At 35.1% G+C, this 72,089-nt stretch overlaps 3 protein-coding genes and 1 long non-coding RNA gene across 6 annotated transcripts in view; 2 read left to right on the top strand and 2 right to left on the bottom strand.

Moving 5' to 3' along the window:
• LOC111909998 (uncharacterized) overlaps positions 1-2,825 on the top strand; it is a 3,342-nt gene extending 517 nt beyond the window's left edge. Inside the window, exons 2-14 of the mRNA XM_023905800.3 lie at positions 125-361; positions 502-584; positions 711-768; positions 889-948; positions 1,063-1,192; positions 1,259-1,482; positions 1,557-1,649; positions 1,734-1,805; positions 1,889-1,921; positions 2,008-2,139; positions 2,211-2,267; positions 2,378-2,470; positions 2,537-2,825. Of these exons, the coding sequence (XP_023761568.1) occupies positions 266-361; positions 502-584; positions 711-768; positions 889-948; positions 1,063-1,192; positions 1,259-1,482; positions 1,557-1,649; positions 1,734-1,805; positions 1,889-1,921; positions 2,008-2,139; positions 2,211-2,267; positions 2,378-2,470; positions 2,537-2,569 (1,164 nt within the window). The 5' untranslated portion in view covers positions 125-265 and the 3' untranslated portion in view covers positions 2,570-2,825. The remainder of the gene's footprint in view (positions 1-124; positions 362-501; positions 585-710; positions 769-888; positions 949-1,062; positions 1,193-1,258; positions 1,483-1,556; positions 1,650-1,733; positions 1,806-1,888; positions 1,922-2,007; positions 2,140-2,210; positions 2,268-2,377; positions 2,471-2,536) is intronic.
• Positions 2,826-6,472: 3,647 nt separating this feature from the next.
• LOC111909997 (uncharacterized) lies at positions 6,473-7,964 on the top strand. The gene is made up of 2 exons (XM_023905798.3): positions 6,473-6,785; positions 7,005-7,964. Exons 1-2 carry the CDS (start codon positions 6,623-6,625, stop codon positions 7,799-7,801), a joined length of 960 nt encoding a protein of 319 aa, XP_023761566.1. The 5' UTR covers positions 6,473-6,622; the 3' UTR covers positions 7,802-7,964.
• A 12,172-nt stretch (positions 7,965-20,136) lies between these two features.
• Positions 20,137-25,677, bottom strand: LOC111909996 (uncharacterized). Of its 2 annotated transcripts, XR_006190984.2 has the most exons (4): positions 25,428-25,677; positions 23,839-23,965; positions 21,022-23,267; positions 20,137-20,907 (listed from the first exon to the last, which is right to left on the bottom strand). It is a non-coding gene; the product is annotated as an uncharacterized LOC111909996 (long non-coding RNA). The 2 variants fall into 2 exon arrangements; XR_002856421.3 differs by lacking the exon at positions 23,839-23,965.
• Positions 25,678-30,894: 5,217 nt separating this feature from the next.
• Positions 30,895-34,459, bottom strand: LOC111909995 (uncharacterized). 2 transcript variants are annotated; one of them, XM_023905796.3, is made up of 3 exons: positions 33,946-34,459; positions 33,718-33,855; positions 30,895-33,642 (listed from the first exon to the last, which is right to left on the bottom strand). In XM_023905796.3, exons 1-3 carry the CDS (start codon positions 34,012-34,014, stop codon positions 33,511-33,513), a joined length of 339 nt encoding a protein of 112 aa, XP_023761564.1. In that variant the 5' UTR covers positions 34,015-34,459; the 3' UTR covers positions 30,895-33,510. The 2 variants fall into 2 exon arrangements, 1 of the variants encoding a protein (XP_023761564.1); XR_002856420.3 differs by lacking the exon at positions 33,718-33,855.
• Between the last annotated feature and the right edge of the window lie 37,630 nt (positions 34,460-72,089).

Here is a 72,089-nt window from a genome sequence, read left to right as displayed (position 1 = left end):
TTTTTCTTGATGAAAATATGAAAATAGTGCTGGAAATTCCATAATGTTGCTGAAAATACTCCATATTGCTGAAAATAGTCATTATATGTTGATTTTTTTTTGCTGAAATTTAAAAAACAAACAGATTTCTTGTTGAAGACTACAACAGGCATCTGACTTGAGAAAAACATACATCACCGAACACTCTGCATCGATTAAAAGCAAATTCATCAAAAACCCTCAGCAAATCAGAAAACAGAATCTGTCAAAAACCCTAGAATTAATAATGGATGCAGATACAGCTTTAGAGTTGGTGAAGAAAGGCGCCTCTCTTCTTTTCCTCGATGTTCCTCAATACACTCTTCTTGGCATTGATACTCAGGTACTACACTACCCTTAGTTACAACTCTTCTATTTTTTCTCCATTTCTTTCCATAATCAAGAATTTGGGGTATTTTATTTAGTATCTTGTGATTTTGTATTTAATATCTGGTGTTAACTGTATATGATTATATAATACAGATGTTTTCTGTTGGACCTAATTTCAAAGGTATCAAGATGATTCCTCCAGGTCCTCACTTTATATACTACAGTTCTTCAAATAGGTTAGCTACTTTTCATCATCCAAATTCCCCATTTTTTTATATTCATATCATTTTGTAACGCTTTAGAGTCTTTAGATATATAATTTCATATGATTGTTCTTGAATTATGAATTGTTTTTCTTGCAGAGGTGGAAGTGAATTTTCACCAATGATAGGTTTCTTTATCGATTTGAATCCATCTCAGGTCAGAATTTTCTCACTAATTCTTTCATTTTGATCAATTATAAACACCATTTGTACCCTTTTTTCCAACAGGAATTTGATTAATCTAATCAAAATTCTCTTTTTTTACTTCATATGACAGGTAATTGTTCGTAAGTGGGATCCACAAGAGGAACGATTAGTTAAAATATCAGAAGAAGAGGTATAAATTATGAACCTTTTCTTATTACTTTGACTCTAAATAATCACAATATTATAAATTTATAACCTATTTAGTGATTTAGTCTTTGAATATCAATTTTTTTCTTTATTGAAGGAAGAAAGATACTCTCAAGGTGTAAAAAATATGGAGTTTGACAAATACCTCGGGCCTTATACACTAAATCAATTTGGAGAATGGAAAATGTTATCAAACTACATTACAAAAACTACCATTGAAAGAATTGGTAATTACAATTTTATATGATTTGTTGAAAAAAATTATCTTCTTTTAATCTTCATTCAACATGCAGAACCCATTGGAGCAGAGATCACAATAATTCATGAACCCGACATTTTTGTAAACAATCCAAAAACTTCAATGGAGGAAGCTTTATCTGAGCAATTAAAGAACACTAAAATTCAAAAATCTGATGACAAAGTTGTAAAAAGAGGTTGTTATTACACGAAAATCCCACGTTTAATTAAACAAAAGGGAATCCTCGGGCAAGATCTTACTTCCTTGAATCTTGACAAGGTAGTACGCGTTGCAAAATTACCATTTTACCCCTTGGAAAAACATAAACGAGACGTTTTTCTTATACCATGTAGACAAGTCTTTTGGAAAGCATTTTGATTAAAGAATATGGAGGAATGGAAGATTTGCTTCTTGGAGAGATGCAATTTGCTTTTGTTGCATTTTTGGTAAGATTTTTTTAGTGAAATTCTTTAAAAAAAAGGAAAATGATTTTAAAAAAATATCTGAAATCAAATATGTTTATTTGGCAGATGGGACAATCACTTGAAGCATTTCTTCAATGGAAAAATTTTGTTAACCTTTTATTTGGTTGCACTGAAGCTGTAAGTTTTCTCAAATATTTTATTAAACATTAACACTTTATCCATACAAAATGTTTTTAACTTTTCTTTAATATTTTTTTCAGCCTCTTCATACACGGAGTAATTTATTTACTAAGGTAATTAATTGTATATGATTTTTATTTATAATTTGTTAATGTTGACAATAAAGTTTGTGATTTGTTTTTTTTTTTTTTTTTTATAGTTTATCAAGGTTCTCTATTATCAACTCAAGTATGCATTTCAAAAAGAAAATAATGTTGCTACAAAAGGGTCTATCACATTGTTAGATGATTCCTTTTTATCTTCTGATAGTTTTCTTCAACATCTGTGTAAGGTAATCCAATCTTTTTTTTTTTTTTTTTTTTTTAATGTTTAATTAGTTTGTTAATAATTAAATTTTTACAGGAGTTCTTTTTGCTTGTGCTTGAAGCTCCCTTTGTTGATGGAGACCTTTTGTCTTGGGTGAGTATAATTCTCACTCATTTTACTAAAGCTTTATAAATTTTCTTCTATATTAATTTCAAGTTTTAACTTTTGTTGTAATTATAAAATTGTGTAATGTATTTATGTAGACAAGAAAACTTAAAGAGTTACTAGAGTCATCTCTTGGATGGGTATTTGAGCATGACACGAGAGATGGCATCTTTTATGAAGAAGATGACGAGGTTAGTCTGTGTACTGTTTACTGTGTACTGTATACTGTGTACTGTGTAACAAATTTGTTTTTGCAGTTTGCTCCGGTGGTGGTGATGTTGGAGGAGTGAAGATATGATGGACTTTTGGCGAATTAGGAAACAACATCAAGATTTTTCTTTTTTGGGTTATAACAAGAAATTTTTGTGCAATGTCTATTTATAGTAGGGATTTCAGATGAATTTTGTGTATAAAAGTTAATGTCATAGGGAAATGTTTGATTGTGGGTTGTGAATTTTGTGGAATGTGGCTAATTTCATGGAGTAGATAAAATGTTAAAAAAAAGGCTAGTTTATACTTTATAGAAATGTAACAACTTTTTTATTATATGATCTTGTTAGTTTATTTGTTGTATAAAGAGGGTTAGTGTTACATAACTAAAGCAAGCCTAGTTAGTTATAGAATTCTAATTAGGCTTTATACTATAAAAAACTTGGTTATGTTTGTGAAAAACAAAATCGAAATTTTAAGTTTAAGTAGAAAGATGTATGTTATTTATTTATTAAAGATCGTAAACTTATTTACATACAATTGGGAATAATCTATTCCTCCCACCAAATATTAAATTATACTCTTACCAATGCTACAGGCTGTTTTATTTATTTATTTCGAAGTATTTATAATTTATTTGAAAATACTTGTTTGTTGTTGGAAACCACTTTTTTAACCATACGATTTATGGATTGTAGCTGTAACAACCCGGAATTTCAAATATTGATATAATTATGTTTTGGGGGTGTTTTAAGAAGGGACTCGGCGAGTTGGAGCCTTGACTCGCCGAGTAGGATCACAGACCGGGTCGCGGGTTCGCGACTGGACTCGACGAGTCCGATATGGACTCGGCGAGTCTACGCTGTTTAGCGAAAACCCTAACCGTTCAGGTTTGGGACGTATAAGAGGCACTCATTGGCCGTCATTGTTCAGTTTAGCCTTCTGGGAAGAACCCTAAATCGAGTGGGTGCATTTGGAGCAAGGTCTTAGGGCCATTATTGATCTTGGAGGAATTGTTGTGCAAGAAAGAGAAGGGATTGGCTAAAGGAACAGCAAGGGAGTCACATTCTGAGGATTGGGGACACAGAGGATGCATTATTCAGGTAAGAACTCGAATTATCCTCTGCTATGTTGATGTGTTATGGAATTAGGGTTTATGGAACCCCTTTGTGATTAGATTAAGTGTTACCCTTGTTACCCAAACGACTATAACCCTGTATTAGGACCTTAGAGGTCCAGAAGGTCCCATGCTTGTGTATTTCGGAACAATACTTATCTCAGGAAGCAGTTTGATCGACTGCATGGCATGGACTCGACGAGTCTGATGAACAGACTCGGCGAGTAGCTTGAAGAATAACTGAGACTCATCGAGTTGTTCTTCAGACTCGGCGAGTTGAGTCGGGGTGGCCCCGCGATTCTTCCAGGAGGAACTCGTCGAGTAAAAAGGGGGATACTCGACGAGTAGGAAGGGAATCTTAAGGAATCGGTGAGTCAAGGACGAGTAGACTCAGAGTCGTTGAACTCGGCGAGTCTTGGGGTGACTCGGCGAGTTAGGTCGCGGGTTAAGTAAAGTTCTGAGTATGGGGACTCGGCGAGTCATTGGGTTGACTCGACGAGTAGGGTCAGTCAGGGGTTGACTTTGACCTTGTCTTTGATCAATGATTGACCAGTGGTTCCAGGGATATTTTGGTAATTGTTGTTATTGTGTGAGTTCAGTGCATTGGTGACTATCCAGGAGTGGAGATCGTATCAGTGATCGGAGCAGCTTGAGCTATCTGTTCAGTCGGCAGTTTCGAGGTGAGTTATCCTCACTATATCGCTAGGGTTTATGGCACTAAGGCCGACCCGTTTATCGGATGGAAATCCGGGTAGTTGTAAGTTGTTATATGTTATGAGCCGGAAGGCATTACTATGTGGATAGGAAGGTCATGGCCTGGAAAGACGAATGTATGCATTTAGTATGTTGACTGATTTATAGAGTAATGTTATGACAGTGACCGGCTAGACCGGTATCTTGTAAGAGTAATGCTATGATATGTGATATGTATGCTATATGTGGTAAGCTATTTGTTATATGTGTGCTATGTATGTCATGGGCCGGAAGGCGATTATATTATGGGCCGGAAGGCAATATGTTACGGGCCGGAAGGCGATTATGTTGTGTGACGGACCGGAAGGTCAGGGCCTGGAAAGGCGTATATGTGGTTGGTATTCTGGGGGTATCTCACTAAGCTTTCGGGCTTACAGTTGTGGTTTTATGTTTCAGGTTCTCAAGAGTCTGTGGCAAGGCAAAGGCGTGATCGTACCGTTCCTCGCATTGATGTTTTATAATATGAACCTGGGAAATTACTCTGTTTAATAATGTATTGAAAACCTTTTTGTAACAACGTTAATAAAATGGGTGATTTTGAAAAGTTTTAATTGTTTCGAAATTTTGGATGTTACAGTAGCCTTATTTTTATACCAGTTTTACCCTTATTTTGATATTCTATATATTTTACATTATGTGAGACCTGTGTATTATACGGATTTATTAAAACAAAAGTTAAATATAGTCGAATCACAAATTTGAAAATTTGTGCAAAAATAATAAAAACTAATGAGTTCTTAAAATAATAATGAAAACTAATGATATATTTTAAATAAATGGGCTGAATCACAAATTTCCCCTTGTACATTGAATAAATGGGCTGAAGATATTATTAAAATATGTCATTTACCCTAATAAATGAAAATGACTTTGCCACATGTCATTCTCTCATAAAATTAGCCACATGTCATTTTGTCATAATTTGAGATATATTTATTTTCCACTTGTCATTACTTTAATTTTCATTTTCAATATATCATTAATTTAGTTTCCATAAATTAAACCTACCATAATGACTATTAATTTCAAATTTTAAATTTTAAATTTTAAATTTCAAATTTAATTTCAAATAAATTTACAGTTCAAACCTTTGTGTTTATCATTTTGTTATAATTAACCCGTTTAGTACACACTAAACACATAATTTTAATTTATTTATTTTTTGCATGTTTTTTTTTCTCATAATTTTCATTTATTTCAATTTCAAATTCAAATAAAATTTCTATTTAATCGTTCGTACTTAACATTTTGTTTTAATCAACTCGTATAATATACGGGTCTCACAACTAGTTAGTAATAAAAGAAAATGAGTTCTTTTTTTTCAATTTACCAATTTACCCTCGTGCAAATTCTGAAAGTAACATGCTAATTCAATAACTCCTTATGACTTAAAATGAAAGTACACCTAATGGGCTAAAAACTAATATTATTGCCACGTATGACTTAAAATTAAAGCACAACACACACTTAAAATGACCATATTGCCCCTGAACGGATTTACCATCAATGCATGTTTGATCATTTGAATCCAAAAAACAGATTTAAGAAAAAAAAAAATCAACCGAAATTGGAATATGGTCAATGTTGTTATAAAGTACAGATTTTCCCCTTAAAAAAAACAAAATCAAGCAATGTAGTTTGCTTTGTCTGTTTCTATGAGTACATGTAAAAAAAAAATGAGACAGATCTAACAACATTCCCCGTTTCTTAATTACTTTCCAACAAAATTAAGAAATAACTAGATCTCTAAAATCAAATCACAAATGAGTCTTAATTATTGGACTGAGATTTCAAAGATTAAGGATATGGGTTCCTTTTTCGTCTCATGTAGCAAATCCATAAGCCAAAAGTATTTAAGGTTTGAAAAAAAAATTATAGGAGTACTCGTAAAGAAATCTCATGTTTTTCTGTGATTTCGTGTAGCAAAAAATAACAGGATTTGAAAGTTTTCTTTTTAATGAATTGCAACCCATATTTATGAAATGGTAGCCCATTAAGCCCGTAACTACCCATATTCGATGTTATTATTATTATTTTATATATTTTCATAAAAATGCCCATTAGGCCTATATGCGATATTTGTGGTTATATTATATAGTTGTCTCTTAATTTTTTTTGGCTCCAAGAATTTATTGAATTTGGCTACATTTGTCTTTTTCAGATAACAGTAGCAAACACCCTTTAGAAATTTAGACTTTAATTGCATTTGACATTTGAATACACCGAGTGGGTTTGGTTTTCACCATTGTTTGCAAGAACAGAAATGGCGCGACGCTTCTCTCAACTACCCTCTCTCTTCAAAACCACCAAAACTTATTTTCATACTCCAAAATCATATCTCAGATTACCCAATAAACAATCGACCTCCCTTTTCTTCATCGACTCAAGAACCCGAGTAAACGATTCACCTTTCCCGTTTGCACAAGGTCAGCATCCTTCATCCTCATCTTAAAATTTCGTTTCTTTTTCATCTATGACTTTGAATACCATATGTTCATAAATCCCATTAAATTCTTTTCGTTATATGTTACGTTACCTGGTAGTGTTCTCTTATGCACCCCAACTGTTTGTGAAAATGCCTGACTGAGTGACTGGTTTGAGGACTCAAATGATTTCTCTATTAAAACCCAACATATCTTTTACAGCATCTCGATCATATGCTAGAGGGAAGCAACCTCATTACAATCTGTTTAGCAATGGGAAGCCCGGAGACAAGAAATTTCGAGAAGCATGGGGAAAGGAAATCGACGAAGACGATTGTCTCTGGACAGGAAGCGAAGAAGACGAAAGTGACACAGAAACCCAAAAAGCCCATCTCAATGAAGAAATCAAAAAAGTCAAACAACAAGCAAAAGATCATTCAAATCTCATCGATGGCGACGACAGTGACGAATTAAGAAGCGTATGGTCTGGAAGCGACGAAGAGAAAACCCTCTGGACAGGTAGTGAAGACGACGACGATGACGACATCCCGACAGACCCTTACCCTAACGAATCCAGCGATGCGTATTTAGACAAACTATTCGAATTTGATGAAAAACCAAAGTATCGGACAATTTCCGAGCTTTTAAAATCCGAAGAACAAGAACAGGAAGAATTATCTCCGGGAAAGCTAGCGAGAAAACTTGCGGTTGAAAATGCTTTGAAGAAACTGAAGAAAGGAGCCGATGGGCGTTATGTTAATGTGTGGGAAGTGATGAGTGATTTGGATATTCTGATTGGTGCTTTTGAGAATATTGTTTCTGGACCTGAATATGAAGAGTTGAGAAAAGGTGGACCTAAGAAATTGAATATGGAGTTTTTTAAAGATATACAGAAGAGAATGAGGGATCCGAATTATAAATTTTCGCCCGAGTTGAAGCTGAAACCGAAGAGTAAAGTGGTTCCAAGAAAGAAATGGCAGAAGGCACAGTCTAGAAGAAGGAAAGCACAGAAGCGTTGACACTCTTTTACAACTCAAAATGGAAGTATACATGTTACAAAGGTTTCGTAATCAGAATGTGTTGGTTTAATAATAATTTCTTCAAAGATTTAAGAATGATTAACTACTTCTTGGACGATTGCAATTCACATGAAATATTAATTCCTGACACATCATTACATGAGTTTCCTCCTAACTTATTTTTTTTTAACTCGGAAGGTCATACTGTTTGTTTTTGTTACGCGTTTGGTCCCTGTCTAACATAAAAAGACTATTATTTAAATAGGGAAAAATGATGAGGTGGATAAGGTAAGGTGAAGGGGATGAGTTTGGGGGTGTGTTTATTTAAATAAATTAAAAAATTAAGGGCAAAATAGTCTTTTTAGGTAAGATAGGGACCAAACGTGTAACAAAAACAAACAATAAGGACCTTTCGAGTTAAAAAAATAAGTTAGAGACCAAACTTGCAAATTACCTTAAACCATAGGGACCATTCGTGTAATTTACTTAGGAGACTATTTAGGAGAACTCTGTCATTAAGAATGGGATTCACCCGCTCACGAGGTAGTTATTTCGGACTATATGTTGTGCATCATTGGCTGCAACTCCCCTGTGGTATGCTTCTTTACCTTGTGGCAATATTATGTCCGGTTTGAAAAATAGTCATATGGCCAAAATTATATGACCAGTTTGGAAAATAGGCATATGACGTTCTATGACAATATATTGCTTTCCATGGCATTTTGAAAATTTGTAAGTTCGAACAAGTTGCGCGTTTGAAATCATTAAAACGATACCACTACATAGGCCAAAAGAATATTTTTGTTCGAAAACTTTTGTCCGGTTCAAAATTGCAAACAACTTGTTACAGAAAAGCATGTTCGAAAATGATAATGAAGTTTGAAAATTTAGAAAAAAAAGCATTTTAAGTACTACCTTTTTTTCTTTAGAAACTAGAATTCAAAAATTACAATTTTCCAACTCCATGATTATCTTGGTGAATTCATAATAAATTGTTTAATTTTTTATGTATAGTTTGGAAAGTGTTTTTTTTTGGAAAACCCATATTGTATTGTTAAGATTGAGATATTGTGTAAGACTGTTTTTAATTTTATAAGATTGTGATCATAAAATCAAACTTATCAAACCGGAATCAAAAGACACCACCAAATAGATACAATAATAAGTTCAAAATGAAAATATACCCATCTATTTGACTATTTGTTCCAACTTATGTAAACTTGGACATAACAATAAGCTAAATTAATACATTAAACCTAAACCTCTAATATAATAGATGTTGATATCATTTTTTATAATTATTTTCATATGCTTTTTTACTAAATGCAATTAAAGAAAAACATGATGCATATAAAAATTTATCTTTACCAACAATTATAAAACTAAAGAGTAAATGCAATAATTTTTCATATCATATTACACGTGAGATTATGGAAGAAATTGAGGTTCCTGAACGTAAATCTATAATGGAATATAGGAATAGAAAAGATTGGACAAAATGGAAAGACACCATAAATAAAGAGCTTAATTCTGTTACTCAACGAAAAGTTTTTGGATCTAAAGTCCATACACCAAATGAGGAAATATCAATGGGACACAAATGAGTATTTATGTGAAAAAAGAAACAAAAAAAATGAATTTGTGAAGTATAAAGCAAGACTAGTTGTACACGGTTTTACCCAAAGGCCCAAAATTAATTATGGAGAACGTACTCTCGTGTGGTTGATGCAATTACATTCTGTTATCTAATAAGTTTACACATGCAAAAATAGAGATGCATCTAATGAGTGTAGTTACCGCCTATTTATATGGTTCACTCGAGAATGATATTTATATGAAAATCTCATAAGGATTTAAGGTGCCGGAAGCACAAACTTCTAATTCTCGAGAAGTATACTCGGTAAAATTAAATAAATCTTTGTATGGATTGAAATAATCTGGTCATATATGGTTCAATTGTTTAAGTACATTCATAAAAAGTGAGGCATCAACATCCAGAAAATTCAGTCAAGTAACAACTTGACCCATTTGTTCACTAAAACACTCCTTACATCCAATTTTGAAAAGATAGTACGAAACATTGGTATGTGGCGCTTCAAGGAAATTAAGTGATGTGTTGATTAAGGGGAGTTAAAAACACATTGTACTCTTTTCCTAGCTAAGTTTTCCCCACTATGTTTTATTAGCAAGGTATTTAATGAGGCAATTATTTCAAATGTCTATTATTATTCATGTATATCTTTCTTTAATAAGGGTTTCTCCCATGGGGTTTTACCGATTAAGTGTAACATCCCAAAAATTTCATCAATTTAAAACTTTTCAAAACAACCCATTATTAACAAAAGCGTTTACAAAAGCATTGTCTCCAAAACATGATTTAAAATCAGAGTCTCTCAAGATCCAGTCTGTTGTAAAACCAATGATGTGTACGGTCACGCCTTCACTTTGCCACAAATCATCTGAAGAACCTGAAACCATAAACAAAATTGTAAGCATAAAACTTAGTGAGTTCCCCCAAAGTACCAACACTCAACATATAACATATACAAATAACAGCATGTAATTGGGTCCACATCTAAGAGACTGGATTACCCCTGAGCCCACAGTATGAGTCTGGCTTGCCTAACGACCCATAAATTATATATGGCCTGCTTTTGAGCCCACAACATAAGTCCGACTTACCGCTGGGGACCAGAGCTTATGTCTGGCTTGCTCCAACCTAATCAGTCATCAGACTGGAATATTAATGTTCAGCCCTCAATACGAGTCTGGTATACCAACTGGGTCCTCAGCTTGTATCTAAGAGACTGGATTACCCCTGAGCCCACAGTATGAGTCTGGCTTGCCTAATGACCCGTAGCTTATATATGGCCTGCTCTTGAGCCCACAACATAAGTCTGACTTACCCCGGGGACCACAGCTTATGTCTGGCTTGCTCCAACCTAATCAGTCATCGAATTGGAATATTAATGTTCAGCCCTCAGTACGAATCTGGTATACCAACTGGGTCCTCAGCTCGTATCTGGAATGCTACTAAGCCCTCAGTATGAGTCTGGCATGCCCTACCCGGCCCTCAGCTCATATCTGGATTGATCCAATACCCTCAAGCCCTTAGTACGAGTCTAGCATACCAAACATGTCCTCAACTCATATCTGGAATGCTCATGAGCCCTCAGTATGAGTCTGGCGTGCCCTACCTGGCCCATAACTCATATATGGAATGCTTCAGGGTTTGTTGGTTACAACACGAAGTAGTACAACCTCAACCCAACACAATATACCGACAGCTAACAACATATACATGTAATCATGCATATAGAATCACAGGTAGTCCTACTGATCTCCAGACTAGTATATCAAGACTAGCATGCATATCTATTCCATAATCAACATATCAACAATATCAGGTTATCCAACCAGTGGGTCGGCCTTGGTGCCTTCAACCTAAAAGCAGAGAGAGGAAAAATCACCTCGCACTACTGAATCATATAGACGTTTCTTGGCTGTTGGCTGATAGATCTCTGAACCGTCAATATCAAAACAACACCCCATTAACAGCTGATCCCACGAATAATCTCTAACTGCAGATCCGCTAACATCCACACGCTATCAAATACCACAAATGAAAACCCATGAACATCTAGCCCCGGACTCACAATATGAGTCCATATTAGGGTAAAAAACCTTTTTACCCTTCTCAAGCATGGCCCAAAGCCAAGGCCCAAACTAGATGATCAAAGGCCTAAAATTCCAAAATAAACATCTAAGGCCCAAATATGGCCTAATTTTCCAAATTGGGCCTAATTCCTTTCATGGGCCTTTTCCCAAGAAGGCCCAACAAGTCACAACAACCCAACAATGACAATCCATATGGCCCAACATGGCCCAACAGCTAAGCCCAAACCGAAGCCCAACACGCAAAAGGCCAAGTCCGCTGAGTACATGGGGCATACTCAGCATATACGCTCCGCGTACAACATGGGAGGCTTGTACGAGCAACATACATACTTGTACGCCCAACGTACTCACCAACCCAAAGCCAACTTTCCAGTGAAGCAATTAAACCATTAAGACTTGAATCCAAACTCAGATCTGACTTCCCCAAGGTGGCTTATCACTTAAACTTGCCAACTTTATGTGCATACATGGCTAAATGGGAGTCTAGAGCTCAAAAGAGCTTAATACTTGACTTAATACATGCATGGAACCAAAACCACCATAAAGTTTTCACCTTTATGCCTAAGGAACCCATGATATAACCAAATCTACAATTACAAGCTTCACAAACGACTTAAACTCCCAATCATCAACCAAAAGCGGTCAAAATGACCAAAAATGCAACAAGAAGAAGATCCATGAAATGAAAAGGCGAGGTTTGAACTTTATACCTCCCAAGCTACCAAAAGGGAATGCAAATGTTGGATCTCAAAGCTTTCCTTCAAACAATAAGTCTTCAAGTTCCTCCTTCTTCTTCTAGATCCACAAACCCTCCAAAAATCTCACAAGAGCTTCAAGATCACCAAATATAGGCTAGGGGTCGAGTTAGGGTTTTTAGAGCATGGAGGCTGACTTAGAAATGACCAAAAGGGGATATCATAAAGCTTATATACGACATAACACAAAATAGTAGGGTTTTATAATTGACCCTCATACTCCTAGTGTACGGGGCCTCGCACCCCCACACCACCCTTCACATTACGCTCATCGTATACATCTTTACGCCAAGCGTACCGACCTACACAATCATACGCCCCGTGTACTGACCTACGCAGTCGTACACCCCGCATACTCCCTTGGTACGCCTCGCGTACTAGGGTTCCCTCCAAAACCCTAAATACTCCGAAGGCCATAACTTCCTCGATCTAAGTTCGTTTCCGACGAACTTTATATCCACATAAAGGTGATGAGAAGCCATACACTTCTAGTAACTCATCATAGCCTTGAAGTTTCCCCGAACCAAACCTATAATTCATAAAGGAACGAGATAACGAATTATAATTATGCCCTTGGGCTTCGAAACACCATCGAACACTCGGATCACTTAGACTTCAATAGCCTCAACCAAAAAGGGCCAAATCCTTTCTTTCCCCAAGCTCCCAAGCCTTATGATAATTGATGATCAGGCCCTAACCCCGAATAATAAAGTCGGGTGTTACATTAAGGTTTTAAGGAGGTATGATATAATCGTCATTCAAGGGGGAGTGTTATGAATTATTATTTAGTCAATGACTAATGGATTTCCCATATTCATCCATCACTCCTCATAACTAATGAGCATTATAACATACGTTATTATGAGTTTTATGAGTGTAGTTACACACTAGCATAACGAGCATTCATAACATACCTCACCTTTCATCTTCTTTTTTAATTATAAGCCGTGAGTAATATGTATTGTCAAGGTTGGTTGTTTTACCACATGTGATAAAATAAAGTTCTTTACAATCTCATTTCCTACATTTTTCTTTAATTTAGCTTCATATTTTATAACAATTTAGTATTTACCACATGAAAATCATGTTTTTAAGGTTACTCCAACTACCTATCAATATATAAGCAACTATTACTTTTATTTATTTTTTTAGATGTTGCCTCTTATATGTAAATACATTTCTTTTATACCATAATCAAATGAACACATTATTATTTCGGCGAAATTCCATTAAAACCCACCGTATTTTTTTGTTTTTGACATGAGACATTATTATTGACGGTTTTATTACATATGGTTTTATATTAACTTATTTAAAATGAAATTTTTTGGTCTTGAATTTTTGGATGTTACACTTTTAGTTTTTATCTTGGTTATAGTACGCTACATGTGGTTATGACTGTTAGATCGGTATCAGTACAAACAATATGTTGTTATGCTTTTATGATCCGTTAGGATTGGTATGTTAGTGACCTGGTTAGGTCGGTGCTCTGGTTAGGAGAGATTGCTATGATCGATGATCTATGAGATAGTTATATGTGATATCTATATATGCCAGTATATGTTAGTTATGTACATATGGTTATTTGCTTGATGTTTGGGTTGAAGCGGTCCTGCTTTGTGCTGAAGGCCAACATACCCTACGAGCGGACCGGATAGACTATAGGCCTGCACGACGGTCCAGTCATACCGAAGGCTTGAGATAGATCCAGATAGACTGTAGGCCCTACAGGGCGGTCCAGTCAGGCCGAAGGCCCAGTATGCATGTTGCTGATTATCTGTTATTGATATGGTATTATTGGTGTGGTATTGGTATTTTGGGGGTAGCTCACTAAGCCCTCGGTCTTACAGTTTCAGTTTAATGTTTCAAGTACATCAGGAGATCGTGGAAAGGAAAAGGCGTGACCGTATCGCTCCTCATCCTTATGGTTTTGTTGCTGGGACACTCTGATGAATAATATTTTGAAAACACTTTGTAAAACACTATTTGGTTTTATGGTTGAAAAAGTTTTAAACTTGGTTCAAAATTTGTGTATGTTAGACTATTGTTGCATATATTGTAAACCGGAAGACAGAAACCCCTAAATCTGTAGAGACTATATATGGATGGATATGCAACTCTGGTGTTAGCAAGCAATCAAAATAATTTTTGGTTTGATTTGTATATGCTACTTTTTAGGAATGGTTGGTGTACCATTGTTGTTTTATATATATATATATATATATATATATATATATATATATATATATATATATATATATATATATATATATATATATATATATATATATAGGGAAATGATCAAATGAGAACACCTAAAAGGTTGAGAACGCGAGAACAAGTATATTCTTTTGATTCATTTGTGATTCCATGTATTCATTTGTGGAGAAATGACAAATTTTTACGCACAATCAACATGAATATGCTCTTTCTCTTCAATTGAAATTAAAGGTGTAAGAATTTATCATTTTGTCCACAAATGAATACATGGAATCACAAATGAATATACTTTGTTCTCACGTTCTCAACATTTTTGGTGTTCTCATTTGATCCTACTCCTATATATATATATATATATATATATATATATATATATATATATATATATATATATATATATATATATATATATATATATATAAAAGATAAGATAAGATGTGGAAAGTTGATGTGTTTTTAATTATGTGTTTGTAGGGGTGATGAGACGAGAAGTAGAAGATGCTGTGGAGTTTATGCATCGCATACAATCACGATTGCCCGTAGAAGAAGCAGCCCGCACGTGCGTGTTATCCAAGTCATGGCTACACGCTTGGTCAACCATCCCTACCCTCAGGTTGTATGTTCTCAACGAACGAAAAGGAAAGACAAAGAGCATGAAGTTAGTGGACGTGGAAAACACTTTGATAAGGTATCTCCATGAGAATATACCAATCCAAAGGTTTGAGCTTCTTATCGACATTGAGAACCAGGAGTCTTGGGTGAGAACCTAACTACGCTAATAGTGTTAGCTTCGCGAGGGACCCATTCCGTTTGCATGACGACTAGCCATCAACCCGTGATTAACTGTGTATCCCTACGAGAACTACACCCTGATGGGGTATGCATAAGTGAAGAGACAGTCAATCTCATATTGTCGTCTTGTAGCTTGCTTGTGAAGATAGAACTTCCAAATATATACTTTAATTCTTTCGAGGGGTTCCAGACGATCAAGGTTATTAACCTTCCTTTTCTTTACGCCTTGAGTATAGGTTTAGATGGTTGGCAATCTACTTCCTTAAAAATTCGTGATGTCCCAAATCTTGGTGTGTTTATCTACCAACTATTTCATTCAGCATGATTGTGGGACCCGCACCCTCTTCCATTCAACTCAAATGCTCATTCGATATCATTAGGAAGCAGTGTAACACACTTAATGTTAGGTGGTGTGATATTGGACATTGTAACGAGTTTAGAATAGAAAATCACGTGGTTCACTAATTTTTCTATTCAAAATTTTCTATATAAATTCAAAGATTTTTATAGATAATGGTGGTCCTAAATTTTTTTTAAGGTAGGTCCCTAAAGAATTTCTATAGAAATTTTAGATAAATTAAAAAAATTAGGTAGGTCCTAGGACCCACCTTCATTATACCTAGCCTCGCCACTCGCGGACAACGCGGGTCTAGAGATGATCAAATCAGGATTTCCCTTTCTCAAGTGTTTGAAGCTTGATCTTACGTGTTAGATGTTGGGAAGCTTCAATTTCACATGTGCTTCGATCAAGAGATTGTCCTTGTAGTCGTGCCCAAAAAGCCTTATCGATGTACAAGTGCATGCTCCAAAATTACTTTTTTTCGACTTCGATTGCGACACGCTGCCTAGTCTCTTGTTTCCGGACTCATCTCTCTTGCATATCGACCTTTCACTCGATCTCGACCTTCCTGTTGATGTTGATTTTTTTTCTCAAGATGAGGGAAGCACTCGCTTTATTACAAAAGTGTGATCTTCATATAACAACTGGGAACAATTCTAAGCTGACATTCGACATTGACATCAAGGATCTAAGAACAAGGCTCATCTTTCCTCCTGTTACGAACGTACAAAAATTCGAGTTTCAAACTGTTGAGGATGAATGCCTGTCGGACCGATCCCCTTTTTTGATGCATTCTTTGAGATTTGCCATCCCAAACACGTATATGCAAAGGGAGACATGATGGATGAATACAGTAATCACTTTTTCAGCCTGATGCTAAGCGAGATGACGACAGGAACCACATTTTGGTCTCATCATCTGAAAGATGTTCAAATAAGACGCCACAAAAAATGGGAAACCCTAACAGATTGTCCGAGAAGCTTTCTACACGGGAACATGCACTTCAAACTATACTGGTGTTAACGAACGTCTCTGGTTGGGTTATTTGTTTTACTATTTCCTGTTTTAATCTTTGTAATATCCTTATATGTTCTAGACACATTTAAACATATACTTATATTTGATGCGCCAAGCATTGCATAAAAATACACCACCACTCGATTATTCTAACTTAATCACATAGAATCCTATTATTCTTAACTAAACATTTTACATCTATTGATATAACCCTTGCAAAAATGTGTTACAAACATATTTAAAAATATATATGATACTTTTTATATAACATTATATTTAACTTATATTAGATTGTGATAATATATCGAGTAACTAAAGTGTACTACCATTTTGGATAGTTTGTGTATGGGGATAAAGCCATAAAAAGTCTAATGTTTGGTCCAAAATGTCGGTTTTACCCTCTGATAGTATTTTGGTTCGTTTTCACAACAAAACTTGCAATTTTTTCCGGTTATGCCCTTTTTACAGGTAGAGCCGGCTACGAAGTTTGTGCTAACTGTGTTGTGCTAGCCTTTATTATAATATATTGTTTAATTTTTTTTATATTTTGTTTGTTTATATTTTTTGATGTTGTTTTGAATAATATTTTTTAGTTTTTTGACGTTTTGTTTCAATATAGTTTTTTAACATTTTGTTTTTTTTTATATTTTTTAATATCATTTTTTATAAAAAAAAAATATAAAAAAGTTTGTTAAATGTGAATATTGTTAACATACGTTAGGTATAAAATTATTTTTTAATATTATTAATAGATAAGTTAACCGAAATTCGAAAATGGGTTTCAAGCTATAAAATGGCTAATTCAAACCATATAACTCGAAAACAAATAAAATAAAAAAATAAAAAAGATGAATTCGAAAACATGTGTTTGAGTTATAGGAATTCTGATTAGCATTTTCCATTTGAAACAAAATATAAAAAAATTTCTAAAACTAAAAAAATTGAACTCAAAGCCATTGACATTTGATTTGACTTTTGATTTGCCTATACAATAACTATATTAAAATAAATAATTTTATCCGTAATATGTGTTAATCATATTCACGTTTAACAAGCTTTTTTTATATTCTTTATACAAAAAATCTTTATAAAAAGCTTTAAAATAATATAAAAACAAAAAATCAATAAAACATTAAAAAATATATTTGAAAAAATTATTCGAAAAACGTAGACAAAAATGTAAATTAAAAAATATAAAAAACATTAAAAAAATATATTCGAATAAAATTTTAAAAAATATCATAAAAATATAAATAAATAAAATAAAATGTAAGCGGCAAAATATTAAAAAATTAAACAATTATATATATATATATATATATATATATATATATATATATATATATATATATATATATATATATATATATATATATATATATATATATATGAGAAAAATGAATATACATTTAAATGTATTTAAGCTTAGGTACCAAAAACCCACCATAATATGCCGTTCTCTTTTTTACATTCATTATAATGTTTTTAAACTTCAACCCCTAAGTTGATTTACTGTCAAGATTTTCGAAATTTCATTATTATCTTCCTCTTACATCATATATTTTTGCCGAACACCTACTAGGTTATATATATTATAGTTGAAAATGAAAATTATGTAAGAAAAAGATAAATGTGAAATTTATAAAAATCTTGAAAGTAAATCAAGTTATAAGTCGCTTATAAGAACATTGGACGATTACAATGTATATATGATACAAAACGACGTACTATGATAAGTTTGGATACCTATGTTTATATACCCTTAAGGATATAATCACTTTTCCATATATATATATATATATATATATATATATATATATATATATATATATATATATATATATATATATATATATATATATATATATATAGAGAGAGAGAGAGAGAGAGAGAGTTAGGTTCAAATGTTTCCAACAACTATTCTGTAGATCTAAGAACCAATCAAAATTAAGCAAAAATAAAATCATTAATAAATCATAAAATGGTATAATAGTAATCTATGCATTTGCTTATATGGAAATTTCTAAGATATTTGACTATTTCTCCTTAAATCATGTCGTTCCACATCTTAAAAACCCTACTCCACCAACCAATCACGTCTGCAATGATTCTCCTGCTTCCCAATGTTTTCTCTTCTCTTTGCTGCCCTCCACCATATTACGACTACCTTCCACCACCAACACCACCAAACATCAAATACTTCAATTGATTATCGACAAATCCTCTGAAATAGACATATTTGAAAATTCGTTGTTTCCTTCTGCACTCATCAACTTTCCAATTGATGAGCCAACCTTACCATCAACGACAGAAACCACTGATTGATGCCTTCCTCTAGTCCCATCTTTAACGCCTCATTCACTTGTCGACATCCTACTTCTTGTTGAATCACCAATCTCCTCCACCTACTCCTTCCCCTTCGTCGCCATCAATCACAGCAGTAGTAGTATCTTGTACGTTTTTTCCTACTTTTTTTTTACTAAAATTGTGTTTTTTATCCTTTTCCCATGATTTTGTGAATCTTTCTCCTGCTTGCGATGCAATTTTTGGTGTTGTGAAGGTGTTTGGTGTTTAATACAACTTGTTGAAGGTGTTTGACATTTTATTTCAAGGTAAAACTAGGACAATTGGATAATGCACATAAGGTGTTTGATAGAATGCATAAGAGATGTTTCAAGCCAAATTCTTAGTAATTGACTAATTCCATATTTAAAACATAGTTTCTAGTAATTTTACAATAACATGCTTGAGAATGATTTGACCAGTTGTGCCTGTGGTAAGGATGGTTAGCTAAATTTTACTATTTTTTCTATTGGACAAAAATTTCAAGATTGTTAAATTGCAAATTATTGGTTTGTTAAGTTTCATCATCTAGAAATACGATTGCAAGCTGCCAGTAACATGCTTTTAATTTTTTATAGTGACAATTAAATTTATAACTAGTAAAATGTATTTTGTGTATTCTGTTAGAATGTATTCTATGTATTCTGCCAGAATATATTCTATGTATTCTGTCATATTCTATGTATTCTACTAGAATATATATCAAGATTTTGAAGAATGTATGCATTATTAAAGTTGTAATTCTTAGTAGGATACCCTTAGTGTTTATTTTTTTTTTTTAGTTTTCCTCTCTTGCAATGTATAAAAAAACACAATTGGTGTTGTTTTTAGAAGAAATTAGTGTATTGGAATGTGAAAGTTGAGTATGAGGTGTGAATGGGTTTGTCTGTATTCTATCAGAATTTATTTATATAAATCCATTATGTCAGAATGTCTTTAAGAATGTTTGTTAACAACAAATATATTTCCTTACCTGGTAATAATAACGAGTAGTGCATGTTATTCTATCATAATTCCTTCAAGAATGAATCAAATATTGATCATACAAGAGAAAGACTTGGAGTGGAGTTCAAAAACAAGTATATTTGTGAAAAATTACATTCTTACGATAATACATCACATTTTTGTAAGAATATTTGTGAAAAACAAGATCAAGTGCATTTGTTCAATAATTGTATATTTAAAATAGATAACTAAAAGTAAAATGAATTACCGGGATCAAACTCGACATCATTCACCCTACAATTTTTAATTGCAAGATCGTAACCAAATCTATCAACTTTTTTCTTGTACTTTGGCAAATCAATTGTTACAACTTGCCTTTGCATCTCAAAATTGTCACAAAGTAACGTATCAAAAAAATCAAGAACCGCATTCATTATATCGGGATCATATTGGAGCTGTGGATCCTTATAATGATAATACGGATTCAAAAGATAAGACGTTAAATGTAAACTTGAATCTAGACGACCTTTCATCTTTTTGTTTATGATATCTATAATAGGCTTGTAAGCTTTCTCGTTACCGCCCAATGATATGATAATTTCTTCTTTAGCAGCTTTAATCTCCCCGTAAACAAAACCCATTGAGGGCTTCCAATCCGCATCAACCATTCGAAGGACTTTCACCAAAGGGGAGAACACCTTTAAACATTGTGCCACACCAGACCAAAATTGGACACTTGACACCGTTTTATATGAGGTAATCCCTTTAGGCGTACTAGAAAATTTACATTCCTCCCATTCGGTGCTAGAGAACATGTCTTAGTTGCTCCTTTTTTTCGGCCAAACTTTGTAATGTTAGAAAGATAGAAACAAATCTCGTGACTCCCGGTCGGATAATTTCTCTTTTGTTTGTGTAACTTCTCATCATCGCCGAGGTTTTGTAGTGAGCATAAATGAAGATGGTTAGCTTCTTTGCTTGATCTAGAATTTTCTTAAACCTTGGGAGTGCACCAATACCTTAAAGAAATAAACACGATTAAATAACAAATTATAGTATAAAATTAAACATATTAAAACAAAATAAAGTAATAAAGTAATAAATACAATAAATAAACAAAATAATGTAAGTACCTTCAAGCATAAGGTTAATGGTATGTGTCGCACGTGATGTCCAAAAAATAGATGGTCTTCTCTTTTAGCAACTTTGCCGCCCCCATGTTATTCGTGGCATTATCGGTCACAACTTGAACAACATGCTCATGACCAACTTGTTGAATGCAAGACTCCACATATTCATATATTTTTTGGCTTGTATGTGCTTCGTTGGATCATTTTTTTGAAGATAAAAAAAATAGTACCCATCTTTGAATTAACACGTAAATTCATACTGCTCCTTCTCTTTCGATCAGACCAAGCATCCGTCATAATCGAGAATCCATCCTCTTTCCATTCTTGTTCGTTTTTTTTCAACAAGTTTTTTGTTATTTCAACCTCATGCTTTAGAAGCGTGTCACTCAAAGCATATCTAGTAGGAAGTGGAAGCCCGATTCCAAATTGGCCAACAACCTCCAGCATCATTTTGAAGCTATCCCTTTCAAAGGCATGAAAAGGATTTGCGCTTTCATATGCCTACTTACTAATGTATTTATGGACCGTGAGTATTTTTTCTTTCCGGACAATATTGTTAAAATCAACATTTTTTCCCTTTCTCGCATTCAAATCTTCTTCGGGGTTTATTTTGTTTGCGTAGCCATCCATGGGGCCTATAACATTTGGTGCCTTCAACCCCAAAGAAGATTCAACTCCATCCACGCTATCATGAAATTCTTGTCTTACCTCAAATCTTAAGGCTTCATCTTGCGAATGTTTAGCTTTCTTTTTTAACTTCCCTTCATTAATAGAATTTCAACATTTCAATTGATCATATTTTGTAGAATTTGGACATGAAGATACATTCTCCTTCACATGAGCAATATGTTGTTTCATTCTAGTAATCCCTCCGCCAAACACTTTTCCACATAATTTACATTTCAATCTATCCAAGTTGCTTTTATCCGGGATAAAACCATATTCCCAACCAACATCATCCGAATTCCGTTTATGTGTATCAGTGGTGGTTGATCCCACAGACGGTGTAGTCGAAGCATTCGAAGTCATTGATTGTTAATTGTTAAATCATCACATTAACACATTAAAAAAATTAACACCTTAAAAAATATATTATAAATGCTTCACAAAATGATTATCAATCAACCAAACAACTTATAGATTCATGTTAATACCATAATGCTAAAGCGCTAAAAGAAATACTTAACAGATTCATGTTTATCAGATTTCAAGTTTTCAACAAATGCACAACATATTCATATTTAAGTATTTAACAGATTTCAGAAAAAATACTTGACAGATTTCTGTTTAACAGATTTCAACTCAACATATGCATAACATATTTATATTTAACAGATTTCAAAAAAGAAAAACTACTTGACATATTTCATGTTAAACAGCTACAACAGATGTTCAATTAACCGGATACCAAATTTCCTAACAAATTTTTCATGTTAATCAGCTTTCACAAATGATCAATTTCTTAACAAATGTCACAGAAGAACAGTTAACGGATGTATAAGAAGAATTGTTAACAGATGTTCAGTTTTCCTAATCTCAAATCGATTTCACCTTTTGCTTCCTAATCTTCATAAATCAAACTCACATAAATCATGCATGATGTATACCATTGAGACTTAACCCATGGTCAATTGATAAATTTAGACTTGATAATTGCTTTCTGTGAACAGAAGAAGCTGTCACAGAGAAGTACAAAACTAAAAACTAACCTTTGCTGGAAAATTCAATTAATGTCGATGAGAGGAGCTGATGTCGGAAGAAGAGTTGATTTTGGAACCAAGATACTTCGTGAACTGGAATCGTGGGCCGAGAAACTTCATGACGGGAGGAGATGAAGTCGTGAACTGAAGCTTGGAAGGGGACTGCGCCGTCATGGCTTGAAGGAGATGATGAACCCGAGGCTGGAGCTAAAGTCGACGACGTGAGATGGAGACGGTGAGAGTTAAAGTCGAAGTGAACGGAAGAAGAAGATGCTCCTATTTCACTTTTTTGTTCTCGTTCGTGGTTTGTGTCCAGACAGGCAGAGAGAATGTCGTTTTTTTACTGCATCTAATGAGAAAACGGATTTAACCCTAGAAGCATTTGTCACATTTTGACAATTTTGCCCTTGTAATTTTTTTGAATTACATTGACTTCGTTGACCACCTAGACCCGTCTTTGACCGACTTTGACCACTTCCGATTATATAATCCGATTAGCTATAAACGTCGACGGTAGAGGACCGTCAAGCGCCTAGGCGCCGATCAACACTGAATTTTTATGACATTCTATTAGAATATATGTGATTATATTAAAATTTATAAGGTTGTTATTTTGTAAGAATATATATTAATTTGTATTTAAGTTCGGATGTCTATGAATGGATATAAGAATGTTATTATTATTCAACTAGGGTTTAAAAAAATGATTTTTTAGTAATATTATAATAGAATACCATTATGACAGAATCATAGAACATCATTCTAATTAACAAAATAACATCCCGATAGAATAAAATCGGTATATTCACTTCTCCGATATATATATATATATATATATATATATATATATATATATATATATATATATATATATATATATATATATATATATATATATATATATATATTAATTTGCAATCCCATTCGGTCTATTTCAACCGGATACCGGTTCTGTTTCACCCCAACTAATACCACATAATATCATAACTGGAATAACAGAGTCATCAAGCAAACACAAGCATAACCGACAGTTGTCACAAAGTCAACCATCATACTACAACACAAACTAGTGGGCCGACATTGGTGCCTTCGACCTATGGATACAATGAAGGAATCTCACCTGAAACTAATAGTTGAACCCACACACGCTAGTTCTCGAAGGAATTAACAAATACGATCCACTTGATAACATGTCGTATGAGTAACACTACATACGTGAGCTAGGTGAGCGTGTCACTCTCAAATGCCTACAACGCATCAATAACCCCTAGTTAGTTCATTCCTTAAGTATTACTTAATAATACTCAATATTACACTTTATTATTACTTTTTAAATCATTATGAAAACTGGCACACGGACCGATTTACCCCTCTCAAACCTAACCCCATGAAAGGTTGATAGTAGTTATTAATAACATTCACTTAGCTTTCCATATATGTAAAACACATGCTTTAATTATTTTCTATCAAATTCTAATGATTTAACAAATGAAGTATAAAAATTGCCCCATTCTCTGGACCAATCAGCAAAAATGGTCATCAACACCCTATAAGGGATAGGAATCATTCCACTGAAAACATATAGAACAAACTAGAGCCTTTCACATAAACTCAGCCCTTAGATTCATGCAATTTAGATTTTTCTAGATTTATTTATTCATTTTACAATATGACTAATGAAAACAACATTTTTCTGTACCAATCTGTATGAAACTCCAATTCCATCCAACTTAGGTATGGAATCAGACCAAGCCCAATTTATTAGAAAAAATAGACATTATTATAAACATATAGAGAAAAACCTCATTAAAAATGGATCCCCTGGATTTAGTTATGATTTTTACAACAATACCCAAGTGATCAGTGAAATTTCTAGACCAACGTGCATTCAAAGTTAAACCTGTACATTTTTGTGTGGAATCAGATTAAAACTTTTAGGAAATAAACTAGACACAATTTACAAACTCTAGGAAGAAAAATCATGTAATTTGGAGTTTTCTAGATTTAATTATGATTTTTACAAAGCTAGTGAACGATTTCAGGATTTTAGTAAAACCATTGAGTTTGAGTTTACATTCAACTTAACTCATTAAGTCCTTAATGTTTAGGTCCAAAAAAAACCAAAACAGTTAAATGTGATCTTAGACCTACTATTTTCAATATCAAACAATAAATGACTTAATCGATCAAGAGCTTGGACAAATTGACTCAAAACATAACTCTTCTTCACATTAAGCTCATAAGAAGAGTTTTAAGGTTTGATCTTCAACTAAACCCCATTAAGCATTTAATGAATCAAAAATTGGTCGGAAATAGAGCTTCACATAAGCACCCATTGATTGGTGTGGTTGAACCTTCACACCAATTACACTTTGAAAATAAGAAGCTATGAATTCAATACTTTTAGCCAAGGAATAAGCAAGCATTCAAGACCTCATCACCACCTAATAAACTCAAGGTAGTGGTAAGGTCGATTTCTGGTAGCCACCACCTTCGGAGGTAGAGGTGGTGAGTGATGGTGGTGTGTGGTGTTTGAAAAAAAAAGAATAAGTTAAAGAAGATTTACACACATATACACAACTTAAGCAACAATAAAGACCAAACCCATTAGTCAACAAATCCGGTGACTGCCACCACCTCAGGCGGTGGTGGTGAGTGGTGTTTGGATAGAAAAAGAAAGAAATCAAGTAAGGAGGAAAACACATATACCACTCAAGCTTCAATCAACACAATACTCTCCCCTATTTCTCTAGCTCCGAAGACAATAATGGTGGCGGCCCTATGGCAGAATCCGACGACTGGAAGCTCCAACAATGGCAGCTCCGGCAGTGACGATGGAGACTTTTCCTCCCTCTCTTGATTTTCTGGTTATACCAGGCAATGACCCCAACTCTTTCTAGCTTGCGGCAAACACTAACACACACTTACACTTAGGGTTTTGGCTTAATTTAAGGAGGAACATACACATATATCAACAAAATGAGTTGAATGTTATACCCACACGATGTTGTCATGATGCAGGGAACAAGGAGACAAGGGTTTCTGAATTTGGTAGAATCACTCTCCGAAGTTTGGTCTTCTAACGAAATCTACCCTAACTAAATTTCTTCCTACAAAAGAGATCTCCATAAATATCAAAATTAGACCTTACAATTCGTGTATTCGAGTCATGAAAATGTGTCAGCCACAATTTCACACGATATGATTACACGATGAGAAATAAGTTTTATCTCAATTTTTAAGATGTATTCGTGTCATGTAGCTGCGTCGTATCATGTCTCTCACAGATTCGTATATTCATGTCTGGAATTGTCAGGTCTAATCAAAATACCCTGGGACTTATATTTCCTGTTATTAATGTTATATTTATAATTATTATTTTAGTCATTTTTATTTAATTTAGTTTTAATTCCTTTTAAAAAATATATATTTTTATTGCATTTAAGCTACTCAACAAATCACGATAATTAATCGTGTTGTTTTATTTTAATTATTAACTCATCTTTAAATTCAATATAATGCATTTTATTCAATTATATCCCAACTTAGAAATATAATTATATTTGTATAATTATTTAATTTATTTCTTAAACCTCTAATTCCAAAATAATTAATAGTAAAACAAGGCGTTATATATATATATATATATATATATATATATATATATATATATATATATATATATATATATATATATATATATATATATATATATATAAAAGAAAAACACAAAAATATTAAAGTAAGAGTAAAATTGTCTTTTAAATGGAGTGAGGATGTGCAGTGTAATTTTTAAACCGCAACTTGTCAAATTTCTAAGGTTGACCTGAAACTGCGAATATGAGCAAACCACAAGGACCAAAACTATAATTTACTCATACAATTTTGAACATGTCATTAACTCATAATAATGGAAAATCTTTATAAATGGTCCCTATGGTTTAAAAAAATCAAGTTTAGTCCTTAACTTTTTAGGTTATCAAGGATCATCCATATGGTTTAAAAAATTTTAATTGATTATCCCATACGTATATAAAAAGTTATTTATATCATTTTTAATTTATATTATATTTTCCTTAATTAAATTTTAATTTGAAAAAAAAAATAAGAGGTACCCCACCCCACTCAACTTATCATCTCCCCCCTCCCCCTTCTCTCTCTCTCTCTCTCTCTCTCTCTCGCTCTCTCTCTCTCTCTATATATATATATATATATATATATATATATATATATATATATATATATATATATATATATATATATATATATATATATATATATATATGGGCAATGTGAATATACTCTTAAAGGTATATAAGCTTAGGTATCCAAACTCAACATATTACATCGTTTTGTATCATATATGTATTGTAATCGTCCAAAGTTCTTAAAATACAACTCCTAACTTGATTTACTTCCTAGACTTTTATAAATATTATCATTAACTTCCTCTTATATAATTCTCATTTTCAACTATAATATTTATAGTCTAATAGGTGTTCGGCAAAAAAATGTGATGTAAGAGGAAAATAATAATGAAATTTTGAAAATTTTGAAAGTAAATAAAGTTACGAGTTTAAGTTTAATAACATTATAATGTGTATATGATTTAAAACAGTGTATTATGGTGTGTTTGGGTACCTAAGCTTATATAACATTAAGGGTATATTCACGTTTCCCTATATATATTATACTTCATAAAACATATTTGGTCAGATGCTGAATTTTAAGTTGTCCAAATCATAATGCATCATGTACAACACTTTTATGCATTATAGAATAAGTAAATGTTATCTGATAAACAACTAAATCGATTAAGGGAAAGAAAGAGGCTGCGAAAGGAAGAAGGAAACAAAAGGGGTGGGGTGGTATGCTTATTTTTTCATTTTTTTTTTGATTTTTTTTTGTATGTTATCTATGTTCACAAACTCGATTTTGAAAGTTAGGGCTGTTGATGCTGTTAAGGTTTAACGATAGCGATTTTCAATTTGGTCAATAATCGATCCTACTTTCTTTCCCTTCAGCTTCATCTTCTCCTTTTCTTTTCGACCTCCCCATTTGCTCAATTGATCTTTCAAGTTCCCATAATTTGCTATCCATATGTACAACATATGCTGATGAGAACAAGAAGTGGAGGATGAATCGTGGTGGTATTAAATAGCCATAGATCTATTGATCGCCCTCTTACCATAACTTCTTACCATAACTGAGGCATATTCATGTTTAATATTTTTAAGTATTTGATCTTTGTTGTGTTTTTCTTTTCTGATTTCACAGGTTAAGGAAGACATAGCAAGAATTGGACTGACTCGAGGTACCGTATCTCTCTCACTACAAGGATCAAGCCCTATGCAGACGACAATTCTGGATACTGTACTGACAAAATGTCATCGGTAAAGGTTATAGAGACGACTTTTCGTCTGTAAAACATCGTCGGCATAACTCCGTCGATAAAAGTCAAAAATGTCGTCGGGACAGGGGTCGTCAGTATTGCTCAACCTTTTTCGGATGACATGTTGTCGTGAAAGGATCTTCAGGATTGATTTTCGAGGAAATAAGGAAAAGTTTTATTCGGAGCCTATACCGACGACTTGTTGTCGGGAAAAGGAAGGATAATACCGACGACTAGTCGTCTGGAAAAGTAGGTGCAACCAACTTCCATTCTAATATTACCGACGACCTGTCGTCTGTATAGGGTTCGATCCTTGAGATGTTACAGTCCAATCACCAACACCATATCGGAACCATTACACTGTTGTAAGGATTTACAGTAGAGGCTCCTCTGATATGCTCTCTTTCTTCATATTTCTATCTTCCCCACCAACGCTTTGTTCTCTTTGTTTACCCTCTTTTGGGAACCATCAACAAAGAAGTAGGAAGGGGAAGATGTAAATCAGGCTAGCGGTTTCAATATCGCACGACTGATTGTGTTTGATTTTGGATGATTGCAATTTTAGTTTTAGGTGAGAGTTTAGGTTAAATTCATGAATTATTTTGGTTTTAGGGTTTGATTTAGGTTTGTTTGTAGGTTTTGATTTGGTTTTGGTTTCATTTGACTTGGTTGCGGAGGTTACCGACACTGGCTCTAGAGTGGAGTGGACTGATTGGTGGCTGCCAAAGTGGATTAAGTGTGGATTAATGGTAGTTACTGGAGGTGATGGGGATAGGCTATTATTGGGTCTTTCAACAATCAAGGGATAATAGGTGAGGTGTGGGGGTGGGGTAAGTAGTGGATGACAGTCAACAGTGCTCGTTTTTAGTAGCTGGCGGTCACCGATGATGGTTTTCGGTGTCTCAATGGTGTTAAGTGGTGGCTGGGATTGATTGGTGGTGGTGGTGGGACCAATATTTAATAATACATTTTCTTTAATTTATAAACTATAACAAAGTAATAATGAAAATGGAAATGGAAAAGAAAATATAAAGGGTATTATAGTCTTTTTATGTCAACGAGAGACCAAAAACGCAACAAAATCAAACAATAGGGATGGTGTGAGTGAAAAAAAAACATTAAGGATCAAACGCGAAATTTTAAAAAACCACAAGGACGATTTGAATAATTTGTTATTATTTTTTTTTACTAATTCAACTTTTTGTGCAGTTTTTACTTTTTTTCTACTAATTATTCATACAAAAATAGTTTATTTTACATGAATTTTTACAACCATTTTAAGGTTTAGCAATTTATATAAAACATATTAAAAATCAAAAAGTTCATATGCATAAAAAATTTAACAACTTAACCAAACATATATTTAATTTATCACTAGCTTTTAATGGTACAACTATCATAATATATATTGATACTTATTGATCATTCTAAAACACACATATGATAGGATCCTAGTTAGACTATTAAAAAATATGGATAATGACTTAAAAGGGTAATATATTTTTCGATTTGTATACATTTGATCATTGAAATTTTTTTTCATCTATATTTACCCCTTCAACTTGTTAAACTATACGCATTCAATCATTATGACCGGTTACTCCAAGTTAACCGGGAAAAATGACTTAATAAGATAATATATTTATTATTTTATACACATTTAGTTGTTAATATTTTGTATTCATTTAGTCCTTAATATTTTTTTGTTTCAGAATAAATCATTTTTGTTTTGGTACTTATGAATGATTTTTTTAGCTTTTTCTCACGACATCTTACATAGAAATATCATTGATGAGATGTCTGGGGGCGATCTCGACTGCTGGTTGCATAAGTCTTGTGGTTTGGTTTAGACCTTGTGTTCCGAACGGCGTAACTTCTTCATACGATATCAGATTGTAACGATCTTTATATCCAACTGTTCGTTTTTCAGTCTACTACAAGTTTCGTTAAAATTACTCCCGTTAAAATATAATATATTTTTACTTACGGTTTTATAAAAAAAACATTCCTACATGCATTCATAAAAAACGTATGGATATAAAGATCGTACATAAAAATATATTACTTTTTAACAGGAGTACTCTAAACGAAAGTTATAGTTGACTAAAATATAAACGTATGGATATAAAGATCGTTAAAATCCAAAATCATATGAAGAAGTTATAACATTCTAAACACATAACCTAAGCAACCAAGTAGTCGAGATCGTGATTGATATAAGCATCAAAAGCCCTAAACATCTCATTAATGATTGTCTCACGTATGCCGTGAGAAAAACCTAAAGAAATCATTCATACCGAATGAGTACAAAAACAAAAATGATTTATTTTGCAATAAAAAAAATATTAGGGACTAAATATGTACAAAAATATTAATGATTAAATGTGTACAAAGTGCGAAATGTATTATCCTATTAAGTTATTTTTACCGACTAACCTGGAGTAGCCGGTCATAAGGACTAAATGTATACGGTTTAACAAGTTGAAGGGTAAATAGACGAAAAAAATCAATGGCCACACGTGTACAAATCAAAAAATATATTACCCTTTTAAGTCATTATCCCTACAAAATACGTCATTTTGCCGTTTTCTTTAACATATTTACAATATAGCAACAAAGTGTTGCCTTATCCTCTCGTTTTTTACAAAGTTTATAAAAGCCTAGATATTACACCTCCATCTTGCAAGTTTAGAAAACGATTAGTAGTGTATTTTAATTATTATTATTATTTTTTTTGTCATTTTAGTTGTCATTTTTAAGATTTTAGTGGCCATTTATATCTCATTTAAGTGAAAGGTACAATGTCTTAATAACAAAAACCTGTAATTGCAGTTTACGGTGATACAATATAAAGAAATAGAAGTAGGATGGTATAAGTTAATAAACAAACAAATGAAAATACATTCTTATTTTCAGCCAAGTAAACATGACAATGGAATGGAATGGTTCATTCCATTCCACTCTTCATTGTAGCTTTTATAGTTAACTGATCAAGTTGTGGAGTTGTAAAAGCCTTAAAACCTGCTCCAGAATGGGTATGCCACCCTACTTCAAGTCAACTGTTACATCTGATCATGCACCTCCACTATACATGTGGAGCAGGTTACAGGTATTCATGTCACTTTAATTGTTTTAATATATTGATAATAAAATAATGATTGATTATATGGTTCACCTTTTTTTTTGACCCGTGGTTCATCAACATATGATGTTACGTTATGCTGCAATATGTCTATATTATGTAGGTTTTTATGCAAATTGAGGAGTTACTATTGTAGTTTTCCAATTGAATATCGACCACATTACCTGATGGCAGTTGATGCAACAGTCATATGCGTGAAGAGTAAATAAGTCATATACGAATGCATCGTCATATAGCATAATTAAAAAAAAAAAAAAAAAGTAAAGAGTAAGGAGTAAGGAGTTAATAAACAAAGAATACCCTTTGAAGAAGTAAATTGCCCTTTATTCTGTTGCATGCTACAATCACTTCTCAGCCGTTAACTTTGAAGCATAGAAGAACCAAAACACTTGTTTTTTTTTTTTCACGTTATTAAAGCCAAACATTAAAAGTTGTCGCTATTTTAAATAGCTTTTCTCATGTAAAAAAATTATCAAACTTTACTTTTTAAATAGAGAAATTAAAACTTTCACCAAAACTAATTGTCTAGAAAAAGAGAGGGTAAAATCACTAAACATGTAAAAAGAAATAGAAACAAACTTTGATTGATCTGTTTATTTAATCATCATACTTTCACTTCATCCCATCTCATTACAACAATTATACTTTGGAAAATCTATCCGACTACAAAAACATCATCTCATCACAAAACAATTTTTATTATCATTGAGTAGATTTTCCAAATTACAATGCCTTATTAAAAAGAAATTTGAATATAAATTGTTGTAGTAAAAGGAAAGTAAAGTAGGATGCTATGAAAGTACATTTCTATAACCTGCAACAATCTCTAGAACCAAAAACTATACATAAACTAAATTTTCCAAAATCTTTAGAACCAACACCAATTGCAGCCACTACAAAGAAAAATTAATAATCATTTGATTTTGGAAATTTTATTAGTGGTATAGCTTAATTACCCATACAAAAGAAAGTGTGACAACACCCCTCCAAAATGGTATGTAATGCAGAAAGTAATAGCCATTGGTATTAAAATGACAGTAAAAAGGGATAAAAAAAAACCACCAAATGAGCAGAAAAATAAATTCAAATTAACGGATGAACATTGCATCTCACATGTTCATAGTACATATGCATACCAAATTAACCTTAAATCACATTTTTTATGTTTCTCAGACTTTGAAAATAGCCTTTTTATGATCATTTTTTCAAAAAAAATAAATAAATAAATAACATGACAAGTTATAACTCTATATGCATGTAAGGTAACAAAAACATATCTAAATACGTTTTTACATCCTAAACTAGATATTTGTTTTACCAATATCATGAGGTATGCTATACCTACTTGTCAATATCAGCAAGTAGCCTATATTTACTAGTCAATACCATGTATATATCTACTTATCAATTTTGGGTATGGTATGTATCTATATATCTATTTCATAGGGTATTCTCTCTCTCTCTCTCTCTCTCTATATATATATATATATATATATATATATAATGGTAAGAAAAGAGAATTCACAACTAAAAATGGAGGAGACCGGGAGGAAGGTGACTGGGATGAGGAGGAAGAAGGGGATATGGAACCACAACATGAATCCGAATATGATTCTGACTTTGACTCTGATGACAGATATGATATGATGATGAGGCAAAAAAAATCTTTAGACCCCTTTCTGAATTTTAAGTCGACGGATGATGATTTGAAGATGTGGTGGCAGAAGACCGAATTAGACCTCATTCGTAATTTAATGCCGGTGGATTCCAATAGTTCTAAAAAAATTGATATGGTGGATTCCGATAGTTCTATGGAAGCTGATCTTGATGTGCCAAATAAGAAAAATGTCATTTTGAAAGTCATTACTTCAAGTGTGAAAAACCTTTCTCTGCAAATTAGAAATGTAGAACCTGTGAATAAGTGAAATGTTTTGGTGGGAAGGTTTTGACAAAACCTTCCCATCAAAACATTTCATTTATTCACAGATACTAACTTGCAAAAAGTGGTTTTCACACTTGAAGTACTCAAAATGACCTTTTTCTTATTTGGCACATCAAGATCAGCTTCCATAGAACTATTGGAATCCACCATATCAATTTTCTTAGAACTATTGGAATCCACCGGCATTAAATTATGAATGAGGTCTAATTCGGTCTTCTGTCACCAAATCTTCAAATCATCATCCATCAATTTAAAATTCAGAAAGGAACCTAAAGATTTCTTTTGCCTCATCAGCATATCATAACTGCCATCAGAGTCAGTCATAATCAAATTCAGATTCATGTTGTGGTTCCATATCCCTTTCTTCCTCCTCATCCCAGTCACCTTCACCTTCCTCCCGGTCTCCTCCATTTTTAGTTGTGAATTCCTTCTTCTTACCATTGATTTTCTGCAAGTATCACAAAAAGAAAGAAATTATTATCTGATGGAAGAATAAACACTTTAAACTCACACTCCAACGCACTTCAGCATCCAAATAAAATTTCTTAATTTTCCACTCTCCTTCGATACTTAATATTGCAAGAGAGTCTCTGCTATGTTCAAAGCGGGCTGGTTTGATGTTCTTCAGCTTCAGTTTTTTATTACAACAGTTCTTTGTGCACTAAATACAACCAAGATAAGAAATTAAATACAAAAATATTTACAACAATTAAAACGTAAAAAATTTCCAACAATTAAAGAAATATCTTACTGTCAAATTCATCGTGAATCTGTTTTTTTTCCATTCAAAGGGCACAAGAAGTTGTGTTCCACAAATCATACAACGAAAAACATAAAGTCACCTTCTTCGGCTTAAGATGTTTCATCCCTGATGTTTTACCAATTGCATCCAGGCAATAAATACAACCCATCTTCCTGATATTAAAACGAAAACATAATAATGATTAATAAGAATTCAATATTTCTGATCTAATAAGTTAAAGAACAATAGTAAGAAAAACAACAATCTAGTGATACAACTTGAACGTTCTCAAGAAAAATGGAGGGGCGGAATTCTTTCAATCAAAGATCAACGAAAATCTCAACAGTAGTTTTGATTAGAGAATGAAAACAGTTCAGATACTTCATTAATATATGAATATCTCGACAAAGCTGAGTAGTAGTTCAAGACCTAGAAAGATCAGTCCACAGATTAAATTGAAAACCACAAAAACTGTAACAAATAAACCCTAACATTAACTAGATACAGAATGAGAAAGTAGAACCCTAACCTCTCTAAATGAGGAGAAAATCCGAAGCGCGTGTCTCTGTGAAATGTCTCCGAAATGAACGTCATGAAATATCGGGTCGGACCCGGGTTACAAGGCCGGCCCAAGTTAGGGCAAGCTGGGCAAGGGCCCGTATCCAACTCTGATGGGTAATTGGGTATATCACACTTGGGCCACCCAAAATATTTCTAGATCCACAAAATTTTGAAATTGAAGACGAGATGAAGGATCGCAAGGTGAAATCGGAACCCCGGATGCTTATTGATTAAAATAGGTATAAAAAATTGTCGATTTTTAAACTTTTTCTGTTTCTGTTTTTTGTACAAACTCGTTTATAAATTGGCTGATGAAATGTCAAGTTAGCTCAAACTGAGATATGAAAATGAGCTTCATTTTGATTCCTTATTTTTTATTATGTTTTTTTCTCATTAGTTTAGAAGATTCAGATTGACTTATTGTTATGTATGACTCCTTCTATAAGTAGCTTAATAAGTAATAACACTCCATGTTATATTCTATAAGCAATATTATAAGTTCCATTTTCATGTGTTATGTAAATTTTCACACATAACTCATAGTAATATTGATCCACTTGTTTTAACCTGAATGTTTCAGTTTATGATAACCTATGTTTCCAATATATTCATATATGTGTTCTATGATGAGATTCACTATTTGATAAATGATAATCATGTTTACATTAACATATATCATACTCATGTGTACAAGTCGTTTCCTTTGCAGAAGTACTTTTTTGAATGGTATTTGATAACTTAGTGTCAGTTTGTTCAAGCATCGAATTAGTTTTTTGCTAATTGCTCTCATAATAGGATTAGATTATTTAAATACTTAGTAGAGTAATTTAGGGTATATATTTGTTTGAATATTTTAAATGGTTTCTATGGCAATATCTTTCCTAATTAATTAAACACTAATTAGGGTAATTGATTAATGAATTGATACACCTGCAGCAGCAAACCTAGTTATTGCAATCCAAAACTTTCTCCAATCATGGTATATAAGATCTTGTTAATGGCTAAAGTGAGAATAAAGTTGTTCTAAATTAAAATTGTTGAAGTTAGCGGTGAGCATTTGGATCGGACCGACTCTTGGACTGCACCAGTTTTGGAAAAAATTGTGAATCGTGGACCAGACCGGATGAGACTTACTGGTTCCTGGTCAGGTCCGTCCCAGAGGGTGGGCAATAAGGGCGACCGTCCATGACCTATCTTTCAAAAAAACCCAATTTTTTTATGGAAATTGTTATATTTAAAAGATAGTACAACTAATTTTCTTTCGATTATTGAGTTATTATAAAAAAACTTGATGACATTTATGTATTTTAAGGGCTTATTTTTTTCTCTCGCTCTGGGCTCAAAATATGTTTGGAACGGCCCTGTTCCTAGTCGAGGTCCGAGTTTTCCGATTCTTAGAGTCGTTGGACCGATATAACTTTATATGCATACGGTATAATTTGTTAAAACGAATTTTTGGATTTGATACAACTCATTAAAACAAATATGTTGTTGGTTTGATACCTTACTAGTTGTGAGACTCATGTATTACATGGATTAATTTAAAAAATAAATAAATATAAACGTTAAAATATTTGAGAACTTTGAATTTTGAAGAAAATAAAAAAAAATAATGAATTATTATAATTGAAATGTTTTTATCTTTTAAATCTCCTTATTCTAATAAATGAATAAGTTTACTCTTCTATTGTCAAATGTCACAATATTTGAAAAATCTTTATTAATATTATATCACACCTATCATATCACATGTCAACCTATTAATTCTCCATTTCAGATTTTAAATTTTAAATTTCTCACTCTAATTATATTAAATTAATAATTGAGTTTTCATTTCAAATTTCAAATTTTAAATTTCACACTCTAAATATATTAAATTAATAACATTAAAACAAAAAATAAAATAAAAATAATATATATATATATATATATATATATATATATATATATATATATATATATATATATATATATATATATATAAGGTGATATAATTTAATGTATTTATTTAAATCAACGATTATAATTATATAACTAAAAAAATATTTCTTAATTAATAATTTATTTAAAATAATTTATTAATAATTTTAAGTTTTTACTATGAAAGTTTAATTGATTTTATAACCGTGATTCTCTCTGGTTATAAGCTAATTTAAATCAATAAATAAAAGAAACTAATGAGTTTTAATTTCAGAAATTTTAAAATTAAAAGGTAAGTTCATTAATGAAATTGATATTCATTTATTACTACATTTATTGCAATTATTACATTAAAATATTATGTGGAATTTAATAAAATAGAAAAACTCATAAAATGACATGTGGAAAAAATATTAATTCAAAATGATATTTGGCAAATTGAATTAGAGTTTAATAAGTAGCAAAAAAAAATCTTTCATTTATTAGAGATGAGAACTCATTAAAATGAATACTTTTTTGAGTTTGATACGGTACAACTCGTAAAAATGAATACATTTTCGTTTCTTGTGCCTTTTGGACCGATCAAACTTTGATTGTTTATACTTTATACTATTTGTTTGAAGGATTGTAACTCAATGAATATAACACAAAATATAACGCCCCGACTCTCAGGTATTAACTTTACAGCTTTGTTTTCCATATTTGAAAGGTCTACTCGACGAGTTGGATGCCCTAACTCGTCGAGTAGGAACGTTTTCGGCCACATATTTAAGTGACCAACTCGCCGAGTCAAAGACATGACTTGACGAGTTGGAGCTGGAGGATGAAACCCTAATTTCAGGGGCTTTGAACCCTATTTAAATGGTCATTAGCCTCCCATACAGCCCCTTGTGAGTCCAGAAACCATAAATCGCTGTTTTCCTCTCTTTTTGTGTGATATTAAGCCTTGAGGTGGATTATGGAAGGAAGATCTTAAAGTACTCTTGGAACAAGAGGAAGGCTGTAGATCCGAGTTCTACCTCATCTTAGCATCGTTCTTGAGGTAACAAGTTGTTACCTTGACCTTGTTCTTTCTAGATCTCTTCATGTTGAAGATTAGGGCTTTTATAGCATGGGTGATAACCATTTTCGGGTATGGGCAAGGACCTGAAGTTGCAACTTCAGATCTGAGCTTATCTTGGCCTCTATAGCCATAAAGTCGAGCTTTAGCAAGTATGAACCTTCCTTGTTGAGTTAAACCCCATTATAAGCTTGGAATTGACATTCTAAGCCTTTAGAGCCTTGCATGCATGTAAAGTTTGCAACTTTACGTGATAAACATGCCTTGGGAAGTGGGATCTGCAATATGGAAGCTTGGGATGACTTATAAGCATCTGTCTAGATAAAGGACGGAAGGGAATCGACGAGTTGATAGCCAAATTGGCGAGTCCGATGAAGATTATCATGCAGGGTTCTGCATGAACTCGGCGAGTCAGTTAGGGTTTTCTCGATGTTTGGATATGCATGGACTTGGTGAGTCGCAGGGAAACTCGACGAGTCGATTGGGGGATTCACGGCTTCTCGAGTTCTGGAAGGACTCGACGAGTCAATGAGCAGCACTTGATGAGTCGGGTTAACATGGACTGTTGACCTTGATTGTTGACTTTGACTTTGACCAAGGGTTGACTAGTTGACTTCTGGGGGTATTTTGGTAATTGGAAATTTATGGCATGACTAAATGATGAATATAGGCGGTGGAGCCCGTGGTTGTGATTCGAGAGTTTGAGCTTATCTCTTCAGTCGACATTTGCGAGTGAGTTATCCTCACTATATCAACAGGGTCTAAGGCACCAAGGTCGACCCTTTATGATTTGTATCCGGATTATAGCATGATATGTTTATTGATTTACACCCTGGTAGTTAGGATGGTGATATGCTTATGCTTAGTGACCTGGTTAGGTCGGTGTCCCGGTTATAAGATGTTGCTATGCATGGTGATATGTTAGTTCGGTTTGATTGTTATATATATGTTGGATTAGATGTTTAAGTCCATAACTATTATTGGTATGTATTTGACCCGAGAGTAGCATGGTCCATTTGGGTCGCACTTCACCTAACAATTTGTTTGGATATACTTTTGAGAATAAGATGTTTATGATCTATTAATATATTATAAGTTATAATATATTAATATAAAATCATATTATTTAATTAGTGTTGATCAAGAACTGATTTTGGAATTAATTTAGTGATCAAAAGAGGCTAATTAAATATGGACTCTTATATATATATATATATATATATATATATATATATATATATATATATATATATATATATATATATATGGATTGGGCTAAGATTTATTTAGGATGGGCTAAGAGTATATGGAAGTCCATGGATAGTCCATGGAGCTTCTAACTCATGGATCCTAGGTAAATGAAGAGTCATGGGTATTAGGGTTTAACGCTAATCCTCCTTAATATATAAAGAGGTCCTTGGTTCTATAATTGGCACTAGAGTGTGTGTGAGAAACAAGAGTGGGCCGATTTTGTGAGCATCATATTCTCTCAAGTATTTCCAAGTTGTTTTGGGTGATTTGTGATTCCATTTGAGGCTTCCACACTATTGGGGCTAAGCTCTTAAAGTTCAAGACTTCAAGCTACATCAAAAGGTATGTTATCTAACTAGGATATTGTAGTATAGTTGCTTCATATTATGCTAGTTAGGATAAAACCTTGGAATATTAAATATTAGCATGTATAATAGAGAAAACATAGATCCAAGGTTTATAGGGTTGCATGTACACCATAGGCTTGTTTTCTTGAATACTTGATGCAAATTGGTGAAAATCGAAGTTTGTATGTTGTCTGGACAGCTGACTTGCTGAGTCCATGAAGGGACTCGGCGAGTCTATGCCCAAATTCATCCAACTCGTTGAGTTGGTTCGTGCACTCGACGAGTTGGACCCCCAGACAGCATATCTTCGAGTTTTGGTGCTGGAATTAGTCTAGAATCATTACCTTAAATGTTTTGGACTTATAAAACATGTTTTTGATGTGGTAATGATTATGGTGAACCAATTTCAAAGTTATAATAAACTGTTTTGGACTTATAAAACCTGTTTTTGATGTGGTAATGATTATGGTGAACCAATTTCAAAGTTATAATCAAAAGTTTTAAAGTTTTATATATGTTTATATGATTCTTGAAAGTTGTTGATTATGAATGTTCATGAACTTATGAGTTTTAGTAGATCATAGGAATTATGTGCAAATTGTTTGATAGTATAATTTTTCATCTTTATGACATTGAATGGACTCCATAACTTGTCCTCAAGTTATGGAATTCCAAAAAAATTTCTTTAAAAGGGTCATAGGTTACACGAATTGAAGAGTTTTTCTCATAAATGGTTTTATGGACTCCGTAACTTGTCCTCAAGTTATGGATGTCCAAGAGTCTCTTCATTAGAAGTTTTTAAACCTTTATTAAAACTCATAAGTTATGAATATCCAAAAGTTTTGAATTGCTCAAAACTTGCCCTCAAGTTTTGGAATTTGTAAAGCCTCACACAAACTTTAATTCCATACCTTAGAATTTTAAAAGTTTAAAATTCAACCCTTATACTTCTATAATATTAATAGTTTAATTATTATATATATATATTTATATATATATATATATATATATATGTATAAGAATAAGTCAGTCTTATCATTAGTAGGCCTCATTCACGAAGCTGATCTATAAGGGGGGTTATAAGGTTACTGTTTATAAAATGACAGTTTAATGGGTGTCCACTCTCACCTATCGCTTCCTTGACTGGTGGAGGATCGTTAACCGAACGGGTAGGATAGGACATTAATCCTCATTAAAAGTAGAATGAAATTGTAAAGTAACTAAACCTTTATAAATTCCCAATCTTAGTTACTTTAAGAAAATGTGAAATAGGTGCTAACCCATGAAATTACACTTTGTACCTTAACAAGTCGTTAGTGGAGCATATGTGGTTAACCGACACACTAACAAGGACTAGTAAGAGTGGCAAAGGGTGACTTAAGTTTTATCATAGATCGGTGGAGTGCGTGTGGTTAACTGGCACATTGATTGGGTAATAAAATTAAGGGCACCAAGTCAATTTGCATGGTTATTCACACCTTGTTTGTGATCCTCGGCATCCCAGTCACAAACTTGAGAGGGCACAATCAAGATTTAAACATGCCATTGAAAAGTTCAATGAATCTCAAAAGATCTAGGAGTTTCAAATCCAAGTAAAACCTAATAAAATTATTTCGTTTTTCATGGTGGAAATTGGTGAATCGTCATTCACCTACCTTCAAATATTTTATAGCTTGGATTACAGCATCCCTCTTCCAAGTTATAAAATATTATGTTGGGTAAGGATGATGGGTGTCGGTTTCCCAAGGAAGTTAGCTATTGATTGGGTTATTTAGTCACTTCCTGAGTCATATAGTGAGTTTGTTAAAGATTACTATGTGATAGATCTCGACATGACCCTAATAGATCTTACCTATTTGCTAATTGTTGCTGAATCAGTAATGATTTAGTGTAATGGTCAAGCAAATTTGATTGGAAGATCTGCTTCCCAAGCTGACATGGACATCCCAGAAATGATTCCTTCTCCTAAAAGGAAGTAATTGGCCATGGTCAAGAGTGATGATCATAAGAGAAAGACCATTTCTGAGACTGCTCTATGTACTGGCTCAGATGAGTCTGTGTGTTTCTATTACCAAGGAAAGGGACATTGGAATCGAAGCTGCCTTGACTACCTGAGATCTTTAGTCAGAATGTATGGTTCTGCTTCAGGTAAGTCTACTATCTAACTCCATTAAGTTCCTAATTGTTGATTCTTAATACATGATGTGACTATATTGCATTTTGATGTTTGGCAAGATCAAGCAAGGGGAAGGAAACTTAAAGAAAGAGTATGTTGAATCTGATCGCGAAGATGGATTTCAATCACATGGTTCGAAGATTGGATTCTTGATCTACAACTTAGGAGTTACGATAAATTGCTAGGAAATATGTAATAGCATAAGTTTTCATTTAAAGTTGCATTGTAAGGAAAAGTTTTTCCGCATTTTATAAATAAAATTTTGTTTTACTTTATTTTTATCTCCTTGCAATGGCATTTATGGAAAATTGATGTTTATATGTTTCTAGCAATATTGGAAATATGAATTTGATTCTCTCATTTGTGGTAGTGTCTGAATTTACCAAATAAGGAAAGATTCTCATCACCCAAGTTTCAATTGGACAGAAACTTGGAATCATACAAGCTGTATTGTATGATGAATGAGAATCTTCATCTTTGGAAAGTTAAGACTAATTCCTTGATCACATGTATATGTGAGTCAAGTGAAGGACTAAGGGATCGGGTACTATGAGTGTGTGCTGGTCAAGGTCCACCATAAAGGTCGATTTGTCATGATTTAATAAAGCTTAGTAAATATGGTTATACTTGCAATTTTAAGTATAATTCTGTAACATTGAAAAAGTTTCAATGTATGGCAGAACGAATAGGAAAGAATCAAATTAGGCAGAAGGATAAAAGTTACTCAAATCTGAAAAGATGGGAGAGTACTTTAGTATCATGTTTTATGATCATCTTAATGATTATGAAACCATATCACAAATTTATACTCTAAGGACATCTTAGTGCATTCTTATGGCTAAGGAGAGGAGCCATGAATTGTTGGAATGGTTAAAATCAAAAGGATGAATCATACTTCGTTCCAAAACAATTCTTAGAGTCATACTCCAAGATTGTAACCTTGAGTGACGTAAAGGAAGGTTTAAAAGACTTATCAAATGTAGAGTAAAATGTTTTCTACTCTTGTACATTTGAAATTGGTAAGTTGTGATGTCTTGGATAAGACAAAGATCAACTATGACCAATTGTGTAAAGTGTTTGTCTTGATAAGAATCCGTACTAACTCTTGAATATTTGTTTGTCAAGGAATGGTTCTTGACAAAGAGAAACTTTTATGTCAAGAGGACAGTGGGAGTCTTAAAGGTCTTGAAAGTTTCAAGAACTAATCAAGGATAACACCTATTGTTTATCGCTAGCACACGACTTGAGGTTTATAACCTATCGTGTTGACATATTCATATTTCTGTGCTTATTCCGGTAAAGTTGACTATGTATGTGAGTCTGTGAGTTCACAATTGGTTGCATAACAACTTGGAAGCAATGGTAGACCCTTGTGCTGCCAGGTGGCAAGAAGTTAAGATTGCACAAGTTCAGTCCATATTTGTTTGGATCTGTCACTAACCTTGTCTTGTGATTATAGTTTCGACAAATTCACATGGATAGGAACACATACACCATAAAATCTAAGTGTCATAAGGTTTCTCTCTGATTCATGAAAATGATGGTGAGGAAACGCTTTCACTAAGTAGATTTTAAGTAGATAGCAATTGTGATATTTGCATTCTCAAAGTCGTTAGTGGAGCGTGTGTGGTTAATCGGCACACTAACATGGATTTGTGAGAAATGGAAAAGGTCTAAACAATTGAGACTATGATCACAGCATCCATTTTCATAGTTCTAAAAAAATTGTTTAGACATGCATGTGAGCTATCTAAGAAAAGGTGTATGATTTTGATAAATTCTTATCAAAGCATCTCGTATCAGAAATCTGAACTTTGGTAAGAAAGTCAATATAGTATTGATTTCTAGAAGTCCAGCTGATTCCTGGATACATGTCAAAGCTAGTGGGAGCATAAGTGTTATGCTAGTAACTATTATGCTAGTGGGAGCATGATTATTATGTTAAGTGTTAATTATATAAAACAAGAGCTTCAATTGGGAAAAGTTGTTTAGCTATAATTAAGGGAGAGGAAATTATACTTCGTTTCAAATCTAAAAGCTTATATTGTGAGATTTTAATAGTTCAAATCTAAGAACTTAGATCGTGAGATTTTAATCAGATTTAGTCAAGTATATATATGAATGTTGTGTTGGAATGGTTCAACATAAGGAAATTCTATATATGGGAACATTATTAGCGTTCTCAAAATTCAATTATGATTATGGCGTCCCTCTTCATAGTCAAATTTTGAAAAACATGGCAAATAAAAATATTGTAGCAAAAGACTGGCTTAGGATCATGTCTTTATGTGCGACATCATGAATCGTGTCCCATATGCTTTGGATATAGGATCGATTGCATGTCCTATAATATTCGTCCTTTCTAAATTTTCCAAATGCCCAAGGCATTAAGATGGGAAAAGTCTAGAATTGGATATGACTGAAATGATTAAGCAATTGTCGAGGACAATTTGAGGTTTACCAAAGATTGGTTGCTCATGGACAATTGGAAGTATGGTCAAGGTTCTAAAAAGCTCGTCATGGCTCCGCTACGACTCCAAGGCTTGCACCTGCCGCCAAGCTTTGTCAAAACGCTGCCTTAACTCATATATATGTATAAAAATGAATAATAGTTGAAAATACATATAAAAATATTAATTATATAGAAAATTGCCGCCTTAAGTCACGCCTTACAAACGCCATTACTCGCCAAGGCTCGGAAAAGCTTAAGGCTTGACATTGCCGCCAAGTCACGCCTTACGTTATTTAGAACCTTGAGTATGGTGTAAATTTTTGGAAAGGACCATATTGACATGTTCGGAAAAGTGGCAACTCTTGTTCAGAAGTGATAGTCAAAATGGGAATATAAAAATGTTTCCATAGGTGGAAGTTATTCAATCTATCTAAGATTAGAAAAACTTAATGCAAGAAGGATGTTCAAAGCAATGTACTTTGAATATGAGACTTCATTTTCATGGAATTGATCTCCACTGGAATACTCTGTAATGTCTGTTGACAAGTCTTTGTGACTTTGTGCATAGTCAGTACAAGATGATCAGTGCTTATGAGTTTAGAATCTAACAGATTCTGGTAAATGGTAAGGAATTTGAAATTCTTACATTTACAATAAGGATTTGGGATTATGAAATGAGAATCATTGGATTTATGTTCAATTGATTTATTCCACAAAGTAAAGGTCATAGACAAGCATAGTGTGCATACTTGATGTATAGCGTAACTATAGTTTGAATAAACATAGTGTGCATGCTTAGGGCATGGCATGACTATTGTTTTAATTCAAGTATAAAGTTGATTATTTGAAACATTATACAGTGAATAATGAGTAATGAGTAATCAATATGCTGTTTAATAAAAGGTGTTCTATTTACTCTCAAAGGTGCTTAGGGCCACATTGGATTAGTATTATTCTTATGTTTCACTTTGCATGTTTTGACTTCCAGAATAGCTAGGTTATTCTTTCCGAATGACTAAGTTATTCAAAAATCTCCACAGTCGTTCATACGTTGGAAGTAGGTATTGAATTAAGACTGTCATGAATTTGGCTTGTAAGATTTGTCTAAGGTGCATTAGACATGGCAATGGTTGCTGCAACATTCATTAGTGCTCATAAGGTCTGTGTATTGGATTAAACCTACACTCACTTGTATCACTTCATGGAATTTATCTCGAGTGATCGTGAGACAGTAATATCATATATATATATATATATATATATATATATATATATATATATATATATATATATATATATATCTTCAAACCTAGAGATATGAGTTGTTGACTATGAGTTGGTTATCCATTGATTGTACGAAAACGCATCTGTAACTTGATGTCATAAAATGTGCTTTTGTGCATAATGCAACAAGTAGTTAGTACAAGCATATGAGTCGAAGTTTATCTATTCCTTCTAGCAATAGAAGCGATATATGGGCCCCTCGATGATTTGGTTAGAACCTAATTGATGTGTTCAATTTAGTTCTATGTCAAACAAATCAGAGTTCGAGAAACAACTGCTGGACAATAAGTACGACATTGTTCCATGTATTTGTCCGGCTGGTATCTTGAGAATAGAGGATTATATGATCCCTTATCTAATAGACAAGTCATTTGACTAGGTCAGAGTTCGGCAACGGCTTTAGGAGCTACGATTGCTAGTCGGGATCTTGGAGCCATATGCAATAATAGTTTTAGACTTATCCAAGTGAGAGACTGTTGGATTAGATGTCCAAGCCCATAACTATTATTGGTATGTATTCGACCCGAGAGTAACATGGTCCATTTGGGTTGCACTTCACCTAACAATTTGTATGGATAAACTTTTGAGAATAAGATGTTTATGATCTATTAATATATTATAAGTTATAATATATTAATATGAAATCATATTATTTAATTAGTGTTGATCAAGAATTGATTTTGGAATTAATTTAGAGATCAAAAGAGGCCAATTAAATATGGACTCTTACATATTATGGATTGGGATAAGATTTATTTAGGGTGGGCTAAGAGTATATGGAAGCCCCTGGATAGTCCATGGAGCTTTTAACCCATGGGTCCTAGGTAAATGAAGAGTCATGGGTATTAGGGTTTAACCCTAATCCTCCATACTATAAAAAGAGGTCATTGGTTCTAGAATTGGCACTAGAGTGTATGTGAGAAACAAGAGTGTGCTGATTTTGTAAGCATTATATTCTCTCAAGTATTTCCAAGTTGTTTTGGGTGATTTGTGATTCCACTTGAGGCTTCTACAATATTGGGGCTAAGCTCTTAAAGTTCAAGACTTCAAGCTATATCAAAAGGTATGTTATCTAACTAGGCTTTTGTAGTATAGTTGCTTCATATTATGCTAGTTAGGATAAAACCTTGGAATATTAAATATTTGCATGTATAATAGAGAAAACATAAACCCAAGGTTTATAGGGTTGCATATACACCATAAGAGTGTTAGAATGCTCAAAACCCATCAATATAGGCTAGTGTATGTTAGTTATGTGCACATGCTTGTTTGATTGGGGATGGGTTGAGGTTGTCCTGCTTTGTGATGAAGGCCAACATACCCAGGGCGGACTGGATAGACTATAAACTCATGAGGGCATTATAGTCAGACCGAAGGCCCGACGAACGGTTCGGATAGGCTGAAGGCCCTGCGAGGCGGTCGTGACGTGCCGAAGGCTCAGAGAGTGGTCCAGATAGACTGAAGGCCTGCGAGGCGGTCCAGTCAGGCTGAAGGCTCATTATGCATGCTGTTATGTGTTAGTTTATATGATATGATTATGGTTGTATGAGGTTGGTATTTTGGGGGTAACTCACTAAGCCTTCGAGCTTACATCTATTGATTATTGATTCAGGTACTTCTCGTGATCGCAGGAAGGCGAAGGCATGATCGTACAGATCCTCATGTTATTATGATTTTATGATTTGATATTGGAATATTCTGATATTTACTATTTTGAAACAAGTTTTGTAATGAGTAATGGTTTTGGAAATGTTTTTAAAAGTTTAAATTTGGCATGGTTTTTATGGATGTTACAAGTTGGTATCAGAGCCTTGGTTTGAGTGAATTGGAGGAACACTCGTATGAATCCAGTCTCAAATCAAGGAAAAGGTTTACAAAAATGATTTTTAAAAGGGTTTTCAAAACAAGTAAAGGAGGATGCAGAGTATAAGATCAGCCGGAGCCAGTAAGTAGACCCCAAAATACCATACGGTTATTTGATATTGTGATATGTTAGAATAGCATGCTAGTACTAGGCTAGGGATTGTGACAACCTGAAGTTGTCCATCGCCGAAACCCATTTCGTCCATAAAACCCGTCTATAGCGGTTCGTTCCGATCCTATTTTTGGGCTAAGTTATTTAAACTTATAAGTTTGTTTTAATCTTATAAGTGCTCAAATCCTTTAGAAACTCATGAAAATGGCCCAAAATAATTAAATTGAAAAATTCTAAATTCTATCCCGTCGGATTACAATAGCTTAATCGGGTGCGACTAAAAGCCCCGTTTAACGTCGGTATCGGGTAGAATTCCATCGTGTCCCGAATTTAGGATCTATTTAAAGCTCAAAAGACTTCATTTGAAGCCTTTCCTCTCTCTCACTACTCTCTCTCTAACCTCTCTCCTCAAAACAATTCTAAGGGTCCAAAATCATCAATTTAAGGCTTCAAATCATCAAGGTATCTTCCCCAACTCCTAGTATATCATCCTTAACCTTCAAATTCGTGATTTATCTATGATTTAGGACCAAAATCATGTGTTTACGGCCCTGGAACACCCTTGGGCCGTGAACACATATAAAAGGGGTTTTTATGCCTTTAAACCCTTCCAAAACACCATTGAGGCTTAGATATGACTTATAGAATTATAGAACTGGACTTGGAACACCTTGAACATCAATTTAGAGGAGTAAACATGAGTTCACTGCCCAAGAACATGCTTGGGCTGTAAACTCATTATCATGGAGAGTAAACTCCTTCTAAGGTGTTAAATTGCCATTTAAACACACCATAAGCCTTGGGATAAATTCTAGAAGTAACCACAATCGAGTTAGAAGCCTTAAAACATGTTAGAACACCCCCCAAGGAGTTCACGGCCATGAGATGTGGTCATGGGCCGTAAACTCCTAAACTTATGTCAAAAGCACCCTAAATTCCATATAAGGCTTGTAGAATTATTTGGAATCACATTTGATTAATTTAGGACCAACAAAACATCAAGGATTAAGTGTGGGGGAGTTTACGGCCATAAAATCCATGTTTACTGCCGTAAACTCCAATAAATGGTCCATAAGTGAAGTTAATCCATTCCAAGGCCTTAGATTTAATCCTAGCTAATTTTCCCAAGTCATATAAGGCCATTTAGTACCATAAATCCCACAGCCATGAGTTCATGGCCGTGAACTCATGTGGAGTTGGTCTTAGGGCTGAAAACTCCATAAGGGGGTTTGCTCTCGAAGAGTAAACACATTATCCAAGCCATATGTGTCCTTAAATGCCACCCGGGTCCCTCCAAACACTTGTAATGAAGTGTTTTCGCATCTAGAAGCATATGTCCCTAACAAATAAAGTATTCAAGTCCTAATTAGATACAAATGTGTATCTTGTCATAATACATAGGAATCTTGTGCATTTGCAAACCCAGAACTGACGTTTAGGATCCAAACCGATGCGTTTCTCAACCGGTGAGTTCATACCCCTACTTTTTTTCAAATGCTTTTCAAATGTTTTCAGGGGGGGGGGGGGAATACAAGCAAAAGTACAAGGAAATCTTGTACTCATACTTATTGTTTTTAGTTTAAATGTCTATATTCTGTATGTTTTAATACTGAAAACTGTGTTTATCAAATAGTTCGAATTTTGAAGCTAGCTTTCAGGCTAATCATTGATTTCTTGATAAAATGTTACAATCTAAATTATATATCACAATCTATGAATAATTCATACTAATCATCAATTGGAACTAATACGAATACGAATACGAAAGTACAACTAGGAAAAGGACGAATACAAAGGTATAACTAGGAACAGAACGAATAGGCATACTAAAGTAATAATGCGAATACGAATACAAATACGAATAGTATTAGGAGTAGGAATAGGGATATGAATATGACTGCGAATACGAATACGAATACGAATACAAATAGTATTAGGAGTAGGAATAGGGATACGATTACGACTGTGAATACGAATATGAATGCGAATACGAATACGAATACGAATACGAATACGAATACGAATATGAATATGAAAAGGAATACAAATATAAATATGAATGCGAATACAAATATAAAATACGAAAATGAATATGATTAAGAATAGGATTACGAATACGAAGGCACGCACCTAGGTACATTCAAGTGTAACACAATTATGATATCAAAATACCTAGCTAATATGACAAGTAAAATAGATAATCATATATTACATTGGAGTTCAATAACTAAACTATTAGGAAAATATGGGATTTTCCAGGGATAACATAACAACTCGTACACGAATTAAGAAACGAATGGATAACTAAACTATTAAGAAAATATGGGATTTTCTTGGATAACAACTTTTTCAGAAAACTAAAAGGGAACTCATTCTTTTCAAAACAAAACCGCTTATGAACTCACCAGCTTTATGCTGATTTTCAAATTGCTTGTATTCTCAGGTCCATATTAGACAGGTACCCGCGATCTTTTGGAGAAGACGGTGCATACAGAAGACTCGTCTCTACTTTTGTTCATATATACATATGTATAACACTTGTAACACTTTACTTTTGAACAGATGTAAATTCTAATATGTAATGTAATGGTTGTTTACTTGCTTACTATGTACATTGGATTTGATACTCAACATGGAGTCCGCCCCGGAAATGTTTCCGCCTTCGGTTTTCGGGGTGTGACAGGGATCTTAAGGAATTGCATGATAGAATTTCCTGATTACATGATGTCTGCTAGCCTAGGGTTTTCCTTATATGAAATTGACATCATTAATGTGGTTTCTTAGTGTATGAATCACGGTTATACATAATTAAGATCTTATAGCATGAGAATGTGTGGTTTAGCCTTATGTTCTGTTCTTGTTTGATTGGGGGATTAGGGTAGGATCAGATATTCAAAAGTCTATAGGGTCCAGCGTTATGTATGGGTAGCATACACAAGTGCTGCAGGGTTGGTGGAAGTTTCATGGGTGGGTTGTGCGAGGTCGGGAGGCCAGTTATGAGATATTTAGCATTCCTCTAGGAGTGAGGATTAAACGCTCACTATGTTTATGTATATTGTTAAGGTGTTGTGGTGATACTTGAGACAAATATGGGTAGGTGTGGAAGGTAGTATGGGCTCGTACTACTGAAAGCACAGGACCCATACACGTAGCAAGGAAGTTACAACCCCTAGGGTTTAGTTGGGAGGCGGAAGAGATCCTTTTAAACCTACTTCTAACAGATCGTGGGGACCTTGTCTGATGAGTGCGAAACATGGCCTCCTCTGACTGGGAGGATCACGCTCACGTTAACTAACTGCCTAGTGACGTTAACTCTGAGCGTCACCTAAGCTGTCGGTCGCGCCCTAATTGGTCGCGAGTGAATGAGAAGATTGCGGGGGAATATCTGTCCCCTACGGAGGGAAAAGAACTGCCGTCCCGGTGTTAGAATGCATTGGCCAAGACCGGGCCTTGGCCAAGGTCCTGAAGAGATAACGTCTCGTTTATGATGTCAGTTACATTTAACGGGACCATTTATGGTAACGTTAACAAGCCCAATACTGCAACTATCATTGATTTGCAATATCAGTCCCCACACTTTTAATCAGTTCCTTTAATCCCAAAATTAATACCAAATTAATTTCTGATTAAATAATATGATTTCTAATTAATAAATTATTCTTATAATATATTAATAAATCATTAAATAACCTCTTTCTCCAAAAGTCATCCTGTCAAGTTGCTATGGTGAAGGCAACCCAAAAGGACCATGTTACTATCAAATCAAGCACATATTAATTATATTTATGGGCTTAGACACCTAATCCAACAGTATGGTCTCGAATAAACCCTTCTTTCTTGGTTTGAGAAATTTTCTACGGTAATTTCTTCGCTTGGTTTTCATGCTAGTAATCATGATTCAACTTTATTTGTTAGATGTACAAGTTCAGGTCGTATTATTCTTTCTTTATATGTTGATGGCATGATTATTACTTGTGATGATCATGACGGTATAAAATCTTTGAAGTGTAATTTTTCCTACCGATTTGTTATGAAAGACTTGGTATTACTGCGTTATTTATTGGGGATTGGAATTGCACAATCTCTAAAAGGTTGTTTTTTTTATCTCAGAAGGAGTATATCTCAAATTTGTTTGAACACGCTCAACTCCCAGATTATCGTATAATTGATACGCCTCTAGAGAGTAATACGAAGTATGCTCCAAATGATGGTGTTCCTTTATCAAATCCGAGCCTTTATCGTACTATTATGGGACGTTTTTTTTATCTTACTGTCACTAGGCCAAATATTGGGGAGGTGTTCTTTGTATTTTGCGATATCTTTGTGGTACTCAGTTCTACAACCTTGTGTTTCCTTCCACGCCCTCTCTTGATATATGTGCCAATATTGATACTGATTGGGATAGTAATGTTTTATGAGCGCAAGTGCACTACTGGATATTATATTTTTATTGGATATTCGTTGATTTCGTGGAAGAGTAAGAAACATGATGTTGTCTCTCGATTATTTATAGAATTTGAGTATCAAGCTATGGTTGTTGCTACTTGTGAGATTGTTTGGTTGTGGTGGCTCTTTGCATATATGATGTTCATATTTCTTAACCTATTCCTTTTGCATTGTGATAATGAGAGTGTGATAATGATTTCCAAGAATTCGGTGTTCCATGAGCGGAAAAACATAGTGTGATTGATTGTCATTTCACTTGTCACCACTTTTAGTAGGAGACTATTTCTCTACCTCATAATACATATATTAGGCCCTTTTTTGGTTTGGGATTGTTTGGCCCTCTAGCCCTTTAGTTAGGTTTAACCTAATTAGTTTTCCTATTTATATTGTATTTCCTTTTCATTGTAATTGTACTCTTTTATTATTCAATAATGAAACATGTAGTAGTATTTTGTGTTAGATTTAATTCTAAGTTAGCTGTTAAGCCATTTGAATAAAGCTGATTTGGTCCTGTGTTGACCACGTATTTAGGAGAATAATGTGGCATTTGGCCACACGTAGAAGCACATGCAGATGCATGTAAATCGCTAGTTTCTGTTTTTTTGTATTCAGTATTTATATTTCCCCTTGTAATCATTTTCAAGTAATGCAAAAGAGAACTTTCAGTTGGTTCTTAAAACTCCATCTTTAGAATTCATGGCGTGAACTATTTGATCCAACAGGGGCTGATCTCCTACAGTTGGTATTAGAGCCTGCTTACCTAGTTCCTTCCCAAATACCTACGCCTAGAAGACATGTCAATACTACAGGGAAAAGAGAACGAGAATGGGGGTGTACCACTCTAATACCCGATGTTGTCACCTACGAACTACACAACTTGGGCAATAAAGATGGAGGCGATAATGGATGCCCAGGGAGTATGGGAATCCATCGAGCACTGAGTTGGAGTGGCTGTTGATGAAAAGAAAAGCAAGAAGGCTCGAGCATTCATATTGCAGCCGTTACCTGATGATGTGAAACTTCAAGTTGCGTAGAAGAAGACGGCAAAAGAAGTATGGGATTCGTTGAAGACTCGTTACTTGGGTGTCGATCGGGTTCAAAAGGCAAGAAAGCACACACTCAAGAGTGATTTTGACTCTTTGAGAATGAAGGAAGGAGAAACAATCAATGAGTTTGCAGGAAAGATAAGTGGTATAAGTTCGAGCTACAGTAGCCTGGGAGAAACACTGGGGAATGGCACGATGGTAAGGAAATTACTTGATTCTGTCCCAGATAAATTCTTACAACTTGTAGCATCGATTGAGCAATACTCGGACATCGATAACATGTTGTTTGAGGAAGTGATTGGCAGGCTCAAAGCTTATGAATCCCGCTTGAAGCTTCGATCCGATAATGCAGCCACAGAAGCAAGTCTGATGCTGACCCGATCAGAGGGACAAAATGGTCAGAAAACTCCCGGAAAGAACTCAGGGGGAAGAGGTCGAGGCTCGTCGCAAAATGACCGAGGGGGTAAAAATGGAGGTCGAGGAAGAGGCAGTTGGCGAGGCAGAGGTGGCCGGGGTGGAAACTCGTCACGAGATAACAACCAAGACTGGGGGAAGAATCGAGACAAGAAACACATCAAGTGTTTCAACTGTGATGTTTTTGGTCATTATGCATCAGAATGTCCTAACCCAAAACATACAGAAGGCAATTTGAATCTCACTCAAGCACAAGAAGATGAGACAACTCTACTCTTGACAGTACACGGAGAAAAGATAGAAGAGTTAGTTTTGTTAAATGAAGACAAGGTATTTCCGAGTCTGAACGGGAATAAAAAAGACACGTGGTATCTAGACAATGCAGCTAGTAATCATATGACAGGAGTAAGAGATTATTTTGCAGAATTGGATGAAAATATAAGGGGACAGGTGCGGTTTGGAGACGGGTCAAGAGTTCAGATCAAAGGGAAGGGAACCATCTTGCTAGATTGCAAGAATAAAGAACAACCGGTCATTGCAGAAGTGTATTACATTCCGGCTCTTCGAAGTAACATTCTAAGTCTCGGGCAGATGGCAGAAGAAGGCTATGAAATTGGGATGAAGCAAGACTTTCTGAAGGTACATGACAAGTACAACAGGCTTGTGATGAAGGTAATGCGTTCGAAGAACCGTTTGTATAAGATAGTGCTTCACACAACCCAACCGGGTTGTCTTCACATGAAAATAGACGACAAGGCTTGGCTATGGCATGCTCGTCTAGGGCATGTAAATTTTTGCTTATTAGAATCCATGGTGGAGAAAGGAATGGTGCGTGGAGTACCAAAGGTGTGCCACCCAGCACAAGTTTGTGAAGGGTGTTTAGTAGCCAAGCAGACTCGTCAATCGTTCCCACAAGAATCTCAATGGCAAGCAAATGTCCCATTAGAACTCGTGCATGCTGACCTCTATGGGCCCATAACACCACAAACAATAGCAGGTAATCACTACTTCCTCCTTCTCGTTGATGACCACAGCAGATTCATGTGGGTATACATGCTCAAGCAAAAGAGTGAGGCTTTTGAAACCTTTAAGAGGTTTAGAAAACAAGTGGAAAACGAAACCGGGTTCAAGCTAAAGGGTTTACGCACTGATCGTGGAGGAGAATTCACATCTGTTGAGTTCAATGAATACTGTAGCAAGGAAGGAATAAAGCGACAGCTGACTGCTCCATACTCTCCACAGCAAAACGGAGTTGTGGAGCGGCGTAATCGAACAATCCTTGAAGTCACAAGATCGTTACTGAAAGCAATGGAGGTTCCAGAAATCTTGTGGGGAGAGGCAGTACGCCATGTTGTTCAGATTCTCAATCGGGTTCCAACAAAAGGAGTAAAAGATAAAACTCCTTATGAAGCACTGTATGGGGAGAAACCAACATTGGAGCATTTTAGGGTTTTTGGTTGTGTGGCACATGCAAAAAGACCGGCCAACAAGCTCACAAAGTTAAGTGATCGTAGCATTTAATTGGTGTATCTTGGCAACGAACCAGGAAGTAAAGCTTTTCATCTATACAACCCAAGTGAAACGGAAATATGTGGCTAGGGATGTGATACTTGATGAAGGAACAAAATGGAAGTGGGCCACAGCTCAAAATGAAACACAGGTTTTTGGTCAAGACTGGACTAGATTTCCAAGTGAAATCCCTTATGAAGATGTAGCAGAAAACAATGATCCAGCCCAAGACCAAGGAGTCCAACATGAAGAAAGAGGCCCAGAAAGCCCGTCTCCTAGCTCTGGTCCGTCCAACCCAACAAACTCACCACAAACCCCTACTTCAGTAACAAACGACGAAAGCAATTCCTCCCCAAAAAGCACAACACTGTCATCGGACTCGTTACCAAACCGATCGACATATGATGACACACTAGTTCGAGGGTTCCGTACATTGGAAGACGTACTTAGTCGTTGTCAGCCATTTGATGATGAATTTGAGGAACTCATGTTCGCTGGGGAAGAACCCAAAACGTATGTAGAGGCGGCGAACGAACAGGAGTGGCAAGCTACAATGAAGAAAGAACTGGAGTCAATTGAAGCCAACAATACATTGATATTAACGAATCTTCCCAAAGGACAAAAACCAATTGGATTAAAATGGGTTTATAAAGTAAAGAAAGATGCAGGTGGAAAGATCATTAAACACAAAGCCCGACTCGTCGCAAAAGGATACGTACAACAAAAAGGAGTTGATTTCGAAGAAGCTTTCGCACCAGTGGCTAGAATGGAAACAATTCGAGTTATCTTGGCATTAGCAGTAGGCGAGGGGTGGAAAGTTCATCACATGGATGTCAAATCGGCATTCCTAAATGGGGTACTACAGGAAGAGGTGTATGTTTCGCAACCTGATGGATTTCATGTCAAAGGGAAGGAGAACATGGTGTACAGACTGAACAAAGCCCTCTATGGGCTGCGCCAAGCCCCAAGAGCTTGGAATGCAAAACTCGACAAGACACTCAAAGACATGGGCTTTCAGCGATGTCCTCAAGAATATGTTGTATACAAGATTAAGAAAGGAAATATGACACTGCTGGTGGGAGTGTAAGTAGATGATCTAATTGTAACAGGTTTAAACGAGTTGATTGATGCTTTCAAACAACAAATGAAAAGGGTGTTCGATATGAGTGACTTAGGTGTGTTATCCTATTATCTTGGGATTGAAGTCATGCAAAAGAATGGAAGTATCATGATAAACCAAGCTGGGTACGCTAAAAAGATCTTGCAGACTACAGGTATGGGAGATTGTAATCCCACCAAGTACCCCATGGAACCACGATCTAGTTTAACAAAGGATGAAGAAGGAGTACCGGTTAACGCCACTGACTACAGAAAGATTGTTGGAAGCTTGAGATACCTAACTCACACAAGACCTGATTTGAGCTACTCTGTAGGTATTGCAAGTAGGTACACGGATGCCCCAAAGGTGAGTCATCTCAAGGCTGTGAAAAAGATATTAAGGTACATCAAGGGTACCAAGAATTATGGCTTGGTGTACAAAAGGGGTGGAGACAAGAAGTTAGTTGGGTACAGTGATAGCAGCCATGGAACAGATTTGGATGAAAGAAAAGGAACAACTGGAACAATTTTCTACTTTTCTGGTAAAGCTGTCACATGGTCTTCACAAAAACAACGAACATTGGCGTTATCGTCATGTGAGGCAGAGTTCATGGCAGCCACAGAAGCTGCGTGCCAAGCATTATGGCTGAGGAGTTTGATAAAAGACTTAACAGGGATGAAAAAAGAAAGGGTAACACTTTATGTTGACAACAAATCTGCAATAGCTTTGATGCAGAACCCAGTCTTCCACGGGAGAAGCAAGCACATTGATACCAAGTTCCACTTCATACGCGGATGTATTGAAAGAAGGGAGATTCAGGTGGAGCATGTAAGCGGGGAAGATCAAAAGGCTGATCCGTTGACCAAAGCCTTAGCACGTGTGAAGTTCATGCAGATGAGGTACCTGTTGGGAATAGAAAGCATTGCAGATTAAACTCAGAATTAAGGGGGAATATGTTAGATTTAATTATAAGTTAGCTGTTGAGGCATTTGAATAAAGCTGATTTGGTCTTGTGTTGACCACGTATTTAGGAGAATAATGTGGCATTTGGCCACACGTAGAAGCACATGCAGATGCATGTAAATCGCTAGTTTTTGTTTTTTTGTATTCAATATTTATATTACCCTTTGTAATCATTTTCAAGTAATGCAAAAGAGAACTTTCAGTTGGTTCTTAAAACTCCATCTTTAGAATTCGTGGCGTGAACTATTTGATCCAACAGGGGCTGATCTCCTACATTTTGTTCATTAGTTTATAGTGTCCTCATCTTTTACTCTCCTGACTTCATGTCTTTGACTTCTCCACAGTCATATTTTAAATCAAAATCCGACCAGAAAATGACTAAAAGGAGACTCCTCAATCTAGGCGTGTTGCAACTGTTGTTTTTGCCTATACATCGAAGCGTGTGGCATGCTCGTATCGTTTAGCCGCTCAATTGCTTTCTAATTTTTCAGGTTGGTTCCCTTACGGTAGGTGAACTGAACTTATTTTTCATGGATCACTAAATTTATCCTGAATAAAAGATGAACCCAAAACAGACATAAAAAATATGATGCTTTTCTTTTGAACTCCGAAATTTCAATCAAGAATTTAGAATGTTCGTCCAAAATTATGGAATGTCATTCTGAAATATAATTTTTTTTGTGAGAAAATGTATGTTTTTTTCTCAGATTGTCCATTCCGCACTTGGTGGTTATTTTTTTGTCAAATACAAATTACATTATGGTTAGATTACTCAACTTACCATTAATAAATATATTTCAAAACATAAAAAAAACAACATAATTATTTTTTAACACATTACATAATTAATTTTTAATTACTCAATTTCCCATTAAATATATTTTAAAAGGGATATTTATAAAAATGACACATAAAAATGAAGTAATAATCCGAACTAACCAACTAATTCAAGATTAGAAAAAATTGATCTATTGGAAATAATATTAACTGTTTTGATAATATCTTTTAATAATAACATTGTTCTTTTGGGTTGGCATCATGAGCCAACTGACATGAGAAAATGGAGAACAATAATGCGTTAATTTATTAATGAATTAATAAATAAATTAAAAATTATTTTGGTAAATGAATTAAAATGTTTTAATTAATTTAAATAATCATAGGGATTAATTGGAATATTCTAAAACCTACTGGCGATAGGCTATGGACGATTTCTAGATGCATTGCATAGGGATTTGACATGTTTATTTCATATAAGAATAAATCTTAGATTTTGTATCCTTTTGGTATACTTCTTGCTTAACTATAAATAGACTCTTAGGGTAAACCCTAGAGCCCAATTATTCCTATTGTCAAAAACGTCCAACCTCTATCTCTACTACTCTCCTTGGATGAAAATCAAAACCTCTCTCCTAGGGTTTGTGATTTTCGAACAAACCCTAATTTGTAGGTTCTTCCTTTTGCTATTTGGTATGTGGGTCCGATTCTATTAGATGAATTTTCCTTTGGATGCATCATCTTGCAACAAAGATGTCACATACGAGATTACAAGGAAGTCAACAAGAGGTTAGTACTTTCTTTTATGTCGTTTTTCAAAGTAGGATGCTATAATAGTATAACATAGATCCTAGCTTGCATGTGCACTTAGATATATCAAGTTTTGATTTTTCTGCTAGCTATGTAATGTGTACTTAATGCTAATATTCCACAACATGATCATTATATCATAAATGTGTAATTTCAGACCAACTTTATTCCATACTCAAGATATATTTTCTAACAATTAAATACATTTTAAATACAAATTTTGGATTCTAGATAAAAAAAATTATTGCGAAATTGCAAGAATATGTTTGAAATCCGATAAATAAATCCTATATTTCGAGAAAATGCTTAACATTTTACTGAAATCTATCAAAAATATAAAGATTCATAGGAAAGAAGAAATAGATACAATAGAAATGCATAAAATGTGATAGTTGGTTTAAAACCTCAAATCTAACAAAAAGATAAAGATTTATAAGAAATGAGAATTGAAATAGATACAAAATGTGATATTCAATTGAAAACCCAATGATATTATACATTCTAAAATCTAAAAAGTCGTTCCGAAATAGGCAAAGGGTCCATCTTATTTCTTTATTATTTTTTTTTGAATTAAAATTTTGATTAAAATAATCTAGAATAATTAAAAAGAATATAAATGTCTTTTTATATACATGAGAGACAATGCATTAATCGTTTTTAAACACGGGGATCATCTTTGATGACCTCATAAGGATTGAATTCATTTTTCTAAACCAGAAAAACGACGACAACGGCAACAAAATTGTATTTTAAATTGTTTCCGTGATATACATTATATATTAGTTGTTCTCATTATAAACATAACAAGGCCTATAGACGACCGACTTAACCTGTAAAAAAGATATAACCAAATATTTTTTGTAAGTTTACGGCATAAACGTATTAAAATCCGGTCAGCCTGCAAAAGATAATGTTATATAAAAAGTAGCAATAGATGTAAAATGTTTAGTAAGGAATAATAGGATTCTATGTGACTAAGTTAGAATAATCGGGTGGTGGTGTGTTTTTATGCGATGCTTGGCGTATAAAATATAAGTATATGTTTAAATGTGGGAGGTGGTGTGTTTTTATGCAATGCTTGGCGTATCAAATATAAGTATATGTTTAAATGTGTCTGAAACAAATAAGGATAATACAAAGATTAAAACAAGAAATAGTAAAACAAATAACCCAACCAGAGACGATCGTTAACACCAGTATAGTTTGAAGTGCATGTTCCCATGTAGAAAGCTTCTTGGACAATCTGTTAGGGTTTCCCATTTTTTGTGGCGTCTTATTTGAACATCTTTTAGATGATGAGACCAAAATGTGGTTCCTGTCGTCATCTCGCTCAGCATCAGGATGCAAAAGTGATTATCGTATTCATCCATCATGTCTCGCTTTGCATATACATGTTTGGGATGGCAAATCTCAAAGAATGCTTCAAAAAATGGGGATCGGTCTGACATGCATTCATCCTCAACCATTTGAAACTCGAGGTCTTGCACGTTCGTAGCAGGAGGAAAGAGGAGCCTTGTTCTTAGATCCTCGATGTCAATGTCGAATGGCAGCTTAGAATTGTTCCTAGTTGTTATACGAAGATCGCACTTTTGTGATAAAGTGAGTGCTTCCCTCATCTTGAGAAAAAAATCAACATCAACAGGAAGGTTGAGATAGAGTAAAAGCTCAATATGCTAGAGAGATGAGTCCGGAAACAAGAGACTAGGCAGCGTGTCGCCACCAAAGTCGAAAAAAAAGAATTTTAGAGCATGCACTTGTACATCGATAAGGCTTTTTGGGCACGACTGCCAGGACAGTCTCCAGATCGAAGCACATGTGAAATGGAAGCTTCCCAACATCCAAGATGTCAGATGAAGCGTCAAACACTTGAGAAAGGGAAATCTTGATTTGATCATGTCCAAACCCGTGTTGTCCGCTATCACACCACCTAACATTAAGTGTGTCACATTGCTTCCTAATGATATTGAATGTGCATTTGAGTTGAATGGAAGAAGGTGTGGGTCCCAAAATCGTGCTGAATGAAATAAGTTGTAGCTAAAAACACCAAGATTTGGGACATCACAAATTTCCAAGGAAGTAGATTGCTAACCATCTAAACCTATACTTAATGCGTAAAGAAAAGGAAGGTTTATAACCTTGATCGTCTTGAACCCCTCGCAAGAATCAGAGTATATATTTGGAAGCTCTATCTTCACAAGCAAGCTACAAGACGACAATATGAGATTAAGTGCCTCTTCACTTATGCACACACCATCCAAGTACAGTTCTCATAGGGACACACACTTGATCACAGGATGATGGCTAGTCGTCATGCGAACGGAACAGGTCCCTCGCGAAGCTAAAACTCTTAGTGTAGTTAGGTTCTCATTGTTCAAATCGCGAAGCTAAATCTCTTCAAAACTTTCAAAATTTCTCAAGAATTGCAAACTTATAATAAGAAAAAACCCAATCTTGTAATTACGAGTTTAATCGCTGTAGTTTATGCCTCTAACTGTTCATGTTTTATTTCTACTCCTCGTGCATCTGGATTCTAGTAATAAATTGTGTTTACTATTTTCAATTGGGCGATATCATTCTTAGTGTATATTACAACTTTAGTCCTTGATGGTTCATGTTTCTATAGTTTTTTTCTTTTTCTTTTTCTTTTTCTTTTGAAATTTGATACCAAACATCCTCATGTTTCAAAATCCATCAATTTGGTCCCTTCATCTCTTCCATTAAACGTTAATGTTTGTAAAAGGACCATTTAAAATATATGACCCCCTATCCCACCTCCTCCTTTAAACTTATGGTGAAACCATATCCATAGCAAGTTACCTATTTCGTAACCTTCTTTAAATTTTAAATTGAGTCGTGGAAGACTCATTAACCAAAACCGAAGTCGAAGAAGAGTTATGATCCACCCTAATCCCATAAGATCTAGTATGCAAGAAACAAAGAATTACTATACCTATAACTATATGTTAACCTTTGGGATCACACATAAAAGCATTAAAAGGATGTGACAATAAGTAATATATTTATAGGTGATGAAGTAATTATTAGGGAAAATGACTTAAAAGGCTGGTTGGAGTGGTGTCACACTTGCCACAGTCCATGTGGATGTTACGTCGGCTTTGCCACACTTTACCCAAAATTGAGAAATCATATTATTTAATTGGTATTGATCAAGAATTAATTTGGTGATCAAAAGAGACTAATTAAATTAATGGGGACTGATTAAGTAAATCAGTAATACATATAGTGTGGGCTAATGATCCATGTTGATTTGGGATAGACTAATTCTATGTGAGAGTCAATGAAGAGTTAGTCCAAAAGGCCCATCAAATGAGTTATTGGATTTAAGGCCTAAGTGAATGAATTAGGGTTTACAAGTTGAAACCCTAGGAATTCCACACTATAAATGTAACCCCTAGCTTCACCAAAAGTGGCCCCTAAGAGTTCCAAGAAGAACCCTAGTCGTTTTTGTGTGCCTCCTAGCCTCACTCTTATTATCCTCCATTTGCTTTTGGTGTTTGTGACACATTGTAGGTATCACACTTAAGGTACTAAGCTCTTGAAAGGCCAAGGATTACAAGCTACAACAAAGAGGTATTTATCTAACTAGTTTTTATGTTTCAAATATCAAAATTGTATGTTGGTTTTAGGTTTTATGCTTTGGATAATTTTATTGCATGTATAACTTGAGAAAACTTAGATCCAAAGCATTAGGGTTGTGTGTGCACCATAGGGATGTTATAGTTCTCAAAATCCATCATTTTTGGCATTTAGGACCTTGCATGTATGTAAAGTTTGCAACTTTACGTGGAAACCATGCACTAGGAGGTTAGATCTGCAATTTGGAGCTTTGGGGTAGCTTAAAAAACGTCTGAATGAGAAATGGACTGAAGGGACTCGGCGAGTTACATGGTCAACTCGACGAGTCATATGAAGATTGGCCGTTGTTGGTTTCTGCATGGACTCAGCAAGTCAGTGAGACGACTCGACGAGTCAGTTAGAGTTTTCCCAACATTTGGACACCACATGGACTCGACGAGTTGTCTGGAAATTCGGCGAGTTAACAAGGGTTTTCACGATTTCTCGAGTTCTGGAAGGAATTGACAAGTCAGTGAGCTAGACTCGATGAGTTGGGTCAACATGGATTGTTGACCATGACCGTTGACTTTGACTTTAACCAAGGGTTGACCAGTTTAACTTCTGGGGGTATTTTCGTAATTTGGGAATTTATGGAAGTGGATCATCGGTGGATTTAGGTGTTTGAGTTGGAGCAGTATTTGGAGGAGTTTGACATTATCATCCCGAGCTACTTGTGAGGTAAGTTTTCCTCACTATACTCAAGGGTCGAAGGCACCAAAGTCGGCCCTTTTTGGATTGTTATCTTGATATGTTATATGCTAGAGTATCGTATGACCTGTTAGATCAATATCATGGTAGATAGGATGTTATTATGTTGTTATGATATGTTAGATCAGTATCATGGTAGATAGGATGTTATTATGTTGTTATGATCTGTTAGATCGGTTTGTCTGTCTATAGACTGTTATGTGATTATCTGATATATGTGCACATGGTTGATTAGTGGTTGAGGCTTATCTTCTTTCTGCGAGAGCCAACAGACCTAGGCATTCCAAATCGATGGTTGTGGGCCATGAGTATTCTATCCTGAGGATTATTGGACTCGTATTAGGTGGGAATTCCAACCCAATGGTTGTGGGCCGAGATAGTTTTGCCCCTTAACTTTGACAGTGATATTATACCCTTGACATCAGACATGAAAATTTAATTCTCATAAGCAATGAAAGTATATTGATATATTACATAAAAAAACCAAGCAATACATTAGGGATGAAAGTAAAAAAGACATCATGAATAAAAATAGAAAGAAATTAAAGTACATTGATATTTCATTTGATATACATCACATCAGGTAAATGAAAAGTGTGCAATGCTATAATGGTTTAATATATTACAACATCTAAATGACAATCGATTATAGTCATGATTGATTGATTGTGGTCATATGAAACCACTAGTAGTAAAATATAAACAAAAGACCAAGATACCCCTGTTATAGGTTTGTGTATAGTTTTGATGTTTAAAGTGTTGTGTACAGGTGTGTATATACTTATGTTGTATAAAGTGTTATATATAGTGATGTATATAGGTTTGTATATAATGCTTACTTCCATATTACAATAACATCTTACTTCCATCTCATTCAAATCAAGCTTCAATATCAGTATGTTGTATTTTATTGGTATCTTAAAAGTATTACAATGGTGTAGCAATGGTATCCTACTTTCACAACCATATATCTACTGGTAGCTCAAGGGTAAATTAGTGTAACAATGTAAATTTTTAAAACAAATTTTCATTTTTCAAACACAAGAAAACTCATAATATTCTCAGAATCTCATGTTTATCAAATGTCATTACAATAAAACATATCCTAGAATCTCAACACATAATCGTCTACCAGCGTATACAAATCATGTCGGTGGCTTCCCGTGATCCTCAGTAGTACCTGAAACACATATCACATAACACGGTAAGCATAAATGCTTAGTGAGTTCCCCAAAATACCACATACAACACATAAGCCACTCGAGGCTATAACTCAGTAAGGCCTCCGGTCAATGTGTCTCAGCGGGACCCTCTGATCCTGTAGCTCATTAGACCGTCCGGTCCGGTCTAGCTCGTTGGACTCTCTGGTCTGGTCCAAATCGTTGGACCCTACGATCTGGTCAGGTTGAGGACCCTCTGGCCTCGTAAGTCCTTGGACCCTCTGGTCCGGTCTAATATCACATAGCATACATAAATCACAATGCACATAATCTCAAGCAAGCACATAACACATAAGACCCTCCGGTCTGCACATAGATACCACTCTAGGTAATGTAAATTGAGAAGACTAACCTCGGATGATGAACAACCACTATAAACGTTGTTGCTACGCAACGACCACTAACTCTGTGCCAAACCCACAATTATCTCAATTAGAAAACTAAGGCCAAACTCTCACTCATTGGGTCTAGAGGTTGATCAATAACCAATCCATCAATGCCCCAAACCCATTAGGCCCACCAAGACCCAATAATAAATGGGCCCTCTCAAGGCTCAATTCTCAAACTAAATGGAAAGCCCAACCTAAGGGCCCAAAGCATAAATATATAATTCCCTGGTCCAAGACTCAATTACATCAAGCCCAAAAGCCAGGCCCAACACTCAAGGCCCAACACGATCCTTAGCCCAAAAGCCCACAGTAGGGTTACGCGGGGCGTACCCCTTTTGGTACGCGCAGCGTAGACACTCATGCATGAGAGTGATCGGGTCACCAACCCAGTACTCGGGGCATACTAGGATTTACGTTGGGCATACGCCCAGTTTTTCTTTAGTCCTTTTTCTTGGTCTTAACCCGTTAAGACCTTAACTTATCTCTTGGATCTAGACTCCTTAATAGCTTTTATTCCATAAAGTCAGGGACTTTAAGCCTTTGCATGGCTGATGTGGTCTCAAACACACAAAACACTCATTCTTTTCTCTCATTAAGCCCTTATCTCATGCATGACTTGATTCTCTCATCTAATATCTCATTTTTATGGAACCACTCTATCAAAAACACTCAAAAGGACAGATAATGGGCTATGGAGTTTAGCAACTCATAAAGCTTCAAGCTTTGGGACTAAAAACCCTGAAATGGACCATACTATGCACAAATCAAAAGGAATACGAAAGCTTTGATCTTTATACCTTCAATTGATGCTCCATCCTCATAAAAGCTCATAGCCAAATCCTGGACTTCAACTCCTTCCCATTTAATGCTCCTTTTTCACTCCAAGGACTCACAAAGTCACCTTAAAGGCTCTCATGCACTCACAAGCTCATATGGACAAAGACTTAGGGTTTTTAGATGGTTTGTTCTCTGAGAAGGTGGCCAGGAATGAGTCCATCTCATTCTTTATATAGGGTCACTTAAAATGTTAGGGTTTTCATTCACAGCCTAGTACGCCCAACATTCCTCTTGGTACGCCTAGCGTACCAGGTGGTCCTCGTGTCCATTCCACGCTCATAGGTATGCTAAGCGTACCCATACTTACGCCCAACGTACCCGCTTGCCACCCATTTCTTAATAAGGACTAAATTTGCCATATCTTCCAAACTATCACAACTTCTTTGTTACAAGTCCGATTCCAGTGATTCTTATATCCACAGAAAGGTGACGAGAAGCTCTACGCTTCTATGAACTCGTCACAGTATCAAGGCTCTACGAACCAAAGATCAAAACTCATATTTGATTAAACAGGATGTTATAATTCTCCCCACTTAAATTAGATTTCCTCCTCGAAATCGCTCTTCATCCACACAAAGCTCGAACCTATAGATCGAAAAGCACCTCTGAAAAGGTTTCCTAAAAATATGGATGCTCTAGTGGCCTGGCCCGCCGTCAGACCGCCCACTCAAGATATCACCATGTTATTCGCTCCTCGAATAACAAACCCTGATAACTCACTGCCCCTCTGATTCTCTCCAGACATAATCCAACAATCGACTACCGATCACTCATGCCAAACATAGTAACGATCCAAACCAGGCCCCAAGAAACGGAAGGGTTCACATCCCACCAGGGCTCATCCACTGAACTGCTATCAGAACCCATATGAAAAAATGCATTCCCCACACTCTGCCCTCAAACACAAGAGAATAACCATGCTTGTTCAGAAGTGTCCTCAGTCATCTAAAAATCAGAAGCCTCAGCCCCATTTCTCATATTCCGCTTTAACACTAAGTAACAAGTCTGATCTTGACCCCACAGTTGAACCTCCAAGGTTATCCGTTGCATTATCCCAACCGTCCTAATGATTTCCTCCTCCTAATAACTACATCGGCCCATTTTGACACACAAATCATGAAGTTCACCTTTCCCCAGCGAATGCTACACTCCCAACTAAAGACCGACTCAACCCCGACCTCTGTCGTCTACTGCTCATAATTCTATGCATCTTGCGGTACCTCCTATACCCGAGTACTGACCTACACAGGTCTAAGACATCAGATGATAAACAATACCCTTCAACATGGAACCCACCTCAAAATCCAGAATCTCATCTCGCCTACCCAACGCATCACCAGAGCCAAACTCAAACTCAAGAGTTTGGGTCTGACCCAGAGTTAGAACTGTTGGATTAATGTCTAAGTCCATAACTATAATTGGTAAGACTGACCCGACCCGACATGGTCCATTTGGGTTGCATGGCATCGGGACAATTGGATAGACAAAATGAGGAAAAAGGATACTAGTGATTTTATATTAATATATTATAAGTTCTAATATATTAATATATAATCATATTATTTAATTAGTATTGATCAAGAATTAATTTATAATTAATTAAGTGATCAAAAGGAACTAATTAAATATGGACTCTTAAATATATATGTGTGATGGGCCAAGTTCATTTAAATTGGGCTAAGCTTTCATGGATAGTCCATGGAGTGTTTAACCCATGGATCATAAGAAATGAAAGGTCATGGGTATTAGGGTTTAACCCTAATCTCCACACTATATAAAGAGGTCCTTGATTGGTGAAATTGGCACTAGTGTGGGTACACTAGGAGGGCTAGCCGATTTCACTAGAGAATCAAAGTATCCTTATTCTCAAGGTTATTCCAAGAGTTCATGGTGTTGTGTGAACCATTTGAGGTGTCACACTTGGGGCACTAGGCACTCAAGCTTCATGAAGACAAGATTACAACAAAGAGGTATGTATTCTAACTTGTTACATTACTATGTATCAATATTTTGGTATGCTAGTTAGGATAATACCTTGGATATTCATATATGCATATATAATAGAGAAAACATAGATCCAAGGTATTTAGGGTTGCATGTACACTTAGGAGTGTTAGAATGCTCAAAACCCAACAAGAACCACTCGACCCAAAGAAGCAATCAACTCATGACTCATGACCCGCAACCCGTGCCTATACTACTTCTCCAATTACCTTGGGTTGAGACAACCACAACTCAAATCAAAGTATAACGATTCCCGACAAATATAGAGACCCCAGTCTCACCTATGGTTTGACCACAAGGCTCCCAAAAACTCAGATATTAGGGCTACCCAGGCCTAAAACTCATCTGTGTCTTGCTCTGACCAGAGAGTACTCACCCCACCATCCTCTCGCTGGCTAGTAAGTACTACGGCTCCCCGCAGCACCACAACAATCTCCCGCTGACTAGTAAGTACTATGACTCCCCGCAACATTACAACATCCTCTCACCGACTAGTGAGTACTACGGCTCCCTGCAACATTACAACAACCTCTCACCGACTAGTGAGTACTACGGCTCCCCGCAATATCACAACAACCTCTCACTGACTAGCTGGTGAATACTACGGCTCCCCGTAGTATCACCACACCCCTTTGCTAACTCATGCATGCTGCAGCTCCCTGCAACCTTACAACACTTTCTCTTACGACCCACGGTCTCAATCTCAATTCGGCGCCACACACTGCATCCATTAACCCACGTTCCACGACCTATGGGTTAATATGTGCACACATACCCATCCAAAAGTAAGCGTCACTACTCCTGACGGCAACCGACACGACAACTCCTTTTCTCATTGCAATCCTAATTCTATAATAATCTCGTTTAATATCAATTAGTCGAAGTGCTCCCATTGGAACCATGGATACTTGCTACACCAGTTGCCAGCTCTCAACTCAGAACTCAGAATAATCTAGGAATAAGGACATTATACCCGGGTACCTTGGCTTACCAATACCGAATCTCACGATGTTGTGCCCAATCCGCTAATCTTATACTCACGACCCCATGCTTGGATACCGTATTGATCTTGCAGAATCCCTCAACCGATCTCCCTCTCGCACCACTTATAACCTTAGAGTATTCCATCTCCCAATTGGAAACACTGAGGCATCGTCAATGGCTCAGAACATCATGTCAAAAACCTGAAACTCCCCCTCTACTGATCATTACTCACACGGAGCTACTCATATCGACCCTGAAATTGGTTGACAAATCAACGGCTGCCCTTCCGGGGGTATAGATTACAATCTATACCTTCACTTTCAAATCTAAGTTATTGCATCCGCAATCCAGCGACCCAATCGCACTCGAACTCGACATATGCTAACACCGAAAATCACAGGCCACAAAGAATCTTCCAATTCACGCATCCTTCCTTAAACCCAAACTCATACATCTATTTGTCTGGCACCTCGCCTCATCCTCGGGCCCATGCGTCCGCACCACAATTTTCCATAACCATTTCTCTGATCGCACATGAACGGATCACTGGTCCCCTAACTGGAGAACTCGTTCTCCCCCACTCAGGGTTCGAACAATCACCCAATTGGCACATCCACGACCTACTCAGAAGATTGACTCACCCGTCATAGCAGACTTGACTCTTAAAAGTATCACGCAATCATCCCAGGGCCTTCCCAAAGGAAACAAAATACTTTCCAAGTTTTCCGTCCCTAACAAAATCTTGGAATCCTCCCCACATGACTACATCTAGTCACCTTGAAGAATTAGACTGACACACCGCCAAAAACCCCACTGTTCCGAATCCAATCTGTCTCTAATCTGAAAATAGTGCCCTATCACGCACTTCGACTCTAACTCCTCAATCCGCCTCCCAAATCGGGAATAATCACAAAAGCACAAACCTCATTCTTATTGTTGGTACACAATGTAGATCACGAGGGCCACTGCCCCGATATACTCCTTTCTAAACACCGGAAACTACTAATAAAAGCACCTGTTCCCCATAAGGCACCTCTTGTTCTCATCCGTCTTATTCCCACTAATGACTCTTTCCTGGTACAAGAATACCTCGCAACCAACATACTGCCCAAATGTTTTGGTGAAAAGGTCACCAAGCTTGCTACCCCACAAGGTTTACCTTCCACTGCTTCCCGCAGCAACTGAAATAGCACCACTCAGGTCACAGAAAATGACATCTCCACTATCGGCCGGTTGCTCAGCCCAGACCGTATGCTCCCATAACGCACCATCCCTACTTATCCCTAAGTCTTGCAACTCCAACTGGCATCTCACCTACAATCTCTCGGAGCTAACTCGATTTCCCTCTCAAGGGATGCTCCATTAAAACTCGTTCATCATGGCCTTCTGGCCCCATACTCTTTCACATCTGATCTTAGTCTAGACAATCACCACGGAATAATCGATAAACCAGAAGCACTAACCGCCACATATCATGGTACTCAAACAATGTGGCCACCTCTTGATCTGTTATGAATCATGGAACCCATACCATGTTATCTCCTCTTAATCTTCTATTAGTTATGGTACTCGAACCATGTTCTCTCTTCTCAATCCGCCTCAAATCATGGTACTCGAACCATGACATCACCTCTCGATCTGCTACTTATCATGGTATTCGAACCATGACATCACCTTTCGATCTGCTACTTATCATGGTACTCGAACCATGACATCACCTCTCGATTTGCTACTTATCGTGGTACTCAAATCATGACATCACCTCTCAATCTGCTATTTAGATCCTCCGGAATACTCCCTGCATTGAGTGTGGGTCCTCTGCTTTCAGTAGTATGGGCCCATACTACCTGCCACATCTACCCATACTCCATACACGGACCATACCAGAGTCCCTAAGTAGCTGCTCAACCTTCTCAATCACCAATCCCAACACGTGTGCTCGCTTCCCAGCGAAATGCTCTACTCTGTCAGCGTACTTATCCGACTTAGGTCGCTTCTGTTGGATTAATGTCTAAGTCCATAACTATAATTGGTAAGACTTGACCCGACCCGGCATGGTCCATTTGGGTTGCATATCATCATGCACTTGGATAGACTATAATGAGAGAAATAAGACATTTATGGTTATTAATATATTATAAGTCCTAGTATATTAATAATAAGAATAATAAGATTATCTAATTAGCATTGATCAAGAATTAATCTAGGATTAATTAAGTGATCAAAAGAAGACTAATTAAATATATGGGTTGATTGTGTAAATCATCCATACTTGTATAGTGGGCTAATGCTCCATGGATAATCAAGTTGGGCTAAAACCCATAGGATGGTCCATGGATGCTCCATGGTGTATTTGTACCCATGGATCATGGAAATGAAAGGCCATGTCAATTAGGGTTTACATGGTGTAACCCTAACTATATAAGCATCTTATTCTTGACCAAAATCGGCTACTAGTGTGTGGGGTAAAAGGGCTAGCCGATTTCATGAGTGTAGGATTCTCTCAAGTTATTCTAAGTGTTTTGGTGCATTGTGATTCCATTTGAGGCTTCCACACTATTGGGGCTAGGCACTCAAGCTTCATGAACACTTTCTACATCAAAGGTATGTATTCTATCTTGTTACATTAATTGATTTGTATGCTAGAGTAGGATAATACCTTGGAAGTTCTTATTTGCATGTATAATAGAGAAAACATAGATCCAAGGTATTTAGGGTTGCATGTACACTTAGGAGTGTTAGAATGCTCAAAACCCAACAGTGGTATCAGAGCCTAGGCTTGTTTTCTATTATACTTGATGCAAACTGCTGAAAAATGCTGAAAAACTCGATTTTCTGGCTTTCTGGGCACTGGACTCGCTGAGTCCACTGATGAACTCGCCGAGTCCATGAGTAAAATCATCCTACTCGCCGAGTAGGTTCATGCACTCGCCGAGTAGGAGCCCCAGACAGCATATTTTCGAGGTTTTTGGCTAGAAATGGACTAGGAACATTACCCTAAGCTGTTTTTGAACTTATAAACTTGTTTTTGATGTGGTAATGTTCATGCTAATCCAATTTCAAAGATAATTGTCAATAGATTCATGTTTTGAATTAGTTTAGTGTTTAGACTAATTACATGAAAAGGTTTGATTTGAATTATCTTGTTCTTATGAGTTGCTTAGATTAATAGAAATGTTGAGTGAAATAGTTGTTTTCAATCCAAATTAATCTAAGAGTTGATTCTAAAATGTGTTTGTGTAACTTGTCCTCAAGTTATATGAAAAGTCACATTTAAGTTTCATAAAACTCATAAAAGTTGGCAATGGTTACAAAAGATGAAGAGTCTTGTTCCTAAGTTATGGAGGTTCAAGAGTCACTTCATTAAGTAATAAAATATGAAACCATAATTAAATCCATAAGTTATAAAATAAAGAAAAAGTTAATTCTTTTATTAGTTTAAAGTCTTCCATAACTTGTCCTCAAGTTATGGAACTTGAAGAGTTTTTGGATTAAAACTACTTTAAACACATAAGTTATGGAATTAATTAGTTTTGAATAGTTTCAAAACTTGCCCTCAAGTTTTGGAATTTGAAAATTTTTCACTTATGAATACTTTAATTCCAAGTTAGCCCTTAGAATTTTAAAAGTTAAAATTCAACCCTTATACTTTATAATATTATAAGTTAATAATATATATATGTATAAGAGTAAAGTCAGTCTTACCGCTAGTACGCCTCATTCACGAAGCCGGTCTATAAGGTGGGTATAAGGTTGTTGCCTATAAAATGGCAACTTAATGGGTGTCCACTCTCACCCACCGCTTGCTTGACTGGTGGAGGGTCGTTAGCCGAACGGGTTTGACAGGACTATAATTCTCCCTTCATTAAAAGTATTAATGATAAATACTAAGTAACTAAACTCTTAATAAATACCCAATCTTAGTTACTTAGGAAAAAGTGAATAAGGTGCTAATCCATGAAATTACACTTTGCACTCTGTTTAAGTCGGTTAGTGGAGCGTGTGTGGTTAACCGGCACACTAACTCGTATTTATCAAGGTAGGCAAAGGGTAACTTAATGTTTATCATAGTATCGATGGAGCGTGTGTGGTTAACCGGCACATCGATTAAGGGGTAAACACTTAAGGGTACCAAGTAATTTGCATGGTTACTTCACACCTTGTTTTGTGATCCTCGGCATCCCAGTCACAAAACCTGAAGGGCACACTCGAGATTGAAACATGCCATTGAACAGTTCAATGAATCTCAAAGATCTAGGAGTTTCAAATCCAATTAAAACCTAAT

Source organism: Lactuca sativa, chromosome 4, assembly GCF_002870075.4.
Source record: "Lactuca sativa cultivar Salinas chromosome 4, Lsat_Salinas_v11, whole genome shotgun sequence".
Taxonomy (NCBI): Eukaryota; Viridiplantae; Streptophyta; class Magnoliopsida; order Asterales; family Asteraceae; genus Lactuca; species Lactuca sativa.
Note: the sequence above shows the minus strand (reverse complement) of the source record. Positions and strands in the feature narration are given on the sequence as shown.

Excerpts from the sequence above, each read along its gene's own strand:
- LOC111909997 (XM_023905798.3), top strand. The coding sequence starts at position 6,623 with ATGGCGCGACGCTTCTCTCAACTACCCTCTCTCTTCAAAACCACCAAA. Across the intron at positions 6,786-7,004 it reads ACCTTTCCCGTTTGCACAAG|CATCTCGATCATATGCTAGA; the intron begins GTCAGCATCCTT and ends TATCTTTTACAG.
- LOC111909995 (XM_023905796.3), bottom strand. The coding sequence starts at position 34,014 with ATGATTTGTGGAACACAACTTCTTGTGCCCTTTGAATGGAAAAAAAAC. Across the intron at positions 33,856-33,945 it reads GATTCACGATGAATTTGACA|TGCACAAAGAACTGTTGTAA; the intron begins GTAAGATATTTC and ends GGTTGTATTTAG. Across the intron at positions 33,643-33,717 it reads AATTTTATTTGGATGCTGAA|AAAATCAATGGTAAGAAGAA; the intron begins GTGCGTTGGAGT and ends TGATACTTGCAG.